Genomic DNA, 61356 nt, shown 5'->3' with positions numbered 1-61356 from the left:
GCTCCTCTCCTGCGCATTGCCCTCCTTGTTTCAGTGATGACTGGTAGCTGCACCAACACGCAGGTGATGGCCGGTAGCCGCGTTTCGTCTGCGTTCCCGTCAGGGAGTTGGGCCCCGGCGACTGCCTGTAGCTGCCCTCCATCTGTTGCCCAAGGGAACCCAGCGACAGCCGGTAGCCGTGCCGGGGAGAGACACCAAAGTCCCTCACCCCTTGTCACTCCACAACGAGATGGTGAGCTGTGCTCAATCCTGCCCTCCAGTAGGAGCACAGATTACCCTCCTGTCCACCTAGACCTAGGCAACCTCCAGAAGGAGGACCACTGTACTGAGCATTGGTGGAGAGGCCCCGTACCGTCCCTGGGGTTGTTCTCCCTCCGTCCGGAGGAAGAGGGTGCCTACCTGACAGACTCTGGCAGGGAATGACGCCATAGCCCAGCCCTAATGGCGGCGCCTCAAGCAGAAGACCATAGCCGGCGCCCCTCCGAGGACGTCCCCCAGACCCCTGAGCCGGCCCACTCCCCACCCTGACGAAGGTGATGCCCGTCCTCCACCAGACGCCTGAGTGAGCACCTCCACTGTCTGTTTGGCCCCAGTCCCGAGGGCCAGACCTCAGTCCCCAGCCCTGACAGTGAAGGGCCCATCATCACACACAGTCCAAGCCCCAGCCGAGAGATGAAGCCCCTGAGAGTGGTCCCGTGGCCACGGGACGAAGGGACTCTCAAAGGGCCTCAGCCTACCCCAGGCCGAGAGTTGTAAGCCCTGGACCTCCCCTTCCCCCAGTGAAACAAACTGGACCTAAAGACAGTGAATTTACAGTGAACAGTGAGGCCTACACTTAAGGCACGGGGGTGAGTTTACTGTGATATCAGTGTACAGTGAGGCCCAGAGAAGACCAAGACCAGTGAGCGTAAAAGAACAGGCGCCCCAAAGAAATCAAGCTACAAGTGTACAGTGAGACCAAGAAAGTAAGGTTATAAGTACAAAAGTACAGGCAGTGAATATTACAAACAGTGACACCCCGCTCGCCCCCTGTAACGGCGCCTGTGACCTAGTGCTATTAATTACTCTCTTCCCTTGTGCAGAGTCAGAAACACCTTCCCCCCCCCCATGTTTTCAGCCTATAAACTTAGTGTCAGAACGGTGAACGCCTCACGACAGTGCGTACTCACCACGGACAGTGTAATAGTGCCTTTGCCCTCCTGAACCAGACTTAAACTCCTGTACATTTAGTATCATGTGCGATACTCTACCCATTATAATGCTAGCCTATGTATTGATTTTTGCCTATGAGATTGTTTAAGATTATCTATCTGTTCCACAGAAGATGAATTTGTCAATATACGTGTAAGGTTGTTGCCCTGTGTTTTTTTTGCCCTGGCCCTCTCTTGTTTGTCTAAGCTCCGGTCTAGAAAGAGAACCCAGCTGCATTCTATAGGCACTCTAGGGACGGGAAACCGCCCCTTAACACCTAGCATAACTGTTATGCGGGATGTTTTTAGTCCGACTCCTCGTCCTAAAAACACCCGCGACTGAGCTGGGTCCTCTTTCCGGACCGGAAATAAAGCACCCACAAAGGAACAGGGCATAAAAACTAAGCAGTACACCTTAACACATATATTGTCTTAGCTCAATACACTGTTACAATATAGAAACAAAGAGTTACGGGATATGATTTAGACAGGTTTACAGAGTTAGCTTCTCAATATAATGTGTACACACACAGCACAGGCAGAGAGTGGGGATTTTCAGTTATACATCGATGGTGAGTTATAAATACACAATACCCGTATTATGGCTATAGGCAGAACTAATTTAATAGTCTAAATAAGATGCACTAGGAGTAAAAAGGGCCAGGGGTCGAGAGAGTGAATGTTACTATAACTTGTCAGGGTGCGAGTCGCGACACTCGGAATAGTCACTTAGTCGCGGGGACACGGTTCACAGGTTTTTGGTTTTTCTTAGTGCACTCCTGGTTTTGACCCACTGCTTCTGTATGTCTCTGTGCCCGTGTTCACTAGTCTTTTCTGTTCTGCCTGGATATTCGTCTCACTGTGTGTCACTTATATTATTCTGGCCTCACTCTTTCACTGTCACTGTTCACTCCCGTCTCCGTGGTTTTTAAGACACACGAGATGCGTTGAAATCACTACTTGCCCTTGTTTCCTGGGCTTAACAGAGGAGGCGCCCAGGCGTGGGAGGGGGCTCTACTGGGGAGCCCTCCAGTAGGAGACAGTGCACCGCCCACAGGGGTGTCACTGCCCGGGCCTTCTTCGTCAGGGGGGTGCAGGGAGGCTCTCCCGTCTGGGGGCCTCGACCTGGGAGGCCCTTATGCTGGAGCCTTGTCAGTGGGGTGCAGGGAGGCCCTCCGATCTGGGGGCCTCGACCTGAAGGGCGGCCCTCGGGGCTGGGGCTAAACAGCTGCAGGAGGCGGGCCTGTCGCCTCTTACTCAGGGCGCAGGGCCGTGGGGGAGTGGAGCCCAAGCGGCCGGGCTCTGGGGCCTTCCGGTCCGGCCTGGGAGCCTGGATACTGCGGCCGCCACTCCGGCAGCACCTCCAGGGAACCACCCCTGGAGGGAGTAAGCAAAGGGCGTCCCATGCAGCCGAGAGGTGAAAGGCCGGCCGCGCAAGGGACCTCCTTCTCCAGGAGGACCCCAGGAATCGCAGATGAAGGGCGTACAGTGGCCGCTCCTTCCCCCACAAGTACAGTGGCCCTTGTGGCGGTTCCGCAATTCCTAAGGTCCACAGCTGAAGGGCGTACAGTGGCCGCTCCTTCCCCCACATGTACAGTGGCCGTTGTGGTGGTGCTGCTCCCGAAGGAGGAAGAGGCAGATGAGGGGCGTACAGTGGCCGCTCCCTCCCCGGCACGTACAGTGGCCTTTACCGCGGGTCTGCCTGCCCAACGGGAAGTAACTGAAGGGCATACAGTGGCCGCTTCTTCCCCGGCACATACAGTGGCCGTTACCGCGGTGTTACTCCCATAGGAGGAGGAGGTAGTGGATGAGAGGCATAGTACAGTGGCCGCTCCCTCCCCGACACGTACAGTGGCCGTTATCGCGGTTCCGCTCCTCTTTCCTTTGCCAGTCAGAGTGCGCTCAATAGCTAACACTCCGAGGCTGTCTCCAGATGTGGCTGTAGCTGAAGGGCATACAGTGGCCGCTCCTTCCCCCACACGTAGGCTACAGTGGCCGTTGTGGCTGTGCTACAGGGGGAAACAACTGAGGGGCGTACAGTGGCCGTTCCCTCCCCAGCACGTACAGTGGCCATTACCGCGGTGTTGTCTGGGACTGAATCTGGCTCAGTCCCATCCCAAACCTGTTGAAAGCTGCCCCGTCCGCAGGGTCATGTCTTTTCCCGGCGTAGCTTCCGTCAGACTGATTGGGTGAAAGAGGGGCTCAGAACAGGGGAGCACTGGCGCCCTTCTTGCTCCGGGTAGGCCTCTCGATGATCCGGCCTTCCTTGGTGTCCTCCTGGGGTTGTGGTGAGGCGGCGGCTCGGTGGTAGGGTGGGGGGTGGCCGGTCCGGCGGCGGTGGGTATTTTAATAACAGTGACCACTGTACGCATGTCAGCTGGTAAGCCAGGCAGAGTCAGAACCGTGGTGACGGCCACTGTACGTCCTTCGTCTGCCTTCTCCTTAAGGAATAACACCGCGGTGACGGCACTGTACGCACCGGGGAAGGGACGGCCACTGAACACCTTTCATCCACAGTCCCTGAGACTACCTCTTCGGAGGAAGTCCCTGGCTCAGCCCACCACCCATTCGGAGGCCGAGTGGGACGTCTCTCTCTTCTCAAAGGTGCTGCCCCCCAGAGGAATTGCAGTTCGAGGAGTGCTGGCGAGGACCTATCCCGACCCCGGGGATCCACGCCCTACAGGCCGCCCCTGGACAACGTCCCCGCTGACGGACGCACAAGGAAAGGACACCACAGGCAGTTCCTGACGGTGGTCCAACTCTGTGGAGACTGCAACCCTCAGTCCCCCAGGGACATCCCCAGGACCCCGGGGAGGGGTCTCCCGAGCCCCAGCTGCCCCACCCGCAGACGACCCTCCGTCAGGATTAGGCGAAGGCAGGCATTCTTTGTGGCCCTGTTCGGCCCCAGTCCAGAGGGCCACCTCCCACGTCGAGGCCTTACCATGAAAGGGTCTCCCTGTACGCCAACCAACAGCCCCATCTGGACGACATAACCCCTGGCAGTAGTTCCGTGCCCTCTACAGGAGGGCACGCGTGACGAGTTACCTCCCACGCCCAGGCGCCACCTGTAACTAGCACAGGCCCCAGCGGCCCGAGACAAACCTGACAGTGCTCATATTTACCTGTACCTGTATATTATTGTTGTATATTGTAAAGGATTGTAATTAAGGCAATATATGTGTAAGGTGGTCTGCCGAGTTTTTATGCCCTGTTCTTCTTGTAGTGTTAAAGAGAACTCCGCTCAGTATAGTGTTTTTAGGACGAGAAATCGACCTACCTAGCAACATTTAAGATTCTCTCGAACCATGTCAAGAGGATGAAACATTAAATCTACAGAACCGAGGACTCGGATTGTCAGACTGTCCGTTTGTATGATTAAGACGCATAAAATACTTTATAACTACATATTTTGCCAGATATGTAGCTGTCAACAATTCAGCGAGCTTAAAATACTTAATAGCAGAATCTAGGGAAATTTCATGGCAAAAAAGGGAAATTTCTAGAGAGCATTTGGCCGAGTTCTCCAGACAACGTTGTGGTCAGGTTGCGAACTTGTGAGCAGGTGGTGGATGTTTGCATGATAATTTGACTTATGGCTCAAACACCTAAAAAAGCCAGAACAGACAGTGTGTCATATACGGCAAGTGATCAGAGTATTAATAGGGCAACTAACTCAGCTGCTGTCAATGGCCAGGGCAAAGATGAGATTGTTCACAAGACTCGCATACTGGCCACAATCCTGTTGGTCAAAGAAGGTATTCAAGAAAAGCGATTTGGCCTTATTCAGAACTTTGCAAGGAATAATGGTTTTATATGTGAAAATCAGCTCTCAGAAAGGTGAGACCGATGGTAGGTAATATGTAGCACAAACCATTTGTCTTACATTTTTTTTGTTTTTATCTCTATTGCCAGACGCCTCAATCCTGTTTGGGGTGGCCACAAACAAATCGCCTCCACGTCGTCCTGTCCCCATCCTAACTAACACCTGTAGTTTGAAAACTGTTAATAACATAGAACGTCTGATGGTAGTAAAATTTTGTCCATATAATGGAGTAACAGGATATACTAAACCTTGCATAACATTTTAATTTCATAAGGCTGTATCAAGTTTTGATCAGTCATGGGTAAGTTTTGTTGGTATAACTTTAGAAATAACCAGCATTACCGATTTTCATTATATTATTCCCCTGAACAATTCTAACTAAGACTTACCGTACTTTTTAATCCTAGTTTGAGTTGGGGGAGCAAATTTTGTAGGGGTAGTCACGTAGTGGCTTAGGTTTGGCTGTCGCTCAGTAGCGGGTGAATGTCGTGCCATATATATATATATATATATATATATATATATATATATATATATATCCTCTCATTGGCCGTTTGAGTGTCCACTGCAGGACCGGCCTAGCCATACAGAAGTGGGGATGATACAGCCAATGTATCTCTACCAAGTGGCTTAGGCTGTCTGATAGAGATTGTATGTAGGGTGAGAAGTGCTTGTAAGTTAATTGTAGTGTTGTAGTGGCTTTGGATGTGCATGCAGTCTGTGAACCAAGTGTAATCGGCCAGCGCAAGCCGACTGGGTGCAAGCATACTATATAGTATGCGACACTGGTTCAACCACAGCACCCCTGATGTCTGCCAAGCAGTCTGTGGCCAGAAGAACGCTCCCAAAGTTTATTACCCTGGCGGGGCGCGAACCCTCGTTCTTCAGTGTACAAAAACGCACACTTTACCACTGTACCACAGAGGCTCATATATATATATATATATATATATATATATAGATAGATATATATAGGAAAATAGATATATATATATATATATATATATATATTTATTTTATTTATTTATTTTTTTTATTGCCAGACGCCATAATCCCGTACGGGGTGGTCATTTGACTCTGAGTTATTTGTTTTACAGGGAGGGGCACTAACCCTCCACCAACCCACTTGACACGTAGGGAGCACGTATGGTTTGGTTATATGGTTACCACCCAGCGTTGTAAATGGTTTCTTGGCTTACAGGAAACCATTTGGCTTGTCACTCAATGTAAAGCCACTTGTAACGGAAAGAAAAGCATTAAGTAGTGACAGGAAAGATGCATCAATCAAGCCTCTGAAATATGTAACAAAGTCAGTGGTGTGACCCGGAGGTGGCGGCGGCTGTTGTTGTTCTAGCGTGTGGCCAACTTGGGGAGGCAAGCCATGGCCATGTTGGTGGTGGCCAGGCAGGCCATGAGGAGACAAGCCATGGCCATGAGGAGGGAAGCCACGGCCACTTTGGTGGTTGCCAGGCACGCCATGAGGAGACAAGCCACGGCCATGTTGGTGGTGGCCAGGCAGGCCATGAGAAGGGAAGCCATGGCCATATTGGTGGTGGCCAGGCAGGCCATGAGGAGACAAGCCATGGCCATGTTGGTGGTGGCCAGGCAGGCCAGTACATATATAGGACATATACCATATACTGTATATATAAATATTTATCTATATATATATATATATATATAGATAGATAGATATTTATATATACAGTATACGGTATGTGTCCTATATATGTACTGGTATATTCGTATGTATACAGTACTGTACTATATATACAGGTGTGTATATATATATATATATATATATATATATATATATATATATATATATTATCTATCTATTTATATAGTTGGTACCCACAGTACACGAGTTCAGAGTACGCTGTCTTCATTGTACGTGAGGACCTATTTTTTTCTGAATTTTAGTATATTTTTTAATAGTACCGGTATGCGAATTGAACTCGTTGTAGGCGAGACGGCAGCGAAGTGGCCCAAATCCGGGGTTTACCCGAAGCACGTGACATTGTCACCCCAAGAAGCGCCAACCACTAGTGATGGAGAGTGGAGACTTGTCGATGATGGAGCTCAGCTGGGTACTGTGTGCCCTAGATAAATTCAAGGAAGGATTCAAGAACATCGAACGCTGTCAGTTGTGAGTGGAGGAAGTGATGACTTCGCTTTGAAGGGTTTATGGACGAAGTGAGTGCATTAGGCAGTGAAAGTGTCGAAAGTGCTGGTGACGAGAGTGGTGTGGCGCAGGGGCGTACCTAGAGATTTGGGGGCCCGGGGAGCTAGGTTCTTTGCTGGGCCCCCCTTCCTGGAGGGGGGCCCCTGCAAAGAACCTAGCCCCCCTCATTCTCAAAACTTATCTAATATCTTAGCTGGGATTGTCGGGATGATAAATATATACAGTACGGTATATATATATATATATATATATATATATATATATATAAATTAGCTTATAAATTTTTAGGACTTTTGGGGGTCCCCCTCAATTGGGGGCCCGAGGGGCAGTTTCAAACAGCCCCCTGCCCCCCGCTCAGGTACACCACTGGTGTGGCAGGTGGTGCAGGTGCACACTAGGGTTCCGAGAAAATTCACCAAGTCAGTTCGCCGTCAGACAATAATTAACTTGTTTCTTCCTCGCTGTAGTTGCCTTTGGATATGTATTCTAGTGTCACCCATAGCTGTCTTCATTAATGACGGTGAATTGTCTTGTTATTGTTGTGATGGTGATTGACTCGATGGCGAATTCTCCTGAAACCCACACTAGGTGCCTTACCCTGCCTGGGATCCCCTTCTTACCTCCATTAAGCCTGTTGTCCTCTTGGGTTAAGGTGAGCAGCCACATTCTTGTTAGTTTAGTTAAGCCATATCCTTGTTGATTTAGTAAAGCCATAATCTTCTTGGTGTACTTTATCTTAAGCAATATGTCTTAGATAGTTTTCCTGTACAGTACAATACTTAGGTCTGAAAGGAGTCTCATGGGTTGCCCATGAAGGGGGGTGCTGCCCATATGTAATTTTTCCCATAAGTATATGTATTGTATTCAGAGTATGCAAATTCCTAGTACGCGACGTCCTCTGCCTCCCATATACTCACATACTGTGGGTACCTACTGTGTGTGTATATATATATATATATATATATATATATATATATCAATCATCATCATCATCATCATCAGCCGTTTGAGTATCCACCGCAGGACCGGCCTATCCCGACCGAAATCGGGACGATACAGCCAATGGATCTCTACCAAGTGGCTTAGGCTGTCTGGTAGAGATTGTATGTAGGGTGAGAAGTGCTTGTAAGTGTAATTGTTGTGTTGGAGTGGCTTTGGATGTGTGTGCAGTCTGTGAACCAAGTGTAATCGCCCCGCGCAAGCCGACTTGGTGCAAGCATACTTTATAGTAAGCGACACTGGTTCAACCACAGCACCCCTTGTGTCCGCCAATGCAGTACGTGGCCGGGTGAACACTCCCAAAGTTTATTACCCTGACGGGGCGTGAACCCTGGTTCACCCCTGTACGAAACGCACACTCTACCACTGTACCACAGAGGCTTCATATATATATATATATATATATATATATATATATATATAAAAGTAATCCCTCTTATATCTAAACATCCCCACTAACCGGACATAATCGTCCCAGGATCCAATATTCCCCAAATGGTCTGAAAACCGCAAAAAATTCGGAAAAAGTCCGATTTTTTCCCTCCCGTAATTTGAACTTGGCCCGCGGGGCATGGGACAGCTTTGTTATGGTGCGTCATTCCTCCGACGTCCGCTAGAGCGCCCCTTCATCCTCCCCACTTTCCGCCTGTCTCTCGTCGTAAGTGAACGCTCGTCGTCATGGCTGCCCACGTGCTCGCTTTTGTGGTGGTGCCTTACCTGCCGCAGGCACTCCTGCTGCTCTCGTGCCTCTCCTTTGTGTGTGTGATGATGGCCCGGCTGCCTGAGAAGAGGAAGAGAATGGTGTTGACTCTGGAGAAGAAGCGGGAGATATTGGAGAAAGTAGATGCGGGGTGGTCTTCTTCACACATCCTCCATGAGTTTAACCTGGCCCAATCTACTTTGTTTGATATTAAGAGATCCCGAGACAAACTCATGCAGTACGCGGCTGACTTCTCGTCGAGAAGAAAACACAACGTGGAGAGGAAGGTGATGTTTACTCCCAAGTTTGCTGAAGTCGACCGCTTCACGTTGATGTGGTATCGACAGCAACGTGCTGCTGGTGTGATAGTACGTGGTACGGAGCTGAAGGCTGCTGCTGAGAAGTTCGCAAGGCTTCACGATGCCCTAAACTTCAAGGCATCTGAGGGTTGGCTCTTCGCGTTTAAGTTACGGCATGGCCTTACCAACCGTAAGGCTCATGGCGAAGCTTTTGGACGCTAACGAGGATGGAGTTGACGAGTTTTGGCACAAGGTGAAGGGCTTGATCGACAGGGAGGGCCTTACTCTTGGTCAAGTCTACAACACTGACGAAACTGGTTTATTCTATTGCTCTTTGCCAACGAACACTCTAGCCGAGGAGACGGAGAAGCGTGTAGCTGGCTGCAAGCTCTCCAAGGAACGGATATCTGCTTTGTGTTGTGCCAATGCTAATGGCATGCACCGGCTTAAGCCCATTATTGTTGGCTGCGCAAAGCAGCCTCGGTGTCTTTGTGGGGTGATGGATGTCCTTCCTGTCGTCTGGTACCATTCTTTGAAGGCATGGTTCACAGCCCAGATCTTCAAAGACTGGTTCCACCGCCATTTCGTCAAGGAGGTCATACATTACCAGACGGAGAAACTTGGAATCCCATGCGACCAGGTAAAGGCCCTCCTTCTCCTCTACAATGCAACTGCCCACCCGTGCGACAAGGACTTGGTGGCTGAGAATGGCCGCATTAGGTGCATGTTTCTGCCACCTAATACGACTGCTCTCATCCAACCAATGGACCAAGGAGTGATCGTGGCAACGAAGCGACTATACTGCCGGAAGTTCCTGGACGAGGTGATGGTTGTTCTTGAGGACGAGGACGAGCACAGGGAGGGACGGGACACTCGAGGCCAGCGGACTTTGGAAAACCTTCGCCGCTACAACATCAAGTCAGCAATATACAACTAGGCCAGTGCATGGAAGGAAATCCCTGTCAAGACTCTAGAAAATGGTTGGTCTCGTCTGCTTCACAGAACGGATGTGGAGTACGATTTCCTAGGTTTTGGCTTGGATGACTTCCATGCACGTCTACGTACGCATGGCGACGATGTTGATGTGGACAACGTGCGTGAGTGGTTGGATGACGACGAGGGCAATCCTGGGTATCAGACCCTGTCTGATATCGCGATCGTATCTTCAGTTGCAGGTGTCAATACCCAGCTTGAAGATTCTGACGAGGACGGCGACGATGATGTGGACTCCTCTCAGCATGACACAATTCCAGCCATCCCCAAGTTGAGCGCACTCCGGGAACACCTAGAGTTTGTTCTGGGCTACCTGGAACACCCGGACTGCGACAGGGAGATGGGGCCCTTGGGACTTGTGGAGGAAGTGCGTGCTTTCAGGCAGCGCATCATAAATCGTCAGAATCATCATTCCTTGCGTCAATCAACCATTGACAGTTTTTTCAGGCCCGTGACCCCCGCTGTGCCCAGCCCTGGCTCCACTCCGTTGCCTCCCCAAGACAGGCCCTCATGCTCTGAGCCACAGCCCAGCACATCAGCCACGGTGGAGTCACCGCTCGACGTGAGGTTGCGTCTGTCTTCAAAGTCTTCTGCAGTGGGTACGCCATCACCACGACCCAGTGACGCACCCCTAGGTCACCTCCCTGTGCTACTCTCAGACTCTGACAGTGATTAGACGCCAAGAACTGCTCCACTAGACCACACGGGAATTTACAGTGTAGTGCAGTGAAAAAAACAGTGCATTGTGTTAAGGATTTACAGTTGTGAGTGAAAAGACAAACATTTTTTGAACTAAATTTAACGTAAATAAACTTGTGTGTTTTTGTTTTAGAAAATGGTTATAGGAGTGGAAAGACTTAAAGTGCAGAGTGCAACACTTATTAAGTTACAATGGAGCATAAGTTAGACAAGAGTGCGCACTGTGAAGAGAATGGACTTCTGAGTGCGAATGACCAAGTTCAGTGCAAGACTTCAGGAACAGTGTACTGCAAGTGCTTTAGGAAATCCTTCTTACTGTCAGAGTCTGAGAGGAGGCAGTTATTCATCGAGATGGCCATGGACTTGCTGTAAGTAGGCAGAATGTTTCATACTGTACTCTACTGTATTTTCCATACTATACTTACCTCAAATACCTCATTTCACTCTTTTATGTCCCTTATTGGTGTGAATATGCTGTGTCTTAGGTGCTATGCATGTGCAGTAGGGAGGTGTTTTTCTGAGTTAGGCTAGGTTAGGGCCCATAACTACCAGTCCAGGAGCCAGGGACTTGTAAGCAGGCTACCCAGAATGTTGAATATTGTATGAACCTACCTCAAAATCCTCATTTTTATGCTTCTTTTGCATTTATTTCAGTCTTTTATGTCCCTTATTGGTGTGATTCAGGTCTTAAATAGGTGCTATGTATGTCCAGAGGGAGTTGTATAGGTGTTTTTCTGAGTTAGGGTCCAATAGTACAAGTCCAGAAGCTGGGGCCCAATATCCGGACAGGATCACTATCCGGACCTGCCTATGGCTCTATTACGTCGGATATTGGAGGGATTACTTATATATACTGTATATATATATATATATATATATATATATATATATATATAAAATTTATATATATATATTTATAGAATTTATATATATAGATAGATAGATAGATAGACATAGATATGGTATATATATATATATATATATATATATATATCTATATATATATATTGGCAGATTTACTGTTGGATGCAGGAGCAGAAGTATAAAATAGGCTTGCTCAGTTATTTACTCAATGTATAAAAAAGAACAATACAATACAATATTGTGATCCCTACCCTGACATATGGAAGCGAGGCGTGGACCTTGCAAGAGGGGAACAAGTCAAGAGTGAGAGCAGTGGAAATGAGTTACTTGAGAGGAGCATGTGGAGTGACGTGGAGGGACAGGTTGACGAATGAAGAAGTGAAGGAACATTGTGAGGTAGATGTGGATGTGGTTGAGAAGATTAGGAGAAATACACTGAGGTGGTTTGGACATGTGGAGAGAATGGAGAATGAAAGACTGACTAAGAGGGTGTATGTAGGTGAGGTGGAGGGAGAGAGAGGGAGGGGTAGACCGAGGATGAGGTGGAGGGATGGAGTTGAGAAGTATATGAGGGAGGGGGGGGTGAGTTGGGGGGAGGGTAGTCAAATGGTGGGTGACAGAGTGACTTGGAGGCGTTTTGTCTGCGGCCACCCTTTGCGGGATTAGGGCGTCGGGCTATAGATAGATAGATAGATAGATAAAAAAGAATAAAATTCCCAAAACATTGTGTAATGCGATGGTTATTTTACGTTACGAAAAAGGTGACTCAAAAGACCTTATTAACTATCGACCCATTAGCTTGCTATCAGCCATTTACAAACTCTTCACTAAAGTCCTTACAAACAGAATACCTACAAATTTGGAGGAAAACCAACCTCGTGAACAGGCAGAATTCCGAAGTGAGTACTCGACTACTGATCATCCACGTACAATGAATCACTAATTGAGAAAGCTACAGAATATAATAAACCACTGTGCTTAAGTTTTGAAGATTACGAAAAGGCTTTCAACTCACTGGAGCACATAGCTATTATAAATTCATTGCAAGAGCAAGGAGTGGATGAGAACATTGTAAAACTGCACGAAAATATATATGAAGAGGGAACTGCTACAGTTAAATTACATAAGGACTCTGAGAAAATTAAGATTGAGAAGGGCATGCATCAGAGAGATACAATTTCACCAGAGTTACTCACAGCATGGCCAGAAAGTATTTTCAGAAGGCTAGACTGGGAAAACAAAGGAGTGAACTTACATGGAGAGAAGCTAAACCATTTAAGATTTGCAGATGACATTTTCCTAATCTCAGAAACAGCAGAGACATTGCAAGAAATGTTGAATGACCTGAACAGAGAAAGTCTGAAAGTAGGGCTTAATGTGAACCAGAGTAAAACTAAAGTAATGTGTAATCCTCAAGCACCAAAGAGCGTCATAAGAATAAAAGGAGAAATTCTTGAAGAAGTCGAGGAATACAATTACCAGGGACAAATACAAAAATTAACGAAAGATAATGATAGCGAAATAAAAAGACGCATTACAATTGGATGGAAGGCTTTCGGTAAACATAGGGACTTTATTAAAAGTAGCATGCCAGTTTGTATGAAACAAAAAGTATATAATGAATGTATAGTTCCAGCTATGACGGATGGTTGTGAGACTTGGAAAGTGACAAAATCGATGGAAAATAAATTAATTCGTTCTCAGAGAGCAATGGGAAGGTCAATGTTGGGAATATCTTTAAGAGACAGGAAAAGATCAACTTGGGTGAGAGAGCAGACTAAAGTCAAAGATATTATAGAAGTTATGAAAGAACAGAAATGGAGGTGGGCAGGCCATGTAGCAAGAATAAAGGATAATCAATGGAGCAAGAGGTTGACTGACTGGACACCAAGAGATTGTAAGCATATCAGAGAAAGGTCAGACAGGAGGTGGAGGGATGAGATAGAGAAATTTGCAGGGAAAAAGTGGCAAAGATTGGCTCAGGCAAGGAATTCGTGGAGAAGGTTGTGGGAGGCCCTTGTCCAGTAGTGGACTTGTAATGGCTGATGATGATGATGACGATGATGATATATATATATATATATATATATATATATATATATACAGTGTCTGCAGATAAAGATGAAACCAAGCCAAAACAACAACAACAAATGACTGAAAAACAATTTATTTGAAAGTTTACTGGCTGGTGATGTCTCCTCTGAGTTTGAGTACCTCCCTCAGACTTTGAGGCATACTCCTAGCAAGGTTCTCCAGGTAATTGTCCTCTAAAGTCCCACAGATCTCTGTTATTGCAGCTTGAAGACGTGGCAGAGTGGGCTGTGGTAGGGATAGCTGCTAACTTCCCCTTGATGCTCTCATCACTAAAACGTACTTTCATCCATTGCTCCTCACTCCAGTGGAGATATTTCATTGCAAACATCACCCTCTTGTGCTTCATCTGTTGAGTTAGGATTGGTTTCTGGGCAGCATGCCGGCAGGGAAGGTTGAGGTGCCTCTGGAGCCGTTCATGGATGGTACAAAGTGCCACATGTCCTAGCAGTTTTGGGTACAACCTCTTCATTTCAGTGGAAGAAATGAAAGGGTTCTTGAATACTGCTTTTTTGAGGAGTGTGTCGGTCTTTAGGGAAGTTACTCTGGGCCATCCTTTTTGAGGTTTTGGTGGAGGAACAACACTGGGAGGCAAATGGTGACTGGCAGAAAGGATGCACAACACAGTGAACTTGGAACTGCCAACTTGCCTACAGATCTCAGTAATGATGACATTTTCTTCTGTTAGAGCCATTATGTGAGCTCTCTCCTCCTTGGAAGTAGTCTTGCCAACCATGCTGAGGCGAAGGATAGTCTGTGAAGGCAAGAAAATGGTGGTCGTCCTTCAGCAGGGCAAGGGCAACTTGGGACATGGGGTATCATGGTGCCACTCTCCAGTTTCATGCCAAACTGAGCTAGGAACAGATGTAAAGCATGTGACAACACTCAGGATTTGCCAGATGGTGTGATTTCACGATCCATGATACCCAAGGGTTAGAATGGCATGTTGAGTTTACCCACTTTTTCCATTGTAATATATGCCACTGTTTCATCTTTATCTGCCGAGACTATGTTTATATATATATATATATATATATATATATTCTGCCTGCGGGTGACTTTACACTCCCTCTTCTGTCTTTTATTCCTTCATTCTTTCCTCTTCCTTCTACCTATGGGTGACTCTACACTGTGACAAGCCAAATGGTTTTCTGTACACCAGGAAATTATTTACTACGCTGGGTAGTAACCATATAACCAAATTTTGGTGCCTTTTGGTTAAGTGGGTAATTATTGTGCTCCAGTCGGATTGAGCCGGTGAAGGTTTATATCCAAGGGGTGGTTGGGGTTTATTGCTCATGTAATGCCACTCAGGGATGAGTGAGGTTGGTTACTCTCATCTTAAATGTCAGGACCAACTGCCTAGCCCCAGGTTTCTACGCTCCTCATGGGGCAACTTAGGATTGGATGATGATGATGATGATATATATATATATATATAATATATATATATATAAGTGGGATGCTTGTGGCTTTGTGCCCATGGCTGAGTTCCCAGCATAACTGGGAATGTGATGAGTTACAGACCTTTTATCTACACATTATTTTGATGGTAGTACCCTTTACACTAATAGTAACCATGGATATCCTGTAGCCTGTAACATTTTTTAAAATTTGCAATGGTTTGTGGTATGTTTTCCATTTTTTCAGGGTGAGCCATGTTGTAACGGATCTTGAGGATTTGGATCAGTTATGCCGTCTCCACCCCACCCTTCCTGCCTACCCCCTCACCTCAGTGGTTACGTCGCACTGGCTTTATGCCTCTGTCAGGTTAGTTTAGAGCAGTGGTTCTCATTGTGGGGGGCACACACCCCTAGGGGGGCATGATGTCCCAGAGGAAAAAGAGAGAAAGTTCTGACTGTGTGTGTGTGTGTGTGTGTGTGTATTTACCTATTTGTATTTACCTATTTGTAGTATACAGGAATTGAGCAATGCTCGTGTTGTCCTGTCTCCATATCCACATTTATCAAGTCTACCTTTACACACATGAATGTTTTTCTCATGCACCACCTCTTTGTCTAAGTCGTTCCAAATATTTAAGAATATACCTAATTGTGATATACACGGAATGTACTATGCTCGTGGGTTTCCGTCGCTGTTTCTCAATAAGTCGAATTTAACTTTAAACTCGTTTAAGTTTTTAGACTGGACGATCTCTTTGTCCAGGCTATTCCATAAGTCTATACTTCTGTAAGGAAAGCTATATTTCTTGATATCCTTCAAGCAGCTTGACTTTTTCAATTTCATTCCATGTCCTCTTGTTGCTCTCTTATCCCATACAAACAGATCTTCTTTGTCAATTTTATCTACTCCCACCATGGTCCTGAACACCGCAATCATGTCTCCCCTCTTTCTCCTTTCCTCTAACGAAGGCAAATCCAGTTTTTCCAGCCTCTCTCTGTATGACAGGTCTGTCAGACTGGGGACCATCTTGGTTGCTGTTCTTTGTATTCTCTCAATCTTGTTTATATCTTTCTTTTTGTGTGGGGACCACACTACTGCTGCATATTCTAACCTGGGGCGGATCATGGCCACTATCAATTTTTTCATCATTTCCTCATCCATATAATGAAATGCTACTCTTATGTTAGTCAAGAGCTTATAAGTCTCTCCAACTATCTTGTTAATGTGCTTTTCTGGTGACAAACTATCTTGGACCAGCACTCCCAAATCTTTCTCTTCTCTCCTTTTTGTGATTAATTCATTACCCAAAAAATAATTCAGTGATGGTCTCCTGGTACTTTTACCCATTTCCAATATTTTACATTTCTTTACATTAAATTTCATTTCCCACGTCCGGCTCCAATTGTGTATCCTATCCAAATCCTCCTGCAGTATTTTACAATCCTCCTCAACCTCTATCTTCCTCAAGATCTTTACATCATCAGCAAACAGACTCGCATAACTGTTCACTCCATCTATCATATCATTTACGTAAATCAGGAACATTACTGGCGCCAACACTGAGCCTTGAGGGACTCCACTTGTTACTTCCCTCCATCCAGACATCTTTTCCTTTATTACTGTCCTCATTTGTCTGTCTCTCAAAAAGTCTCTCATCCATTCCAGAAGTTTCCCCTTTAGTCCTCCTATATATTCTAGTTTCCACATTAGTCTCTTATGAGGTACCTTGTCAAAGGCCTTCTCTAAGTCTAAGTACACACAATCCACCCAACCATCTCTCTCCTGTACCACATCAATTACTCTTGAGTAAAAGCTCAACAAGTTTGAAACACATGACCTTCCACTTCTGAATCCAAACTGACATTCAGCCAAAATATTCATCTCTTCCAGATATTTTATCCATCTGTCTTTCAGGATTCTCTCACACAATTTTGCGACCATGCTGGTTAGAGACACTGGTCTATAATTCAGGGGTTCTTCCCTGTTTCCTCCCTTGTAAATTGGTACCACATTTGCCCTCTTCCATTCTTTTGGCACTTTCCCCTCTTCCAGTGAGCATACAATTAAGCTGTGTATTTTATCCGCCAGTTGTTCTCTGCATTCCTTCAGTACCCAATTAGAAATTCCATCAGGTCCTGGGGCTTTCCTTACATCTTGAGTTTCCAGTAATTTATACACTTCCTGCACCTCCACTTTTATATCTTTCATCACCGGAACATTTCTAATCACTCCCTCCCCTTCCACAAGCTCCTTTTCTTTAGTGAAAACTGACTGGAAACGTTTGTTCATTATTTCTGCTTGCATTGCCGCATCCTTAAAGACCTCTCCATCTACTTTCAGCTTGGTGATTCCTTCCTTTTGTTTCAGTTTGCCATTAACAGATCTATAAAACAGTTTGGGTTCATCCTTGCATTTGTCAATTATACCTTTTTCAAAATTCCTTTCTTCTTCCTTATGTATTCTTGTGTATTCGTTTCTTTTTCTTTTATATTTTTCCTTTGTTCTGTCGTTACCTCTCTTTCTCCAATTGTTCCACGCCTTATCTCTCTCTTTTTTGGCTATCATACACCTTCTATTAAACCACTCCTTTTTCCTGTTTTCTTTTCCCCCTTACTCTTGGTACAAATTTTTCCACTCCCAAATTATAGAGGTCTAGAAAGATATCCCACTTCCTCTGTATCTCTCTTGTTTCTCTGAATTTTCTCCAATCCGCATTTTCAAAAAAGTTTCTCAATCCTGTAAAATTTGCTTTGCCAAAGTTATATCTTCCCTGTCTATGAAGCTCGTCTCTTGGCTCGACGTTTCCTATTAACATCTGGAACTCAGTGACCACGTGATCACTTTTTCCCAAAGGACAGAGATATTCCAATGATTCTATTACATTGGGTTCTTTGGTGAACATTAAATCTAACCTTGCTGGTGTGTCCTCACCTCGAAACCGTGTCTCTTCCTTGACCCACTGCGTCATCACATTATTCATTATTATATTTAATAACATAGTACCCCACGAATCCTCGCCGCCTCCCGAGTACCATTCCTCCCAGTTCACCTCTTTACAATTAAAGTCACCCACCAAAATTATATTATTGCTTTTCTCAATTATTTTTTGCAAGTAGCTAGCCATATCTGACAACATCTCATGGTATTTGTCATCCTTCCATGCTCTCGTCTTTGGGGGAACATACACTACCGCCATATCTCTCTTAACATTCTCTCCAGTTTCTAATTTCATATATATCACTTCAGCCCTGCCTTCTCCCATTTCCACAGTATCTACATTTATGTTGTTCTTCACTGCTATCATCACTCCTCCTCCCTTTTTTTCTTTTCTGTCTTTTCTCCACAGTTTGTATTTACCATCTCCCAAATGAACATCAATATCTTCTCTTAATTTGGTCTCTACAAAGCACATGACATCAGGTTCATGTTCTCTCAAGAAATCATTAATTTCGATCCTTGTCGATATGAAACCATCAACATTAGTACTGTATATATCACCTTCAAATTATTTTTGACATTATTAATACCCTCTTCTCTCCTACTCTCTGTCCGTACCACTTCCTCAACTTCTGATCTTTCACAACCATCCCCCCTAGTTTCCTTCACTTCTATTTCCTTAAATACCATTTCCTTACTTTCATATCCAATACTCTCCAAAAAAAAGTATTACGTTCTTCCTCTGTCCTCTTATCATTTTTTTCCTTTACTTCTTCCTTTAATGATTTTAAAACTTCTCTTTCTTCTTCATTCAGATCTTTTCTTATTATAATATTTTCCATCCCCGCCTCTTTGCTTAATTTCCAGGTCACTTTAAGTATCTCATTTATTACACTTTCTGATGTAAACTTGACTCTCATTGGTCTTGTTTCCCCTTTCTTATAAGGCCCTATCCTCCTTACTTCCTTAATTTCTTTTACCCACTTGTCTCCTTCGGGGTCAATCTTGCCTATTATTCCTCTCACCATGTTCGTGTCTCTCTCGAGTCTTGCGAACCTAACCTTTTCTTCCTCTTCCCTGTTTCCAAATACTACCACACATCTGTTCCTTTCTACAGTTTCTCTCACTATTTTCTCTTTTTTCTTCAGTATTTTCACTACATTTTCTTCCATTTCTTTCTTGTTCATTTCCCTTTCTTCCTGGATGATCTCTCTTAAGCTGACCACTTCTTTCTGTTCTTCTTCTACGTGTGCCCACTTTGCCTTGTGTTCTTCTAATACATTACTCACCTTCTCTGTTTTATTAGTACTCTCTTCAAGTTTCCTCCTCAGTTCAACATTTTCCCTCTTCAAATTCCTAATCTCTTCATTGGCTGTTTCGTTGGACTGGAATAGACTCTGTATGGTGGTTTCCGTATTTCCTGACACATCCTTTATCACTAGATTCTCTACTTTTTTTTCGAGTTCACTAATCCTCATAATTAATGTTTTCACCAGGTCCATGACATTAGTATTAGCATCAAATCCTTGAAATTCCATTCCCTCATCGTTTACATTTTCGGCCATGTTTAACGTACCGGTAAAGTACCTAAACAGCTGTTACCGAATAAGCCACAAACATTCATGTATACTATTGCCAACAAATCTTTACAGTTTTGGTAGTCTACTAACTTTCATTATTTTAAATTTAAAGAAAGACCCTAGGAGACAGGACAGACAAAATTCCTGAAACTACTCAAGGTTAGGAGCGATGCCTGGGACGTCCTCTCTCTCCGGCTGCTCGTGTGTGTGTGTGTGTGTGTGTGTGTGTGTTGAACTATTGATTGTACTGTATTCAGTTCATTGAGTGCTCACATGTTGTGGGAGTACAGTAATCCCCGTAATAACCAGACACCCCAATTCCCAGACATTTTGGGCCCGGGCCTTCGGAACTCAAAAATGGCCAAAAAACGTAATGAAAAAAAAAAAAAATCAACATTTTTTTTTTCAACCGTACTTTGAACTTGGCGCGCAGTGCCGAACAGCTGTGTTTTCATGCTTAGTAGAGGGGCTTCCTGCTTCCTCCCCTCCCCAGTTCCCACTTATCTAACTACCATCGTGACTAGATGCTCGTCGCAGTGGCTGCTGCACGTGCTTGTTTTTGTGAATAAACAATAATAAACTTTAATACCTTGCCACTAGACCACATGGGAATTTACAGTGTTGTGCAGTGTTAAGAAATTAGAATTCAGAGTGCAATGGATTAAGTACAGAGTGCAAACTGGTGTGTTGCAAGTGGCATGGCGCAAGGAAGAACAGAGTGTGCAGTGTTAAACAGTTATAATTCACAGTGCAAAGGATTAAGTGCAGCACAACACTGGATTACTGTACATGCTTCAAGAGCATATGCACCACTGCCATAGCCTTAGAGGAGGCAGGTTAATCTTCGTAATGGCCACGGACGTGTTATAAGTACAGTACCCTGTACCATGCTAAATATTTTCCATACTCACTTCTAATACCTCATTCTTTGGTTCCTTTTCATTTATTTCATGCTTTGTGTCCCTTATTTGTGTCAATAGGGTCATAAATAGGTGCTATGCATATCCAGTAGGGAGCTATATAGGTGGTTTTCTGAATTAGGCTGGGTTAGGGTCCATAAGTACCTGTCCAGAAGGCATTTTTCCAATTTCCAGACAAACCTAATTTCTGGACATGCCTTTGGCTCTGTTACATCGGTTATTGGAGGGACTACTGTATTGTACCTGGAAGGTCCCATGTTATGAGAGTTCTGCATTAGAAGGCCATATGTTTACACGTTAAGGGTTTCATGGTACCTAAGCCAGCTTGGGGTAATTTTCATTTTTTTTTTTTTTTCCAGGACATTTATCTACCAACTACAGATTTCATTACATACAAACACTGGAGGATTCCTCACTTTGAATGGAAGAGGTTGTGGGCTTGCTGGGGGGAGGTGGAGTGGGGTTCCGTGACTGAAAAAGGAGCAAAGATCACACAGAGCACATGTGCAGCCAGAGCAAAGGGAGAGGGTAGGCTCAGCTGGGGCAGGAATGCTCTGATGGATCTTGATGACGCCCTGCACACACACGCGATAGCAATATGATATAGGTTGAGCACCATGACTGCCACTGGCTGCGTTGTGTCTGTTCCTACCATGTTTTGACTTTGGTTTGCCACATTATGACTGTTTAAACCATAATTTTGGGCCTTTGGCCATGTTATGTCTGTCGTCGCCATGTAGTATGTTGTAAAAAAAAATGGGAAGGTTCCTCGGCCTGCATAATGTTTACCATTTTTCTTGTTATGACTGTTTTTGGACATCAAATTTTGCCTCCCATATTATGCGAGCATCGCGCTATAGGATCAAGCGTTTTGTGAGCGTTCGCCGTATTCATATTCTGTTTCTGCTTGAGCCTTCAAAGTACATTTTTCTTTGTGTCTGTGCATTAATTTGGTTTCTTTCCTTGTCTGTCTTTTGCCTGGTCACATTCTTTCTCTCTCTCATGTCTGGGTGTTTTAAGAGAAAATTAAAGGTGCCAAGGAGTGCAACAAATTACTGAAACAGCAGTCAGTTATTGAATCGGCACAGGAATGACTGAATTAGCACTTTTAATTGCAAAATATACTTTCTAACACCAAGTAGCGTTATATAATCCTTATCTGAAATTCAGTAAAAAAAAAAAAAAAAATGCACTTTGGGCCCTTAATATGAAATTTAGCTTCAGTGTGAAAACATGCTAAACTTAGCGAAAGTGCTTTGCCCTTAGATCGCCAACTCACTTTGCCAAGTTTCTGTTTTGTGTAAGTGTTAAACTGTCAGGTCATAAACAGTACCGGTAACTGTATTAATAGGCATAACCTTTATATCAACGTTATTCTAATTACTGGTATCCATTCATTTATTCATTCATTCATTCATCATCTAATCCTACGCTGCCCGATGAGGAGTGTAGGAGCCTGGGGCTAGGCTAGTTGGTCCTTACATTTAAGATTAGAGTTACCAGCCTCACTCTTCCCTGAGTGGCAATACGTGAGCAGTAAACCCCAACACCCCTTGGATATAAACCTTCACCAGCTCAATCCGATTGGAGCACCATAATTACCCACTAAACCACTAGGCACTAAAATTTTGTTACATGGTTACCACCCACTGTAGTAAATGGTTTCCTGGTGTACAGGAAACCATTTGGCTTGTCACTGAGTGTAGAGTCACCCACAGGCAAAAGGAAGAGGAATGAATGAAGGAAAGAAAGACAGAAGAGGGAGTGTAAAGTCACCCGTAGGAAGAAGGACAAGGAAAGAATGAAGGAAAGAAAGACAGATGAGGATGGAAGAAAAGAAGGATAAAGGAGAGGAAAGTGCAGATACCCAAGAGCAGCATGACATCAAATGAGTGGATGGTGAATGCCCCCACATGGTACAAAAAAAAAAAAAAAATGCAGGGTGTGTTTTTGTCTATTTTTAAAGCAGTATTGTGGCTGTTGGGTAATTTCTTGGTGTGTTGGACAAACTATGGTACTCAAGATGATGTTCTTTGTACTGTTCAAAGAGTTTATGTTAGTAATTTTTTTTTTTTTTTTAATAGGTAAAGAGAGTGGTAGTGATAATGGTAGAGGAGAAACTAATAATTAGTCCTCGAGATTTAGTGAGGGGCTACTTCAGTTCTCGGGAGACTTGCCTTCCTCCTCCCCCCTCTTTCTCTCAGTAGGTTAGTGTTGAAGCATCGCTGAGAAAACTCATGTAGGTGACAACAAAAGATTTTATGAGATGGAAGATTCTTCACAATCTCTGTAAGGAGGATAAATAGTCACTCTCCCCCTCCCCCCCTTTTTCTGGGAGGAGGATTTGCTAAATGATAACTACTTTCTGACAAGAAGGAACAGTTTAGGTTGACAAAACAAAGGCAAAAGAGTATGCATAGGTGGGGTGTCAGCACAGAAGTACAGTTCTTCAGAGCAACACAGGAGAGAACCTCATCACGACTGTATGTCTTACTAGCGCTGAACTAGTCAGGGTAGAGGATTTATTTTTTGACGGCATTTAATGTCAGCCATGAGAGAGTTAAAGGGGGAGGAGATGGAGGAACAGTACTGTGCAACACTTGAATCATCCAGAGTAGAGGTAGAAGTTGAATAAAGAGTCCAGCTTTGTTAGAGGAGAAAACAATTTAACTACCACAGAGCCAACTGAGTGGCAGAGAGGAGGGAAAGAAGTCAAGTTATTAGTGTATAGTATGATCTAGAACAGTACATTACTGTATATATTTTCAGAGCAAAAAGTCTGATACCCACCTCCACATACTTAGTACCTGGATATGAGGTGTGGAGAGCACGGGTGAAAGCGGCCCAACTTTCACCACTGAGAACTACTTCCACTACACTTGTGGACACTTCACCAAGCCTCATGAAAAATTACCATTCCCATATTCATCAGACTTCCTTAGGTGAGATGTGTGAAACACAGTGTCTTTCTGTGTGTTTACATCATGCACTGGAATATATCTATCAGTCTGTAGATACCCATATTACTAAGTGTAGTAGCTTTACTGTGTACATACTTTATTTTTATTGATGGCATTATACTTTTAAGTATTATCCCTGTAACTGTGTACTGCAGTGTTATTGACATGACATTTATTAGTTTCTAGAAATTTTTTTTGTAAAGACTGTACTGTACTAGTTTTTGTTGAGCAACCCCAGTCTGTCTGGCTGAGGAAACCCATCAACAGTAGGCAAGCTGTCCTGTGCATTTAACTGATGTTCCATTGGAGCAGGCAACATGGCAAGGTGTGAGGAAGAATATAGAGGTTTTGTTTCTGGATGGATGCCACATTTGCCTCTCCACCAGATCACAGGAGCCTCAACAGGCTCCACATCACCCTATTACTTGGTTATATAGCTACTATCCAGCATTAGTTCCTGGGTCACAGGAAATCATTAGGCAAGTCATTTAGTGTAGAGTTGCCTGAAATGGAAAGAAGGGTAATAAAAGTTACAGAAAAGATGGGAAGGGTAAAGGTGGTGGAAGAAGTTGGCAACTCTACATATGTAAAGTGAATGGATGATAGTTGTCACTATCTGCTGCCAGGTTGCCACCACCTACCACCAACAGTACTAGCATATTAGATAAATTGAGAGATCTCTGATAGTGTAATTTTTTATATCATTATCATCGTCATCATCATCTAATCCTGTGTTTCCCCATGAGGAGAGTAGGAGCCCAGGGCTAGGCAAGTTGGTCTTGACATTTAAGATGAAAGTGACCAGCCTCACTCAACCCTGAGTGGCATTATGTGAACAGTAAACCCAACCCATCTTGGATATAAACCTGCACAGGCTCAATCCAGTTGGGACGCCTTAATTATCCACTAAACCACCAGGTGCCATAATATGGTTATATGGTTGCCACCTAACATAGTGAATGGTTTCCTGGTGTACAGCAAGCCGTTTGGCTTGTCACTTAGTGTAGAGTCACTCGTAGATGGAAGGAGGAGGAACGAATGAAGGAAAGAAAGACAGAAGGAGAAGGAAAGAGAGAAGGAAGAGAGGAGAGGGCATTTATCCGAGAGCAGCACTACATCAAGTGAGTGGATATTGTATAATAATAGTGCACAGTAGAAGGAGCTGAAGGCTAAGGATGCAGAGTTTTGTCCCCCTCATGAGAATGTACAAAAAAGCCAGGCTGTAGTTATTAAGGATGATTGAATGTACTGGATCTGGAAAACTTGAGATTGTAGGTTGGGAAAAAGAGTCTAGAGATGACTGTCCAGAGATGACCACCATACTTGTGTACATGAGGGACTGAGAATATTGGTTAACTCATCCTAGACAGGATGGTCAGAAGATGAGAGTGTGTGCTTAGTCTTATGGTGCTTGTGTACTTTTAAGTCTTTGAAAAGCAATGATTGTTTTTTTACTGTAACTGAATGTACAGAACAGTATTCAGTGACAAGTAATCTCCAGCATCCAAAAAGTTAAAAGAGATGACATGCAGTCATTTAACTTGGATAATTTATGATATGATAGTGATAAAAAGGCAAAGTTGGATGGAGTAATGTAGCATTGCAGGAATAGGAAGCATGAGGGGAATCTGCAAGAGGAGGGAAGTTGAAGTTAAACCTGTGAATCCACCTTGTCAATAATCTAGGAATTGCATGATTAAAGGAGTTGAATTAGACTGACCAATTTAGTCCCTTCTTCTTTCCTTCTCAGGCAGCTTTACATTGAATGACAAGCCTAATGCTTTCCTGTAAGCCAGGAAACCATTTCAGTGCTGGAAGGTAACCATATAACCAAGCCATATATGTTTCCTCCCTATCAGGAAGTGGGTTGGTGGAGGTTAGTACTCCTTCCCATAAAACAACCAACTCAGAGTCAAATGGTCACCCCTGACAGGATTATGGCATCTGGCTATAGATAGTTAGATAGACTTTCATTGCTTGCACATATTAATTCTGGTTTACATTTGAGCATCTTTCTGAAATGCGTGATCTTTTGCTACAGTTGTAATTAAACCCTTTGCCCAAAAATTGTTTCTCACCACTTTTCCTTACGTTTATCCTGGATGATCCCTTTTTTTTTTTTTTTTTTTTTTTTTTTTTTTTTTACACAAATACTACTTGGCACAATGGTCTGTAAAACAAATTTAGGAAGAGGTGAATGTAATTGTGCAGGGAAAGATCATAAGAAAATGAAAACTGCTGAGGGAAATGGGATATTTTATTCATTTATTCATCATCAAATCCAGTGTTGCTCCATGAGGAGTGGAGGAACCCAGAGCTAGGCAAGTTGATCTTGAAATTTAAGATGAGAGTGACCAGTCTCACTCATCCCTGAGTGGCATCACATGAGCAATAAACCCTATCCATCCATCCATCCATCATCCAATCCTACATTGCCCCATGAGGAGCGTAGGAGCCCAGGGCTAGGCAGTTGGTCCCGACATTTAAGATGAGAGTGACCAGCCTCACTCATCCCTGAGTGGCATTACATGAGCAATCAACCCCAACCACTCCTTGGATATAAACCTTCACCGGCTCAATCAAATTGGAGTGCAATAATTACCCGCTAAACCACCAGGCGCCAAAATTTGGTCTTATGGTTACCACCCAGCGTAGTAAATGGTTTCCTGGTGCACAGGAAACCATTTGGCTTGTCACTCAGTGTAGAGTCACCCACAGGCTGAAGGATGTGGAAAGAATGAAGGAAAGAAAGACAGAGGAGGGAGTGTAAAGTCACCTGTAGGCAGAAGGACAAGGAAAGAATGAAGGAAAGAAAGACAGAAGAGAATGGAAGGAAAGAAGGATGGAGAGGAAAGGGCAGACACCCGAGAGCAGCACTACATCGAGTGAGTGGATGGTGAGCGTCCCCATCTACCACATATCTCCACCCCATGGATATAAACCTGTATTGACTTAATCCGATTGGAGTGCCTTAGTTACCCACTAAACCACCAAGCACCATAATATGGTTATATAGTTATCAAATAAAACATTATTATGTGCAGTACATTATCATTATGTTTGTGTTACCACTTGATTTCTAATGTGTAGTTTCTTGCTTCAGAAGAATCAGCCTTTGATAAGAACTTCTTTAACAAAAATCCTCTGGAGAGAAATGCGCCCTTAAGTCACTGCAATCCCAAACTAGTTGTGAGTACTGTTTCTGCTGTTATTTCAAGTACAGTAAAAGCCCTCCAATCCAAACACCAATAGCCCAAATATCCCAATACTCCAGATTTTTCAAGACAAAAAGTTTCAATTTTGTCTTGGCATTTTCGAATTTTTCAGACCTTTATCCAAGGATTTATCTGGCTTGGACTTGCCCTTGGACTTGGATGTATCTGCCTGCAACTATTCAGCTACACTTCTTTGCATTTTCTTTGTCTAGAACAATAACCCATATCATTTTAAGTGTTTATTTAGTGATCATGTACATATTTCTAATGTTTTCAAAGGTCCCTCCCAGTACGGTAGTCCGAAAGACCCTCAGTCCCCTGCCATTCTGATTACAGGACTTTTACTGTATAAAGACATTGAGTAATTGCACACTGTCTTGTTTCCTCAGTTTGATTCCTAATGCAGTTTTTTTTTTTTATATATCATTCATTGTTTCATTTCCTTTACAGTTATTAATTTCTTCACTCCAGGAGCCATTAAACTTCTTGAGTGACTACTGGCTGACACTGGGTGATGAGCAGCGATCACTGGCTTATGCTACAGCAGCTGCGACCCTGAAATGCCTCCCTTTCACTGCCACTACCATGGCCCAGGTTAAATTTCTTACCCAATGTCTGTATTGAGAGTTTTTGTGGTGTTAATATTGTTATTGGGTTAACTTCTCAAAGACAGGCATCGGAATGGCGTGACATACTGTACACTCAGGATGGGCCTAATCAGTGGGTGCGATATGGTGGTGGGGGACTGTGGTGGGGGTTGATGGGTGGGGGGTAGAGGGTGGGGTGATTTGGTTGTGGGGGGAAGGGGGGGATGGTGGGAGGATGGGGCATGGAGGGTGGAGAGGTGAGGGTGGGATGGATGGGGGGTGGGGGCATGGGTGGTGGGGGTGTGTGCTGGTGGGAGGGTGGAGGGGGTTGGGATGGGGAAGAGAGGGACATGACCACATGTGTGGACACCCATCTTTTAGGGGTTAAAGCACTCCAACTGAATTGAGCCTGTAAAGTTACATTATATACCGTATTCAAGGGGTGATTGAAATTTATTGCTCACATGCCACTGAGAGGAAGGTGATGCTGGTTACTCCTGCCATAATTGCCAGGACTGAGTAGCTTAGTCCCAGGTTCCTGGGATAGATGGGTTGTTGTTAAGACAACTTGTTATTGTTGAATGACCACATGATCTACTCTGACTGAGGAAACATGACATGAATGTATCTGACCTACCTCACAGGTGCAGATAACAGATCCAGCACTTGTGAAATGTTGTGTTGTCATGGACATGAACCTAGTGCACAGCAGACTGAAGTTACTTCACTCCTGCAGTTCATATTCTCTTTTCGGGATAAGAACTTGAAGGATACTTGTACAGTATAACCAGGCAACAGAGCCGTTCAGTTGTATTGGTGCCACCATGGGCTAGTGTTGGAATTTGTTGCAGTGTGCTAGGGTAGCTTTCATATTATCTGAGTCTGACAATAGTTGTGTGAGTATTGAAGTGCGTATTGGGGTTTGTTGTCTGCTGACGCAATAAATTATCGATTCATTTTGTTTCGTTTTTGAAGGCTCCAACATGCTTGCATGCGTCGGCCTTGGTCACCGAATGGCAGCTCTCCATGCTGCACGATCCATGGCAGCCTCCCTGTTCAGTCCCTTAATCCTGAGGTCACACTTAATGACCTCATCCCACGTCTTTTTTGGTCTACCCCTCGCAACCCCACCCACTTCTCACTTTCTGCACCCAGTTATCATCTCCCATCCTCTCCACATGCCAAACCATCTCAATCTACCTCTCCTCATCACAACACCAGTACACTCCAGTCCCATCCTACCCCTCAACTCTTCAATTGCAAACCCAGCTCTCCCAGGCCTTGCACACAAGGACACACTGCACATCCACCTAATCATTGTCATTTCTGTACGTTTGAGCCTGTGAATATCCTCTTCCTTCACTGCCCAGGTCTCACTACCATACAGCATCACATTCCTAACACTTGCTGCATACAAAGACCCCATAGCACGTAGGGAGAATCCTCTCAATATCAGGAGAGGCAACAGCTCCCTGAACTTCTTCCAACCACTTCTCACCCTAGCCACAGAGCTAGCTCCAGCCTCACCTCCAGCATGTAACGTGTCTCCCAAATACCAAAACTCTTCCACGCACTCAAGAGTCAAGAGTCTCACCAGCAAGTTCAATCGCTTCACGCTTGACAATCTCCACCTGCTCTCCCAGACACGCCGCACACAAGCACAGCATTGTCTCTCAGTCTGCCTCTGATAACACTTCATGTCTTATGCACCCATTTATCACAAACACTGCACACGATGGAATTACTTTCCATGCCCTTGTGGCAAACTGCACATGGCCACTCTCCCTCTTCTTTGACTGTACCGCCACCAACCCTAGATATCATCACTTATGTTTTATCTGCATTTACCCTTAAGCCCTTGTGCCCCATACCATCTCTCCACTTCCTAAATCTTTCCTCCGCCTCCCTTTCATCCTCTGCAATCAACACCAAATCATCAGCGTACAACATCTCCCACAGGAGTCCATTTCTGAAGTCATATGAGAGGGCTTCAGGTACTATGATAAACAACAAGGGACTCAAAACTGACCCCAGATGCACACCAACATTCACGGAAAACTCATCACCCAAATCTCCATTCACTCTTACCTGGGTGCGAGCTCCCACATACATGGCCATAACCACCCTAGCCAGCCACTCCTCCAACCCAAGCTTTCTCATTGCCCACTTCACCACCTCTCTAGGGACTCTGTCAAAAGCCTTTTCCAATTCAACAAAAACAAAATACAGATGCCTTTTCCTTCCAATATATTTTTCCTGAAGCCGTCGAACAATGAATGTGGCATCTGTGGTCCCTCTGCCTGGCATAAACCCAAACTGCACCTCATCAACATTCACTCTTTTTCTAATCATGCCTTCTAGAACTCTCTCCATTACCTTCATTTATCTGATCTAAAAGCTTTATACCTCTATAATTTCCTTTTCCCAGGGGATCACCCTTCCCTTTGTACACAAATAATACTAACAAGGCAAATGGGCATGATGGGGTCCCTCCTGTTGTTCTCAAGAACTATGCTTCTGTGCTTACACCTTGCCTAGGCAAACTCTTTCGCCTTTGTCTGTCAACTTGTACCTTTCCTTCTTGCTGGAAGTTTGCTCTCATTCAGCCAGTCCCAAAGAAGGGTGACCACTCCCAACCCTCCAACTATTGTCTAATTGCTTTAACGTCCTGTATTTCAGAAGTTTTTGAGTCATTTCTCAATAGAAAAATTTTAAGGCATCTTTCCTATCACAACCTTCTTTCTGATCGTCAGTACGGGTTCCGTCAGGGACGCTCCACTGGCGATCTTCCCACCTACCTTTCAGACTCCTGGTCATCCTCCTTTCGGGACTTTGGCAAAAGCTTTGCCGTTGCACTTGACATCTCAAAGGCTTTCGATTGAGTCTGGCATAAATCTTTAATTTCCAAACTGCCCTCTTACGGTTTCTGTCCTTCTATCTGTGCCTTCATCGCTAGCTTCCTTTCTAGTCGTTCTGTAGCCGCTGTTGTAGACGGCCATAGTTCTTCTCCTAGATCTATCAACAGTGATGTTCCTCAGGGCTCTGTCCTATCACCAACTCTCTTCCTTTTATTCATCAGTGACCTTTTAAGCTGTACATCTAACTCTATCCACTCATACGCTGATGACTCCACCCTTCACCTTTCCATTCGGTTCCTGCAACGCCCATCTCAGCAGTTACTTCAACAAACAAGGGATGAAGCTGTGGCACACCTAATGTCTGACTTGGCTCATATCTCTGACTGGGGTAAAAATAATCTGGTTGTTTTTAATGGATCTAAGACTCAGTTCTTACACCTACAGTATCAACCTGACAAAATCTTCCACAGGTATACCCACTAATGTATAATAATATTCAGCTTAATCCTGCATTATCCTTGAACATGCTTGGGGTTTCATTTACTTGGGACATATCTTGGAAAGATCATATTATATCTCTTGTAAAATCTGCTTTCAAGAGATTGGGTGTGCTAAGCCGACTCTGTTCTTTCTTTACCCCTGCACAATTGTTGACTCTGTACAGGGATTTTATCCGCCCCTGTGTGGAGTACAACTCTCATGTGTGGGGAGGCTCCCCTCATACAGCTCGTCTCAGTAGGGTGGAGTCAAAGGCTTTTCGTCTCATTAACTCTCCTCCTCTTACTGACTCCCTTCAACCTCTGTCTCTTCGCCGCACTGTTGCATCTTTATCTCTTTTCTATCGCAGCTTTAATGGTTACTGCTCCTCTGAACTGTCTGCATGCATTCCTCCACCTCTATGATGGGCACGTAGCACCCGTCTAGCAGCAAACTCTCATCCCTTTTCTGTCCAACTCTCTAATGCAAGAGTTAACCGTTACTCCCAGTCTTTCATTTATGCAACAGGTCAACTCTGGAACTGTCTCCCTCTGTCTGTTTCCTGCTGCCTGTGATCTCCAGTCTTTCAAACGCAGTGTGTCCAGGCATCTTGAAATAATCGGTTCTTGAATTTGGCTCTCTATTGTATTTTGTTTTTCTCTTGGAGGGAACTGTTATTGCGGGCTCATGGCCTTTGGTTCCTTCTTCCTCACATAAAAAAAAAAAAAAAAAAAAATACAATTACACTCTTCAACCAATCATCCGGAACAACACATATATAGTCATATTTATTAGGTCAGTGACTAACCTCACCCTTATATCTCCTGAGGCCTTCAACATTTCAGCAGTCAACCCAGACACACCTGCTGCCTTCCTCACCTGCATCCTGCCTATTGCCTCACTCACAGTAGCAGCATCAATCAAAGGCCAAGGGCCAATCACTGGATCTGCTTGCTCCAAACCTCCCCTGCCCCAGTCAAACTCCTCATTCAACAACCAGCTATAATGCTCTCTCCATACGTCTTTAAAATATTCCCACTGTTCACCATTACCCTTCCATCATCATTCTTCACATACTGCTTGCCTAAAATATCCCGATTATCCCGCATCATTTGATTTGCCACCTTAAATATCATATTTTTCCTTTCCCCATGATTTAGGTTATCAAGTAAAAGTCTCTGTGACTCAGACTTCACCCTGTATACCTCTCTTCTAACCCTGCACTTGGCAGCCAAGTATTCCTTCATGTTACCACGCTTCTTCCACTCCCGGAAAAGCCTTCTCCCCTTAACTGCAGCTTTTACACCCTCATCCCACCACCAAGTTTTTTATGTGTTGATGGGCCTCTTGTCCAACCGCATACTACATCAGTAACTCTCAAGAGGTTGATTCACTTTTTGTTGACAAATTGGAGAAAGAATCACCAATGTGGGACTTAGTGTGTATTGACGTTTCACCACATGGCTTCCTCAGAATAGGATGCCATGAACCAAAATGTCAATTGGTGTTTCTTTCTCAAGAGGTTGTTCTTGAGGGCACTGTACTGTTCATTAACACCTCTGTCCACAGCTCCTTGTTCAGTCACCACTCTCCTCATTATGTAGATGGTCCTTGACCTTCAGAATTTTTTTTTATCTGTAGACTTGGTTTTAGAGTAGCATAACTTAGGTTAGATAAGACATTACTGAACATTACAGTAATATGGTGTACCAAGAATGGTTAGCCTTTACACTCTGTTCTGTTGATTTAAATTTCTTTTGCAAGAATTATGGTAAGGATTAAAAAAGAATGGGAGATTGCAGCATAAATCTTAATTATTACATTTCCATTACTGCAGATCGAAGAATTGAAAGGTGTGGGTTCAGGACATTGCCTCAAGGTGCTTCAGGAAATTCTTGATACTGGGGCCTGTCAGGAAGTCACCACTAAGAGACTTTGCAAAAAGTACAAAAGGATTAAGGTATTGTAAGTTGAAATTAGCCATTATACAGCATGTACCAAGTGATCTTCAGTGTATTCAGTTTGAATTCACCTGATAAGCTCAGCTGCTCCAGCAGCTTGAATATTAAGCTCTGGTTGTATGAAGTTTGATGAGCCAAAGTTGTAAGGTACAAATGAGTCTCCTTGGTTGCTAGTCAAATCACTCCTCTGATCTGATTACATTTGGCCATCAACTGATCTTAAAGGGGTTAGTTATAAACTTGTCAGGTTAGAGCAAACATGCTGCAACAGTGAACTCATATACATTCTGTTACAGGCAGATGGAACAAAAACCGAGAAAGGTATAATTTGAAAACTCTGAATAATAAATGGGAGTAGGGTTGTATTGGGAGGTTTGACAGGAATTCAAGAGAACATTTGTGTGAACTTAAAGTTGCTTAGCATTCCATTAGATAAGGTGCAGTAGTCCACCATCTTTACCTGTGTGTGTTGCCTGAAGGAAGGAAGGAATAATGAAGAATTAACACCAACACTATGTGGCACTATAGGAGTAAGCCATAATATGGCTATGTGGCATTATAGGAGTGAGCCATAATATGGCTGTGAGGCACTGTAGGAGTAGAGGGAAAATAAAGACTGGAAGAAACATGGAAGTTTCAAGGAGAGATGGGACAGAAGAGCACGAGAGAAAGACTGGAGAGAAAAAAATGTCCCTTTTATTTGCCTTATTCAACCAGCAAGGATACTGGGGAAGTATTCTTTCCCCCTTTCCCACAGGGGAAGAGGTGGGGGTGGACGTTTCTCAAGTTACTGCATCACAGCATTTATTATCAGTATGGTTAAAGATGGCTTAAATGTCTGAACAGAGTAACCTAGCCTCAGGTCCGTACACTCCTGGTGGGCCAATAAAGAACTGAATGATGTACGGATGTGTGTTTTAAAGGGTTGTGAACATATGCTGTGACTTTTTATTGTAATCTTATCCACCATGTACCAGTATGTCAGTAGGAGCTGGGATGATGATAATGATGGTGGTGATTAATATGTTGATGAATTTTTAGAATCTGACAGGTGTGTATGGAATTGGGAGCAGCTTGGCAGAGAAACTTCACATGACCCACAATGTTGCCTGTGTAGCAGACATTATCACACAGTGGGAACACATCAACCTACATGATGAAAGGATCAAATATGGTAAGTGATATGTGGAAAGAGCATGATATGTGAAGCATTTTCATAGAGATCTTTCAATATTAACAGAAATGTGACAGGTACGTAGGAAATTAACCCCTAGGCTGCCGCTGCCCTAAACATTTCATGTGTCCATGGTGCGGGGAAACTGGTAAAAAAAAAAAAAAAAAAATTTACATCATTTGTTTTAACCACTTATACCCAACCAGACATGATAACATTTTAGTTAGACAAAGTTTACACTCCACACTGACGATTCATGACCCACTCATCAAGCATAAACATGCAGTAGGCACGAAAAATGACTGAAAAGATCACAGTACCGTATTTCACGCGACTCTTCCAGAATGTACGACACAGTCTACCGATTGGCATTTCTGGAGTGCTGTACGCAGCTGAGGGATTAAATACAGTACAGTAATCCCCGTACTATCCGGATGCCCACTTTCCGGACATCCCCACTTACTGGATATTTTGGTCCCTGGATCCAATATTCCCAAAATGGGCCAAAAATCGCAAAAAATTCGAAAAAAATCCGACTCTTTTCCGCCCATAATTTGACCTCGGCATGCGTGGCACGGACCAGCTGTGTTTTGGTGCGTAGTTCTGCCGCCGTCCACTAGAACGCCCCTGCATCCTCCCCACTTACCGCCCGTCTCTTGTTGTGAGTGCATGCTCGTGATCATGGCCACCTATGTGCTCGCTTTTGTGTTGGTGCCTTACCTGCTGCCGGCTCTGCTGCTGCCCTCGTGCCTCTTGTTAGTGTGTGTGATGATGGCCCCGCCGCCTGAGAAGAGGAAGAGAGTGGTTTTGACTCTGGAGAAGAAGAGGGAGATATTGGACAAGGTGGATGCGGGATGGTCTATCTCACGCATCCTTCGTGAATTCAGCCTGGCCTGATCTACTCTGTTTGATATCAAGAGATCCTGCAACAAACTCATGCAGTACAAGGCTGACTTCTTGTCGAAAAGCAAATGCAACGTGGAGAGGAAGATGATGTTTACTCCCAAGTATGCTGAAATTGACCGCTCCATGTTGATTTGGTATTGACAGCAGCGTGCTGCTGGTGTGCTGGTGCATGACATGGAGCTGAAGGCTGCTGCTGAGAAGTTCACAAGGCTTCACAACGCCCCAGACTTCAAGGCATCTGAGGGTTGGCTCTTTGCGTTCAAGATACGGCATGGCCTTGCCAACCATAAGGCCCGTGGCGAAGCTTTGGATGCCAACAAGGATGGAGTAGAGGAGTTCCAGCACAAGGTGAAGCGCTTGATCGACAGGGAGGGCCTCACTCTCGGTCAAGTCTACGACGCTGACGAAACTGGTTTATTCTATCGCTCTTTGGCAACGAACACTAGCCAAGGAGACGGAAAAGCGTGAACCTGGCCGCAAGCTCTCCAAGCAGTGGATATCTGCTTTGTGTTGTGCCAGTGCTAACGGCATGCACCAGCTTAAGCCCGTTATTGTTGGCCGTGCAAAGCAGCCTCGGTGTCTTCGTGGGGTGATGGATGTCCTTCCTGTTGTTTGGTACCATTCTTTGAAGGCATGGTTCACTGCCCAGATCTTCAAAGACTGGTTCCACCGCCATTTCGTCAAGGAGGTCATCCATTACCAGACGGAGAAACTGGGAATCCCACGCGACCAGGTAAAGGCCCTCCTTCTCCTCAACAATGCACCTGCTCACCTGTGTGACAAGGACTTGGTGGCTGAGAATGGCCGCATTAGGTGCATGTTTCTGCCACCTAATACGATTGCTCTCATCCAGCTAATGGACCAAGGAGTGATCGTGGCAACGAAGAGGCTGTACCGACTTAAGTTCCTGAACGAGGTGATGGTTGTTCTCGAGGACGAGGATGAGTGCAGGGAGGGACAGGACACGCGAGGCCAGCGGACTTTGGAAAACCTTCGCCGCTACAACATCAAGTCTGCCATTTACAACTGGGTCAGTGCATGGAAGGAAGTCCCTGTCAAGACTCTAGAAAATGGTTGGTCTCGTCTGCTTCTCGGAACGGAGGTAGAGCACGATTTCCTAGGTTTTGACATAGATGATTTCCATGCACGTCTACATGCGCATGGGGACGATGTTGATGTGGACGAAGTGCGTGAGTGGTTGGATGACGACAAGGGCAATCCTAGATATCAGACCATGTCTGATATCGAGATCGCATCTTCAGTTGCAGGTGTCAGTACCCAGCTTGAAGATTCTGACGAGGACGGCGACGATGATGCGGACTTCTCTCAGCGTGACACTACTCCAGCCATCCCCAAGCTGAGCGCACTCCGGGAACACATAGAGTTTGTTCTCGACTACCTGGAACACCCTGACTGCGACAGGGAGATGGGGCCCTTGGGACTTGTGGAGGAAGTGCATGCTTTCAGGCAGCGCATTATTAATCCCCAAAATCGTCGTTCCTTGCGTCAATCAACCATTGACAGCTTTTTCAGACCCATGACCCCTGCAGTGCCCAGCCTTGGCTCCACTCCATTGCCTCCCTAAGACAGGCCCTCATCCTCCGAGCCACAGTCCAGCACATCAGGCACAGTAGAGTCACCACTTGACGTGAGTTTGCGCCTCTCTTCAGAGTCGTCTGCAGTGGGTACTCCATCACCACGACCCAGCGACGCACCCTTAGGCCACCTGCATCAGCTACTCTGAGACTCACAGTGATTAAATGGCAAGAACCTCTCCACTACACCACATGGGAATTTACAGTATTGTGCAGTGAAAAAAACAGTGCATAGTGTAAAGAAATTAGAATTCTGAGTGTAAAGACTAAAGTGCAGAGTGCAACACTGATTTTACTGACTTTCAATGGAGTGCTAATTAACTAGAGTGTGTTATGTTTAGAAAATGGATATATGAGTGCAAAGACTTTAAGTGCAGAGTGCAACACTTATTTCATTAAGGTACAATGGAGCGCAAGTAAGACTAGAGTGCGCAGTGTTAAGAGAATGGAATTCTGAGTGCAAATGACTAAGTTCAGTGCAAGACTTCATGTACAGTGTACTGCAGGTGCTTCAGGTACTCCTTTTTACTGTCAGAGTGTGGGAGGAGGCAGGTTATTCATCGAGATGGCCAGGGACTTGCTGTAAGTACCCAGAATGTTTCATATTGTACTGTATTTTCCATACTTACCTCTAACAACTCATTTCACTCTTTTATGACCTTTTATGGTGTGAATAGGGTCTTAGGTGCTATGCATGTGCAGTAGGGAAGTGTTTTTCTGAGTTAGGCTAGGTTAGGGTCCATAACTACCAGTCCAGGAAGCTCATTTCACTCTTTTATGTCCCTTTATGGTGTGAATAGGGTCTTAAGTGCTATGCATGTGCAGTAGGTAGGTGTTTTTCTGAGTTAGGCTAGGTTAGGGTCCATAACTACCAGTCCAGGAGCCAGGGACTTGTTGCAAGTACCCAGAATGTTTAATATTGTATAAACTCACCTCTAAAACCTCATTCTCTGGTTCTTTTGCATTTATTTCAGTCTTTTATGTCCCTTATTGGTGTGATTTGGGTCTTAAATAGGTGCTATGCATGTCCAGAAGGAGTTGTATAGGTGTTTTTCTGAGTTAGGGTCCATAAGTACAAGTCCTGGAGGCTAGGGCCCACTATCCGGACGGAACCACTTTCCGGACATGCCTTTGGCTCTATTACATCGGATAGTGGAGGGATTACTATATTTATGATTGGTGAAATGTGTGCAGCGTGTTGAGAAAGACTTACTGGTATGTGATACAGATTTCAGGATGTGATTTAATATGAATAAGGATGAAATAGTTTCTCACCCTGCCCTAGGGTGGGAAAGGAAGTCCGGATGATGATGATGAAATGGTGAAGGAATTGGAAATTTGGTTGTACATTGGCAGTTGAGTATTTTATAGTACAATCTCATTAATTTAAGATCCAGTATTTTGAAATTTGCATAATTCTGCCACTTTCTACTGAAGGATAATGCAGTAATGAAAATTTACATGGTATTATTTCAGACTTGCCAAATTATTAAGCTGATGTTAAAACTGGAGAGACAAAAAAGTTAAACCTGCAAAAAAAAATCAGTGCGACACAACATTGATTAGATGGATGTCTAATGCATCCTTGAGTGACAGGCCTTGGGGGGGCTAGGATTGCAATGGAAGAGTTGAGAGGAAGACTGGGACTTGAATGCATATGTGCTGTGATGTGGAGGGGTAGATTGAGATAGTTTGGGCGTGTTGAGAGGATGGAAGTTGGGTGTGGAAGGCAGGAAATATGAATGTTAAGAGTAGGGTTGCGAAAGGCAAACCATAAAAAGTCCTGGGAAAAGGTCATAGAGTGTGACCTCTGGGATAGGGACTGAACAGGGAGGCTGCCAGAGATTTTGCAGCATGGAGAGCTGTCATCAGGTAAGTGGTGTCAAACTTAATCCTTTCCATGGGCAACACTTCAGTTCTGTTGATTGTCTGATGGCCAGGTCTACCTAACCTTATCGAAACCAGCATAGGTATATAAAAGGAGTACATAGGGAAGTGAGATATATATTACTGTGTTTAAAAACATGGTTTATACAGCAAGGTTTAATTATGCTACAATGACCATTGACCTCAAATAGATGTAGAAACAATAGGATAATGCTTGTTAAGCATGCATCATCTCACCCAAAATTGTGTTACATGTGTCCCTGGGAACCTAGACCAGCGTGTTTAAGTTTGCACTTTGTCCGAATTTATCCATCCATTCATCCATCATCCAATCCTATGTTGCTCCATGAGGAGCGTAGGAGCCTGGGGCTAGGCAAGTTGGTCCTGACATTTAAGATGAGGGTGACCAGCCTCACTCATCCCTGAGTGGCATTACGTGAGCAATAAACCCCAACCACCCCTTGGGTATGAACCTTCACCAGCTCAGTCCGATTGGAGCGCTGTAATTACCCACCAAACCACCAGGCGCCCAAATTTGGTTATATGGTTACCACCCAGCATAGTAAATGGTTTCCTGGTGTACAGGAAACCATTTGGTTTGTCACTCAGTGTAGAGTCACTCACAGGCAGAAGGAAGAGGAAAGAATGAAGGAAAGAAAGACAAGAGGGAGTGCAAGGTCACCTGTAGGCAGAAGGACGAGGAAAGAATGAAGGAAAGAAAGACAGAAGAGGAAGGAAGGAAGAGAGGAAAGGGCAGACACCCAAAGCAGCACTACATCGAGTGAGTGGATGGTGCGTGCCCCCACCTACTGTTTTCAGATTTCCATCATATTAGTGAACTGTAATTGCACATTGTACTATACATTATTGCTTTAAAGTGCATGCAAATTTTTAATTTGCAATATAAAACTGGAATCTCATTGAATGAAAATAATACTGGTATAATATATAACACAGCAAAGCTGCAGCCTATTCAGACGTTCGGAGAAGTTCAGTACGCCTTCTAACCCTTGCAGTGGCATTGGCTTCTGCTTCAAGTTATTGATAATATTTAAATAAAAGTTTTGTGGCATATTTATTCACAGATAAATGATTCAAATGGTATTTTTATCAATTAAATTATCAATAAATGTTTCCTATCAGTGCTGTAATATATGTTCACTTGATCATGTGACAAATTTTATGGGATTTCCCATTTGTTAGTTCTCATTTTTGCTTGGGTTATCATGGGCCACTCTTTTCCTCTTCAAGGGCCACATGTTGCCTGTGGGCCACTAGTTTGACACCTCTGCATTAGGTGAACATGGCCGTTTCTTGGAAGCATGTTAGAACCTTTATAAATATTATGGTATGAACAACAGTTTATGAAAGAGCCAGACACAATTTAGGCAGAATGGTAGATGAATATAGAACTGTAAGATATCATCCCTGTTTCAGGAGTTGCATACTATGAAGATTTAAACACACCCGTAACAAGAGAGATGGTAGAGCGGATCCAGATGATAGTGAAGAAAGAGTTGGATAGCATCAGGGAAGGTTACAGGCTGGAATTAACTGGTGGTTTTAGAAGGTGATTGATGTAGTAATGTATTTGCTTGCTGAAAATGAAAAATCTTCTCTCATCATCAGGTAGATTAAGATGCTTCAACTGGATGTAAGTCACCATTGTTTATATTTGAAGAATGGTTAGGATTTATTGCTTGCATAATGCACTTGGGCAAGCAACTGGTCACTTGTGGCAAAAATGTCTAGAATGAATAGTCTAGATCTGGGCCTTTGTGCTACTGATGGGGTAGTAAGATATGAATGATGGTTGGGTGGAATAAAAGTTAACAACAAATCCCATATTACCCTCCTCAGGAGCAAGAGGCCTGTGGCTTGGTTACCATAATCCAGAACATTTAACAGTAACAGAACAATCCACAGCATGATCTGCTTTGTGATAACAAGAATTATATTGAAAGTGTTGTTTTCATAACCATTATTAGTGTTTATAGTAACATTACTGTCTCTACTGCCATCACCAGTTTGTCTACTAATAATATTCAATTTTTTCTCCCTGCCTTTCCAGAGGCAAAAGTACTGGCCATGATGTTGACTTTTTAATTGGGTTTGATGAAGATGAAAGTACTGCAGAAGGGTCAAGGGCAAGGGAAGACAGTCCCCTGACGAAGTTGTTGTTCCGTCTTTGCCAGCGTGGCCTCATCTTGCAAGCTAGATTAGATCGAAGAGCGCCTCAACAGGAGGTAATATAATAAAGCATGTACAGTACTGTATTAGGAAAACTTCACCATTTAAAAGGCTCATTATTACAGCGAGTGCTCGCATAACGCGGGAATATTGTACCCTGAAGCTCCTGCTTTATGGGAATTCTGCATCATAGGGCCATATGTTTACATGTTAAAGGGTTTCATGGTACCTAAGCCAGTCCCAGGTTCAAACTTTGGGAAAATTTTCATTTTTTTTTCCCAGGACATTTACCTACCTGATGAAGACTTCATTACATACAAACATGAAGGATTCCTCGTCTTGAATGGAAGAGGTTGTGGGCATGCTGGGTGGAAGTGGAGTGGAGTTCCGAGGCAGGGCAGGACTCCTGCTGGTCCCCAGCATGGTCATCCTGCTGTGTCGGTTCCATTGAATCCTCTTCTAAGGCAGAAGATGAGTCCTGTACGTCCTGGTTTCACTGTTGCCACTCTTCTGCTTCTAGCACAACCCCTCAGAGTCAACAGAAACATCAGACACAGCATCTTTTGGTTGTTGTTGCACTTGAATCTCTGAAAGAGGAATCATATGAATGATCGATTTATTAACTCTGTAAAATTTCACATTGTCACAGTTCCACTGTCCTCTCTCCTTTCTGTTGATGACATTCATTTCTGCTCCTGCGTCAGACTTCTGACGTTTGGCAGGGTCATGGTGTGGCGGCATGGTTGGGCTGGGTCAGGTGGCCAAAAAAACAGCAAAATATCACACGCAGCACGTGTGCAGCGAGAGCGCGGGGAGAGGGTAGGCTCAGCTGGGGCAGGAATGCTCAGTGGACCATGACGACACCCCGCACAGACACGTGATAGCAATACGTCATAGGCCATGCAATCTGTGCTGTCTATAACTTGCCGCGTTGTGTGAATTCCAATCGTAAGTTTATGCCTCACGCCGCATTCTGTCTATCACTGGCTGCATAATGTGACTTAGGAACATTAATTAGGGCCTCCCACTGTGTTATGTCCATCGTCACCATGTAATCAGGTGCTGTAAAAAATGAGCAGCCCCCTCCGACTGCGTTATATCTATTTTTGTCCACATTGTGACATTTTTGGGACACAAAATGGTACCTTCTGTGTTACGTGAGAAACGCGTCTGTGATAGCGCGTTATGTGAGCGCTTGCTGTATTTCATCATCATCAACATCATCATTGTCATCATCTGATCCTATGTTGTCCCGTGAGGAGCATAAGAGCCTGAGGCTTGGCAAATTGGTCCTAACATTTTAAGGTGAGTGTGACCAGCCACACTGATCGCTGAGTGGCAGTATGTGATCAATAAACCCCAACCACCCATTGGATATGGAAATCTGGACAGGCTCAAGCCAAGTGGAGTGCCTTAACCCCTACACCGCGGGGATGTTTTTGTGCTCCTTGCGCATCCCGTGAGGATATTTGTGCTCCAACTGACTTTTTAAAAATATTTGCCAAAAATCAGTTATTAATCCTAGAATATTATAATTACATGTGCTTATGGCACATACCTTCAGCTTTCTCCTGGGATGTTTTTTGAGCCTTCGTCGAGTACCGTAGGACTTGTGGAGACTTCTGAAGTTAAGTAACGAATTCTCCACTTTACACTTCTCGACATCCCGTAATATGATTATCACAGCCTGCTATTATCACTAGAAACACTATCTGTGATTTTCAAGTAGTTTGGAATCCATACACCAAAAAAAAACTGTGAAAGCAATGAAAATTATGAGCGCCTACGAGCTTCCTACTTGCGCTCGTTCCTTCGCTGGTATTCTGTCATTTATTATTCATAAACACACTCACACTTTATATTCCTATTACTTTATTACACCTATATATATATATACAGTATTTATCCATAAGTTTCCTTCAGTAATAGTTTATTTTCACTCCAGGCATTAACTTTCTCGTTCAGTAAACTAGCGTAGAGAGCAAAGCTTTGACTGTCATTACTCCAAGTATTTGTACTCATATTCTTATATGAGTAATTATTTATATTTCGGTTTTATTTACACTATGTTATACACTATCACTTCCAGTAAATAAGGGCTCCTTTCCCTTGGAGCCAGGATGAACTTGGGACACTGAAGCACTCATAGTTTATCACCATTTCCTCCACTGGCTCATCACACGATTCACCAGAAAGATTATAGTCACTGTCCATCATTATCATGGATAAATTAGCCAGTTCACGCTCCACAGCAGAGTCATTTAGTCCTTTACCCCTTCTCACACGAGGTTTAGTAGGGGTAGAGGTCACAGGGCCCTCAAGAAGCGGCAGAAATGTAGGGGTGCAAGTGCTACATGCTTTCATCTCAAGAAACAACACTGAACTAAATGACGAGGCGGATATGGGGCCGCCAAGGGTTGACAACGTCAGCGAGGTGACAGCTGCTAATTTATATGCTGGGAAATGATTGGCAGGAAATTAGGTAGTTCCAGGCGAATGTAAATATCACTTAGGGTTCTCCCTTCCTTTCTTATATATATTTTTATTACGAGAATAGATTATACGGCATATTTCAAGGGGAAATTACCAGGGAAAATTAAAGAACAAGTGCATGTGGGGTGTTGGCAGGTGACGATTAGCCAACTCCAGGTGTATGGCACTATCAGTTACCTTATTTTTCTTTTGGTATACTGTATTTATTTTGTATAAGAATAGGGCATAGGGCTTATTTCAATGGATTAAATCAGTGGAAAATTCCAGGGAAGATTTGCTTAGCGCAGTGTGGCCGGGCGTGCGAGAGGAGAGGGTAATGGAGGGGAGGTAGGGAGGGGAGTCAAGAATGGGGATAAATGGCTAAATTGTCAACAATGGATGGGAGTACAGATGACATTAGCAGTGCTGACTATTGTTGGACACTGGCAGTACTGATAGATGATACAAGCCACCACTTGAAAGCCCGGGAGAATTCAAAATAACACAGAATCGCAAAAGTGACGCCCCGCAGTATGATCCATTGCGCCCGAGCATCACGAAAGTGACACCCTGCGGTAAAGGGGTTAATTACCCCTTAAACCACAATATGCCATAATTTGGTTATATGGTTACCACCCAGCATAGTAAATGGTTTCCTTGTGTACAGGAAACCATTTGGCTTGTCACTCATTGTAAAGTCACCCATAGGCAGAAGGAAGAGGAAAGAATGAAGGAAAAAAAAGGCAGAAGAGGGAGTGTAGAGTCACCCATTGGCATAAGGAAAGGAAAGAATGCAGGAAAGAAAGACAGAGGAGGACAGAAGGAAAGGAGCAAGGGAGAGAGGAAAGGGCAGTCACCCGAGAGCAGCACTACACAGAGTGAGTGGATGGTGAGTGTCCCCACTTACCACTACTATTATTATTAACCCCATCGTTACTGACCCCCCAACCAAATGTAAACAAGACGTTCCCCTGCCGCACCGACCCCCCACTCACTCATCCGCATCATACGAAGGGTAGTCTTCATCTTATTGCCACACCTTCCCTATTCACACAGTTATTTATTTTTATATTTTCTATCACATAAACCTTACACGATATCATTTGAGTAAATAAAAAATAAAAAAATAATTTTTACTTGAATTCACTATGTTGCACTAAAACATATATACTCAGGTAAGTGATATATGTATTAGCCTGAAAATCACAGCATGCATAGAAAATGATATATTTATTTACCCTGCAAAGGATGATGCTGTAATGGTAAAACTGGATGGTCTTGTGTGGCTGAAAATGCCGAGAACTTGCGGCGCATCCCCAAGTAAGGCCAGACCAGACGGGAGAGATTTTCTGACGATGTATTATATGTTAGTGTGTTACAGAGATATGTGGGTACAATGGTCTTTGTGTCATGTGAAGTGTATGTCTTTAGGAAGCATAAGAACTAAAGAATGAAGAGGGACGTGTGATAAAAGGAATGGTAAAGTAGATAAAAAAAAAAAAAAGGAAAAAAATTGGGGAAGGGGACTACACTATACATGCCATACACTATTATGCTATACACACCATAAACCATATTCATCATAAGTCATATACACAATACACAGCAAACCATACACACCATACACCATTCATCATACACCATTCATCATACACTCCATATACCATTCACCATACAGACCATACACCATTCACCGTACACACCAATCACCATATACATTCACACCATACACCATATACATACACACCATACACCTTACGCACGCTAGTGGCTGTGATACACCTGGTAATGTTTGGGAGAACATAACCCAGGTAAATCTTTGCAGGCAGGGCAGTATTTTCTTGTCCACTTATTCTTACCCTCAGTAGCACAGATCCTGCACTGTCTACGTGGCCTACGTGTGTTTGCTGTGCTCGGTATAGTCATTAGTCCATGAACCAGAGTTAAACGAATAACATAAGTTAGTGATATATTAGAAGTTAACTCTCAGGTACGTCTCCTGATTTGAATAAATGTGTAATGTATTACTCTGCCTGCAGCACATAGCACAATCGCAAGTTCCTGATGTATTTGCCTCCCAGGATTTCACGTACAGATGCTCAAGTTTCGAAGACCAGTTAAGGAAAACTCTTGTGACTGCAATACACCACCTTATTTTCAAATGCTGTGGTGATACAGCAACAGTAAGGATGCCACAACACTGAAGTTTTTCTTAGTAATGATACCCAACTTGTGGTAGGAATGAGACCATTCTACCTTTTATTCCTTGTCTACCCCTTGCTTATCATAATTTGTGACTTTATTCCTAATTTGTGCAAAATTATTTTAAGTTGTAAGAAGATGTGACAGATTTTACCTTTTTCACATACACTAGGCAATGAAGAGGACCAAAGCATGAGTTTATATTCTTGCAGTGCAAAAGCACTTACTTTTTGCTCTATCTATTAATCTCTAGTATCCTTCTTTTTAAATAAACGCCTGTGTCCTGCTTAACTGAGAATGCTGATTTGAAAGTTTTGAACTTAGTGATTTGTTTATGAACATCTGTATTTTCATTCTCTTGCCAGTTGTTTAGACGTGGAGGATACTAGGATATGACACAAGTTTGTCATTCTCCAAGGAGCTCCAACTCTCGGCAGATTTTCGAGGTTTTCCTTTATTTTTCATTCATTGATAGTAGTCTGGCTTATAGTAAGACTTCAAGAGAATTTTCATAACGAAAAACTGGCCAGGTGCAGTGTAATAACTGCATGTCTTTGAGTAAAAGTTGTTTTCTTTTGTGCATGTTGATCAAACCATTTAAAATAGCCTACTAACTTACACTGCATTCCTGCTTTCAGTTGTTGTCCATGAAGGCAACAAAAATGGAAATAAAGACTTTAAATCATTCCTTAATACTGTAATGGAAATTATTTTACAAAAAATATTGACTGATTTTAATTGATTATTAAAGTGCTTTTCTTTTTAGTCTTACGCTACTGAAAAATTATTATGTTTTACCATAGTAGATATGAACTCCGCAAATAGTTCCTGACTGTCGCTGAGCGATAGTTCTGAAATTTCATTTAGTTCCATTTATGATTTTCCATTATCATAACTATCGAAATGCTTTGCTACAGTTTTGAAATATACTGGTACTTTTTCATTTACTTATTGTTTTGTGTAACAATATTACATAATAGGTTTCACCTTGTAAAGATATTAGAAAGAATATGTACATTATCACTGAACTAAAACTTCTGGATACTCTGCTGTCACTTCTTAGGCCAACTGTATGATGAAGTAGTATTTGTTTTAGTCCCAGGTTTATCGGAACTTGAACTTGGCGGGCTGCAGGGACAAGCTACCCCTCTTGTGCAGTCCATCATCCTCCAGTCAAGAGATTGGAAGAGGTTGAGGACAGCATGGTGCCACCACATGAAGATGTCCTGGAGCACTCAGAAAAAAAAAAAAAATTGCCTTTTAAGGTGGAGCCTGAAATTTTCACGAGTCCATTGCTTCTTTTAGATGACTGCGTTGAGTGACAAATCAGTGGTTTTCTGTAACTTAGAAAACTAGTTATAATGGTTGGTGATGACTGATGACACCCCCCCCCCCCAAAAAGGTCTGGTATTCTAGTGGGTTAGGGTGTGCTCCATCTTTTTTTTTTTTTTTTTGCAAGAAGAAGGAACCAAAGGCTAAGAGCCCGCAAACCATTCCATCCAAGAAAAAGAGAGAGAGAGAGAGAGTGCCAAGTTCAAGATCCATTCATTTCGAGGTGCCTGGACACACTGCGTTTGAAAGATTGGAGATCATAGGAAGTGGGAATGCGGACAGAGGGAGACAGTTCCAGAGTTGACCTGTTGCATAAATGAAGGACTGGGAGTAACAGATAACTCCTGCATTAGAGAGTTGGACAGAAAAGGGATGACAGTTTGTTGCTAGACGGGTGCTACGCGCCCGTCTTAGAAGTGGAGGGATGCAAGCAGATAGTTCAGAGGAGCAGTGACCATTGAAGTAGCAGTAGAAAAGACTTAGTGATGCAGCTGATGCAACAGTGCAGCAAAGAGACAGAGGTTGAAGGGAGCCAATAAGAGGAGGAGAGTTACTGAGACGAAAAGCCTTTGACGCAACCCTATTGAGACGAGCTGTATGTGGGGAGCCTTCCCACACATGAGAGTTGTACTCTACATGGGGGCGAATAAAACCTGTGTATAAAGTCAACAACTGTGCAGGGGTAAAGAAGGTATGGAGTCAGCTTAGAACATCCTGTCTCTTGGAAGCAGATTTTACAAGAGATGTAATATGATCTTTCTAAGATAAGCATCGAGAGAATGAAACCCCAAACATGTTCAAGGATGATGCAGGACTGAGCTGGATACTATTAAACATTAGTCGGTATTCCGGTAGAAGATTTTGTCGGGTTGATAGGTGTAAGAACTGAGTCTTTGATGCATTAAAAACAACAACATTATTTTTACTCCAGTCGGAGATACGAGCCAAGTCAAACATTAGGTGTACCATAGCCTCATCCCTTGTTTGTTGAAGTAACTGCTGAGATGGACGTTGTGAGAACTGAATAAAAATGTGAAGGGTGGAATCATCAGTGTATTAGTTGATAGGGTTAGATGTACAGCTTAGAAGGTCATTGATGAACAAAAGGAAAAGAGTCGGTGATAGGACAGAGCCCTGAGGATCACCACTGTTGATAGATCTAGGAGAAGAACAGTGGCCGTCTACAACAGCATCTATAGAACGACCAGAAAGGAAGCTATAGATGAAGGCACAGACAGAAGGTTAGAAACCGTAAAAGGGCAGTTTGGAAATTAAAGATTTATGCCAGACTCGATCAAAAGCCTTTGAGATGTCAAGTGCAGTGGCAAAGCTTTCGCCAAAGTCCCGAAAGGAGGATGACCATGAGTCTGAAAGGTAGGTGAGAAGATCGCCTGTGGAGCTTCCCTGACGAAACCTATGCTGATGATCAGAAAGAAGGTTGTGATAGAAAAGATGCTTAAAGTTGAAGTCTAACGAATGCATGAGGCTTATTGCTCCCATAATGCCACCCAGGAAAACAGATGATCACACTCACCTAAAAGGTTTAGATTGAGTAGCCAATGCTAGGCCCTTATGCTTGAGACAACATAGAATTGCATGATGATTGGACCGAATATGTATGAATGGATGTGTGGTCCATTTCACAAGGTACAATTGATTGCTCTGCTTTTACCTGCTCTGTTGCTGCATCCTTCCCACCCCATTTATACTGTAGTGGGAAGCTGAGTTAGAATGATGAAGTGGTGTTGCATATTGGAGTGGCTTATCAGAAGCATTTATTTGGAGACATACTCTTTGAAATTACTGTTCATTTAGTTTGAAGTTTTATTGCTCTCTGCATTTCATATATATATATATTAATTGCTCCTCTCTCTTGCAGGTTGATTTTAAGAAACAATCTGATAAAGTTAACACAGTGGACAATTTTGAAAAATGCTTTTGTATAATGAAGTGTCCTCTATCTGATGACTGGGTACGTGATTCAACCCCTGACATCATTCAAGGTGAGGCACTGCTATTCAGAAAGATGATGGCTGGAGCTTTTACAACACCATGTATAATAGTAGAATCTTACAGTAACATTATTGTGCATATCTTTATTGCCAAGCTACTGCTTACCTTAGTTACTTTGGGATTATGTCAAAGCCTGAATAAGTGGAGTCATATCTGCATCGTGGCAAAAAGGATGTGATTAAGTCATTGCACAATAATATAGGTGATCAGAGTGAGTGTAGAAATTATCATGGAATGGTGTTGAGTGGGGTATGTAATGATAGAGGAGGTAAGACATCATAATTGTTGAGTGAGTTTTCATAATGGTGATTTCTTACTTTAGTAAGGGATATATGAATTAAGATATTTCAGCGAGTCAGCTAAGGTGAGAAGGAATCAAGAAAAGAAAATTGCAGGTACCATGATGGCATTGATACTGAATAGGAAAAATTCAGTACATAAGCTGCAAGAGGTCTATGATACAGTAAACCCTTGATATACAGAACCTCAACAAATTTCGGTCTAAATGACGACCTTAAGCTGGCCGAACATTAGGCCTATTTAACGAATTTTTGTTTGGTAAAAGAATGGACGTGCGGGAAGTACTAACCAGCATGGCGTCCTTACACACACACACACACACACACACACACACACACACACACACACACACACACACACACACACACACACACACACACACATGGCTCTACATTCCGCTGAATGCCGCATCAGTCTCTGGGTGACCAGGTTCATGAGAGGAGCCATAAATAGAATATTTATTGAGAAAAAGAGCCATTTAGGCCTAGCTGTATGTTACACTGTATGACTGTATTGCGGAACGACGCTGTTTGTTTAATAATCTTTTTGTGGCAAAAGCCATGGCACCTGGGAAATTACTGAACAGCATTGTGTTCGGCTTTAACAAACTATCGGCTTTAACGTCGAGAGTCTGGTACCAATTAGTTCGTATTTCGAGGGTGTACTGTCTGTTGATTGTATGGTTGTGATGCTAAAGTATGGCATGAAAATGAGAAGGCTATGGTGAGAGCAGTGAAAATAGGACTTAACTAACTAAACTCCAAAAGGACTAATGTACTCATCTGAGCACCAGGAGATGAGTAGCATAAAAAATTAGTCTGTCTTCAAGTAGTACTTATTATCACCAACTTGTTATTCACCTTTAATACTGTACTGTAGTAGGGTTTGTTTTGGCTGTACAGTATATGTATTGAAGAGAGGGTCAGCATGTTCTCTCAGGGACAGGGGTTCCATGCCAATTACCTCCCCTTCAAAAAGAGCTTCACATCAGTATTAATGAGTATTTGTAATTAGAGGGCATTACTTAAAGATTAGAAAGCACTCAGAGAGTGAATACCTCCCCCAATGCCATTGCCATTAAAAAGGATCCATGAATATAGGATCTGGATCCAGATCAACCCCCAAATTTAATTAATTCTTTCTTGGTCCATGGCCCACCTTTCCTCAAAATTTCATTGAAATTCATTGTGAACTTTTGGAGATATTTTGTGAGATATTCTGGATCTGGGTCTGGATCCGCCTCAAAATTTAATCATTTCTTCCTTGGCCCATGGCCCACCTTTCCACAGAATTTCATCAAAATCCCTTCATAATTTTTTGAGTAATCCTGCAAACAGATCTTTGGATGTAGGATCCATATCTGGATTCACCTCAAAATGTATTCAATTCTTTCTTGGTCCTTGGCCCACCTTTCCAGAAACTTTCATTGAAAGTCATTGAGAACTTTTGGAGATATTGTGTGGGATGCTCTGGATCTGGATCCAGATCCGCCCCAGAATTTAATCATTTCTTCCTTGGCCCATGGTCCATCCATCCACAAAATTTCATCAAAATCCATTCTTAACTTTTTGAGTAATCCTGCCGACAGACAAACAAACCAACGCCGGCAAAAACATAACCTCCTTGGTGGAGGTAAAAATCATCATCATCATCATCTGGACCCCCTTTCCCACCCTAGGACAGATGAGGATTAGCAGCATCCAGAAAGCCAAAGCCTTGCTTCCATTCACTCATTGTTCAAGCCCACGGAATCCTGGCTCCATCTGATAGTCCAAAAAATTTCACCACATACTGTAGCTTCACATATACCTGCCCGATAGAGTCAATCCAAACTCTGTCATGTTAAAAATGGGTGCCAGATCCCTGGTCATGTGCTTCTCCACACAAAATTCATCCAGCCAGCCTGCTTTCTTGTCAGTCCCTTAGCCTCATCAACTTCCATACCTCTCTTCCTCACACACTCATCCACTTTATCTCTCCATCTTCTTCTTGGCCTACCTCGCCTCCTCCCTCCTTCAGATTAGTTCAGATATACCTTTTTCACCACTTGATTATCTCCCATTCTCTCCACATGGCCATACCATCTCAGCACACTCTCTTTGATTCTGGTGTCCACAGACTTCCTCAATCCACGTCTTTCACGAATCACATCATTTCATATCCTGTCCACTCTGTGTACTCCACATACATTCCTCAACAGTCCCATCTCCACTCCTCTTACTCTTGACATGACTTTTCATTTTCATGCCACACCATAGTCTCATTCCCATATGTTAATACTGCTATTACTCTTGACTTTCCATTTTCATTCCCGTATGTTAAAGTTGACACAAACACTCCTTTGTGTAAGCCTCACGCAGCTGCAACACCCAATCCTCTGTTTCTTATCAAGGCCTTCATAGCACCAACTACTTTCCTTCCATGTGTCACTCTACTTTCCACTTCTGTTGCACATTTTCCTCTCTTTTATATCTCTCTACCCAGGTATGTGAACTCTCTCGCCAGTTTTAGTCTCCCTCCATTCACTGCAACATCACACTGGGAGTCACCTTTTCACTCAGTAACCATCACTTTATGCTTTTCTACGTTTACTTTCAAGGCACGACGCTCATAGACATCTACAAATCTGTGCACTACTCTACCAAGCTGTTATCCGTTATTTGCAAGTAGTACAGCATCATCAGCACATATCAAATATGAGATATTCCATCCATCACCATTCATTACCAATGCCATCCCTCTATCCATTACTTGTGTTTTTACTTCTTTCATCACCCAAGCCATATATATGAACAACCATGGGACATCACATAACCTTGTCGCATGCCCACATTGATCATGAACTATTCACTTAGATGTCCATTTACCCTTACACATGCCTCACTACCATCATAAAAACTGTTAGGAGCACCAAGCATCTTACCATCTACACTGTACATAAGCAAAACCTTCCACAATCCTTCTCAGTCTACTTTGTTGTATGCTTTTTCCAGATCCGTAAATTCCATAAACACCTTATAGCTCTTCTCACGAGCCTTCTCCACTGTCAGTCTCACTGCAAATATTTGATTCACACATCTTCTGCCACTCGTAAAGCCACCCTATTCGCCACTTACTAGGCCCTCTTATATCTCTCTTACTTTCTTTATAAAAATTCTTCCTTATACCTTCCCTACAACACTTAGTAGACTATGCCACAATAATTCTTGCACTCACTTCGCTCACCTTTATTTTTGTACAGGGGTACAATCACAGCCTTTTTCCACTCGTCTGGCACAGTTTCACTCATCCATGCCTTCTTACATATCTCCAACGAGCACATCATTCCACGCTCTCCACTACATTTAATCATCTCTGCATACACTTCATCAACACCAGCTTCTTTCCTATTTTTCAGCTGTTTCTCAGTGTTTTTCACTTCTGTGAGTGTCATGTTTCCTGGCACTGCATTCCTTCTCTGCACATGCCCAAAACCAATCATGTTTACAGCCGCTCTGCTCTCTCCATTCACATTCATCAGACTTTCAAAATATTCCTTCCCTCTGGTCCTTGCTTCATCCCCATGGGTTAATATAATTTTCCACTTACATCCTTCACACTTTCACATTTCTTTCCAATGTCATTTCTACATTTCCACACCTCTTTCCCAAATGACTTCCTATTTTCAGAGTAATTTGCATTCATATTTCTTCCTTGATCATCATCTCTTGGATTTATTCTTGACAAATAATCCAGATCAATACAGGATAGAGGTACTGTCACCACTTGGATCCTCTGACCACAATCTCATCAAAGCCTCATTAGTTAACCCTCCTACACCTCCCCATTCCGAACCAGTCAGGGTGACCCGATGGCACTTTGACAGGGCAGACTGGGATGGATTTAGAAATTATCTTGCTGATGTTCCATGGCAGTCTTTCTTCTCTAGTGATCCCAATACTACCCAGTCCCACATTTGTGACTTAATACTAGCTGGTATGGATCTATTCATACCAAGTCAAGTGTTCACTAAAAGATCAAACTCTCCAAAATGGTTTGATGGCAATTGTGCCAGAGCAACAGCCCAAAAATCATTAGCATATAACTCTTACTTAAAATCAGAAACATCTGAATCACTCTCCCAATTTAAAATTGCTAGAAATCATGCAAAAGCTGTATTAAATCTATCTAAATCAAACTTTCTTCAAAAGCAAGCATCAAAACTACTTACCAACCCTAATGACAATAGAATATTCTGGGCAACTCTTAATTCTTTCAATAATAACTTTAACAAGTCATCTTCCATTCCCCCACTAAAATCTTCAGATGGCAATATTACAAATGACCCACGTGGGAAAGCAGATATCTTTGCTAGTACCTTTGCAAGAAACTCTACCATAGATGATACCAGCCAGAATGTCTCAGTACTGGAACTTGATTCTCCCGAAATTGCCCCACTTAAAATACAGACAAGATTCGTAAAATCCATCCTAGACAATTTACCTACCAACAAAGCTCCAGGCCCAGATGGAATTCCTCCAATTGTTTTGAAAAAGTGTTCCCCTGAACTTGCCTCTGTCCTAGCCAAATTATTCAGACTATGCATACGTACTTCTTTATTCCCAAATTCACGGAAAGAAGCCAATATCCACCCAGTTCCGAAGAAAGGAAGTTCATCTGACCCCTCCAATTACAGACCAATAGCTGTCACATCTTCTCTTGGTAAGGTATTTGAAACTTTAATTAATAAGCATATTGTTAAACATCTTGAATCCAACAACTTAATTAGTGATAGACAATACGGTTTTCGCCACGAAAGATCCACCATTGACATACTCAATCTCTTAACTCATACCATCCATCAATCAATTGATCTTTTTGGAGAAACTCATGCAGTAGCTCTTGATATCTCTAAAGCTTTCGACAGAGTATGGCACCGTTCCCTGCTGTCCAAACTCCCTTGCTATGGACTAACATCTTTTGTTCCTTTGATTTCTTCTTATCTTAGTGACAGGAAAATAAGAGTAAAGGTAGATGATGTCTATTCGAATTTCCACTCAATTAACGCCGGCGTGCTGCAGAGATCAGTTCTGGCGCCAACCCTATTTCTGGTTCATATTAATGATCTCTTATCTGTCACTCACAATCCCGTTCACTCATATGCAGATGACTCACACTACATAGTTCATTCACACTCAGACATCCATTTACAAAGTCTAATATCTCTACCTCTCAACTCAGTACAGCCATCTCCATAAATCAAGATCTAGCTACAATCAGTGAATGGGGACAAAACAACCTTGTCTCTTTTAATGCTAGTAAAACTAAATATATACAGTTTACTAATAGACAGATATTGCCAGATTCGTACATTACCTTCAGTGCTACTAATATTCCCATCTCCAAAAGTATTGAAATTCTTTGTGTCTCACTTAACAGTGCCCTCAGCTGGACCTCTCATGTCAGATCACTTGCTAAGGCCACCTCAAAGATACTTGGATTATTGTACAGAGTCCGTAACTTCTTCGCCGATGAGCAGTTAGCTATAATTTATAAGAGTCATGTGTGCTTTCAGCTTGAATATTGCTCACCCTTGTGGAATGGTTGTGGAGAGGTTGCATTGAGACAACTGGACAAAATTCAGAATAAAGCTGTTAGAATCATTAACAACCCTGCCATTACATATAAACTACCTCCCCTGCAAGTAAGAAGGAATGTTGCCTCCCTTGCATTATTTTACAGATATTTTTTTGGCAAGTGCTCAGACGAGGTTGCGTCCATGGTGCCGCCTCTCCATGCCTTCCCTCTTGCTACACGGGCATCTGGTAGCGCTCATGACTGGAATGTCACTCAACCATATTGCAGAACTTCTGCCTATCAGAATTCTTTCATTCCCCGAACTGCATCTCTCTGGAACTCGCTTCCCCAGAGTTGTTTTCCTCCAAATTTCAACCCACAACTGTTCAAGTCTAACTGTTACAGATATTTTATGAATGGAGGATACCAGTAGTCTGGTGTATGGATTATTTTTTTTCCCCCCATTTGTTTTTCCTTCCTCCGTTCTGTTATTTAAAAAAAAAAAAAAAAAAAATACCTCCTCCTTTTTTCTCTTCACTAGTCTGTTGACATGCTTCATGCTCTCAGTATATTCAGTTCTTATTTCAGTTGAACCCCTGTCCTGTATCCCCACTAGTCACATCTTCGTCTTTCCCTCCACTGCTGTCATAACCTCTTCATCCCACCATGCTGTACCTTGCTTCTTCATTGTTACTCTTGCCACACCACACACCACTGTAGCATTCCCAATTAAGCAGTCCCGATACGCATTCCACAAGTTATCTAGATCCATTTCATTCCATTTCACTGATTGCAACTCCTCTCCTACTTTGGCACTGTATTCATCAGCCATTTCTTTAATCCTCAACTTCTTGACTTTCAGTCACTCTCCCCAGCTGCTCCTTTCTCTCTCTCTTGGTCCACCTCACTCTGCTTAGCTTGATCTTGCATACCACTATCATATGATCTGACAAACCTCCACATTATCCTCTCGCTGCCCTCATATCAGCAACACTTTCCAGTATCGATTTCTCTACAAACACGGAATCAATCAGGCTCATTTCAACACGATCTCCATTCTTTCTATACATCAGTATTTATGTGCATCTTTATGTTTGAAGTAAGAATTACAAATGCACAACCTCTCTTCCTGCCACATGTTCTTCAGTCGCTTTCCATTATCATTCTCTCCTGGAATTCCATTATAACCCATGATATCATTCACAGGACCAGTGCCTACTCTCCCATTCATATCGCCCACTACAAACACCCAAAACTCTTGGACATTTCTCCTACTTCTTCATCTAGCTCATCCCAAAACCTGTCTTTCTGTTTCTTGCTCCCGTCATCACACGCTGTATATGCTACAATCACTGCCACTTTCACCTTCTCAAACTTAAACTTGACATACATACATCTCAAGCTGAAACATTTGTAATCCCTCATTCCACTCTGCCACAATTCATTCATCAACAGTGTAACTCCTTCCATGCATTTTCCTTGCCCATTCATGCCCAACCTTACACATTTCACACCCTCCCACGCCTCAACTTCACACCCTTTCATCATTGTTTCACACAATGCCATCATGGCAAATCTCGCACTCTTGTACACATTCACCACTTTCACTCTCTTGCTCTCCTCGTTCACACCTATCATTCCACATGGCCATGCGAACCTAACCATTTGTTTGGGGCCATGGACAGGTATTGGGCCCTCCGAGGCTCTCCAAAACGTCTGCCATGATTTAGTGATTTTATACAGAGGAATCTGGGGGACACCGAATCCAACCAAAAACCCTGGTTATATGGGTACCACCCAGTGTAGTAAATGGTTTCCTGTGTACAGGAAACCATTTGGCTCGTCACTCAGTGTAGACAATAAGGCAACACTACATTGAGTGAATGGGTGATGGATGCCTTCACCTACCATTCAAAGGAAAACAGATAAATAAAGTGGTGAGGAGGTTTGCATTATGAATGTCCCAATTAGGTTGTTAACTGCACAGCCTGAAACATGCAAACTGTTCATGAATCTGGAACTGTGTCTTACAATAAGAATTCCTTTCAGTTCTTGGGAATCTGTTGTGGATTTTTCAGTAGTATGGACATATGTTCCTCCTAGTTAATGTAGTTGGGGAGGAGTGTACAGTTTGGAGGTTTGTTGAAGGAGTAACGGCTGGTGATGAAAACGGTAGCTATATATGAATTATTAAGAGAGTGAGAAGGCATGGATGACCAAAGAGATGGACTGAAGTGGTATATGAGTGTTTGACAAAGTGAGGTTTGGAAAGTAAGGCAGCAAAAGAATTGATGAAGATTTAGATTTACGGATAACCTACAAGGTTATGAGTTGTACACAGTTTTATTTGGCATTTGACATAATTATTCTACCACATGATCAGCTGCAACACGTTGTGTGAATGGTTTTTACCTGGAGGTTGGAACTGAGAATTTAGAAGGCATGATAAGGGATTAGATGTGTCTCACTGTTGATACTCCAGTTGTACATTGTATTGGTTAATTTGGACCATATATTATTGTGATATACAGGCTGTATGATCAGTGGAAAAGCATGTACACCAACTGACATAACCATAACTTTCTCAGAAACCTCTGCAGACTTCAGCAGCCTAGTAAGCAGCGGGTTAATGAAGGACAGAGGATGGCGAGCAACACGTGTCGATCTTGTTCTTGTGCCACATCTGCAATGGCCTTATGCTGTTTTGGGGTGGACTGGGAGTAAATTATTCCTCCGCCTCCTTCGCCGCTATGCCAGTGCTACACTTGGGCTTACCTTAACCAGTCATGGCCTCTGGAGCAAAGCCCATGGCTGTCTTCTTCCTGCTGATACGGAGGAAGACATTTTCAGGCACCTTGGCCTTGCATTTAAACATCCTATACACAGGAACTTTTAAGGGGTCTCTCTCTCTCTCTCTCTCTCTCTCTCTCTCTCTCTCTGTTGGTAATCATTCATATATTTAGTTACTAGCACTTTACTGTTTTTATTATCTATAGCTGAGATTTAATGTTTCAATTATATTTTTTGTATCAAGTTTGTGTAGGTGTGGCCGTAAATTGAATGTAGCCTGGAAACCATATGGTCTCAGGATAAAATCATGTCATGCTCATCGGTGGGAGAAGTGGCCTTTCTCCAGATGTTTAATAAACCTTTCCAGCAAACACACACAGTCCACATCACATATAAACTACTCAGTCAGTAATGCCTATGCAGTGATTTGGAGATTCAGTTGGTAGTACAGTGCATTAAAAAAAAGAAAGAAGAAAGAAAGTGTGGTTTATTATTATGTATTGCCTGTTCGTTCTGTTTTAATAGGTGAATATTACTGCATTTGCTTAGTATCCTTTGTGGAATTACATGATATTTTAAAATCAATATCATTACTTATTCTCCTCCTCTAATAGCGGTAGGTGGGGGCACTCACCATCCACTCACTCGATGTAGTGCTGCTCTCAGGTGTCTGCCCTTTCCTGCGTTCCTCTTCTGTCTTTCTTTCCTTCATTCTTTCCTCTTCCTTCTGTCTACAGGTAACTCTACACTGAGTGACAAGCCAAATGGTTGCCTGTACACCAGGAAAACATTTACTATGCTGGGTGGTAACCATATAACCAGATTATGGTGCCTGGTGGTTTAGTGGGTAGTTAAGGCACTCCAGTTGGATTGAGCTGGTGCAGGAGTATATCCATGGGGTGGTTGGGGTTTATTGCTCAGGTAATGCCATTCAGGGATGAGTGAGGCTGGTCACTCTCATTTTAAATGTCGGGACCAACTTGCCTAGCCTTGGGCTCCTACGCTTCTTATAGGGCAACACTGGATTTGATGATGATTACTTTGTTTCTTCTTTTTTCTGTAGTCTAATGTAGTGTATGTCACATACAGTAACAGATATACCCTGAGCAAAAAAGCTGTTTGCACCTTTGTAGTTTGATATAGTATGACTCCTGGACAAAGAATTCAGAATTAATGTACACCTGTTCTACCAGATGAACAAGAGATCAGTTCTACAAATAATTTCACAGCTTATTGCACCCAACAGTACAGATAGTTTTTTGGTCATGGGTAAAATGTTAAGAATAATTAATGTTAGGTGAATGCTTGTACCTGAATTTTAAGTTAATATAGTACAGGTGCTGTATGTAGCACATTGTACACTAACTATCTTTTCTGCATGAAAATCTGAACATGAACATTATTGCCTGATCTGTACTTACATCTGTATCCAGTTTCCATCCAGCATTACACATCATGTTTTTAATCATTTGCCATGAGATATTAAACATCTGTTTTGCTTGGTCCTACCTCATCCCATCTAAAAAAAAAATGATACAGTAAAAGTCTTCTCATCCGGCCACCAATAATTGGAAAATCCTAGTACCCTGAATTTGTCAAGGCAAAATTTTTTGAAATTTTCTGGTCTTTTTTAGAATTTTTCAGGGCTTTATCCAAGGATTTATCTGGCCTGGACTTGCTCTTGAGCTTGGATGTTCCTGCCTGCAACTGTTCATCTATGCTTCTATGCATTTCCAGTGAGTGAAACAATAACCCATATCATTTTAAGTTTTTATTTAGTGATCATGTACACTCACAATCACTAATTTCTGCTCAGGGGTTCCCCCTTCCTACCCATATGTACTCAGGGAAGAGAGGAGGGGGGGACGAAACAAGCTCCACCTGTCCCTACCCCAGTTCCCACCCCTCCCTCATACCCCAACCCCACCCAGCCCCTACTCTTCATTCTTAACTGGCAGTTATATCTCAAGCTAACCTCATACTTTACACTCATATTCACATTACTGATACACAAACAGAACACTAGGATATGTAAAAAGTATATAATATAACTATGAACACACTGCAGCAGTAAATTAATGTATTATAGCATTGACAGTAAAACAAAAACGTTAATAACGGCCATCCCAGGCCTCGTGTGTGTGTGTGTGTGCGTGCGTGTGTGCGTGCGTGTGTGCGTGCGCGCACCCAACACATGAGGCCTGAGATGGCTGTTGTTAACATTTTTGTTTTGCTGTCAACATCATAATGCATTAATATCTTGCTGCAGCGTGTTGATAGTTGTATACATTTAACACATCCTAGTGTTCTGTGTTTGTATTAGCAATGGGACCAAGAGTATTATACATGAAATCAGCTTTAGATGTAACTGCCAGTTAAGAATGACAAGTGGGGTGGGGGGTTGGGTAGGGGTATGGGGGAGGGTTGGGAGCTGGGGTAGAAGCTGGTGGAGCTCGTTTCATCCCCCCCTCCCCTCTAATCTGGAAATATAGGGGTAGGAAGGGGACACCATCTTAAATGTCGGGACCAACTGCCTAGCCCCGGGCTCCTATGCTTCTCATGGAGCAATGTAGGATTGGATGATGGATGGATGGATGGAAGGGGACACCCCTGAGCAAAAATTTTTGATCGTGAGTGTACATATTTCTTATGCTTTCAGAGGTCCTCCCAATAGTCCGAAAGACCCTCAGTCCCCTGCCATTCGGATTACAAGACTTTTATTGCATTAAATAACCTGAATGAGCCCATACTAAGTTTTATTCAGATTTGCTGTGATGCACTGGGAAGATAGTTTTTAAAATATTAACACAGGTACCTACAACTGGAAGAGCTCTGTTTATTTTGCCTCTGTAAAAAAATAAATAAAGAAAGAAAAAAGTAAGAATTTTAACATTTAGTTGAAAAGTTTGAGTTCTGTTGACCGGAATGTGTCCAGTTTAATATATGCAGCTATACACTTATTGTTGATAGGTCTGCATTGCCAGACGGGCTAGGGTTAAGCTACAACAACAACTTATTGGTAGATGTGCAGGACACATTTGAAATACTGTACTGTCCCTCATTTGGTTGTTTGCTTGGGGTTTCATGTTTTTCCTACAACATTAATATTTTGATTGTGTTATTTAGTATCCATGCCAGATCAAGGAAGAAAGGTGGTTGAATGCTATGAAGGCCTTGATATGAAACAGAAGACTCAGTATGGAGGCTGCAGGAGGTTTGCATGAGGGTGTGGTAGTATAATCACCTAAGTAAGTGATGGCTAACCTTCTCTAAGTTTCAGATATAACTCCCTGGATCTGACAGCCTTCCACTTGATAGGGAGTCCGAAACAGCAACACTTTTTTTTTTTTTTTTTTTCCCCCCCCATAACTTACCTTCCATCGAAACTTAATTTTGGTGCTGAAGAAATAAAAGAAAGCTAGCATTGCAAAAAATGTGGCAAGGTTTGTCTTTACCGTACCCACGAACCCCGGGCTATTTTTAACGCAGCCGTCACCTTGCTGCAGGCAATTTCCCAGAATTTGCTTGTTTTCAGATCTTAATATCTCGGAAAGTATAGCTTTTAGGAAACAAATTGAAGACCATAATACTCAGCAACTCTTCCTCTTATGAATAACAGTATCCCCAGGTCTGTAGTCATTGCATTGATGAGTAATGACATAGAGAACTAATTTTTGGTAAGAGAGTAGGACATGTGCATCTGCTCGCTGCGCCAAATATGGCTTTGCTCTCAACGTGATAACTTCTCCTGTACTAGATAAACTAGACACTGTTGCATCCAAGGCATGTATTATGGCCCTAACACTGTGCCCTTTTCTAGTATTCTTGGAAAGAGGCTTTGCAGGGGTGGATGATGCAATTGGCGACAGGCAGTGCAGATGGAATCAGACAAATAGGATCCTGAAGATGTTGTTGTACACCTGGCAAAAGCACAGGACAGACTGACTCTTGCCTGTGTGCTATGGAGGAACTCCCTCCTTACCCTTTGGTGCCAAAATGGAGTGGTGGCCAGTTCAAATGGTGGCAGGAAGACACGTGTGTGTATAGCCGCTACCCAGCAGCCATGTAGCATCTCGACTGTGACATGTATAGACGTTACCTGGTGGTTAGGGGTTAAATTAATAACGTACATACATACATCATCGAATCCTGTGATGTCCCGTGAGGAACGTAGGATCCCAGGGCTAGGCAAGTTGG

At 43.2% G+C, this 61356-nt stretch overlaps 1 protein-coding gene across 1 annotated transcript; it reads left to right on the top strand.

Annotated features, from left to right (window-relative positions):
• Positions 1–4778: 4778 nt before the first annotated feature.
• Positions 4779–40559, top strand: LOC145414199 (DNA-directed DNA/RNA polymerase mu-like). The gene is made up of 9 exons (XM_080283775.1): positions 4779–5027; positions 15494–15613; positions 23454–23626; positions 26748–26833; positions 27331–27453; positions 32619–32741; positions 33784–33916; positions 39742–39874; positions 40376–40559. The coding sequence occupies exons 1-9, from the start codon at positions 4783–4785 to the stop codon at positions 40557–40559; spliced, it is 1320 nt and encodes a 439-aa protein (XP_080139901.1). The 5' UTR covers positions 4779–4782.
• The last annotated feature ends 20797 nt before the right edge of the window (positions 40560–61356 follow it).

This window comes from Coenobita brevimanus, chromosome 98 (genome assembly GCF_032717465.1).
Source record: "Coenobita brevimanus isolate Jiangsu-jjx chromosome 98, ASM3271746v2, whole genome shotgun sequence".
NCBI lineage: Eukaryota > Metazoa > Arthropoda > Malacostraca > Decapoda > Coenobitidae > Coenobita > Coenobita brevimanus.
Note: the sequence above shows the minus strand (reverse complement) of the source record. Positions and strands in the feature narration are given on the sequence as shown.

Excerpts from the sequence above, each read along its gene's own strand:
- LOC145414199 (XM_080283775.1), top strand. The coding sequence starts at position 4,783 with ATGGCTCAAACACCTAAAAAAGCCAGAACAGACAGTGTGTCATATACG. Across the intron at positions 27,454-32,618 it reads CTGCCACTACCATGGCCCAG|ATCGAAGAATTGAAAGGTGT; the intron begins GTTAAATTTCTT and ends CCATTACTGCAG. Across the intron at positions 33,917-39,741 it reads TGATGAAAGGATCAAATATG|GAGTTGCATACTATGAAGAT; the intron begins GTAAGTGATATG and ends TCCCTGTTTCAG.